Source organism: Cetorhinus maximus, chromosome 5, assembly GCF_964194155.1.
Source record: "Cetorhinus maximus chromosome 5, sCetMax3.hap1.1, whole genome shotgun sequence".
NCBI lineage: Eukaryota > Metazoa > Chordata > Chondrichthyes > Lamniformes > Cetorhinidae > Cetorhinus > Cetorhinus maximus.
Window position 1 is genome coordinate 115,217,289 of NC_135883.1, and position 72,089 is coordinate 115,289,377.

The 72,089-nt window shown below is 42.6% G+C and overlaps 1 protein-coding gene across 1 annotated transcript; it reads right to left on the reverse strand.

Annotated features, from left to right (window-relative positions):
• Nucleotides 1–21,024: 21,024 nt before the first annotated feature.
• Nucleotides 21,025–40,348, reverse strand: tnfaip3 (tumor necrosis factor, alpha-induced protein 3). Its single transcript, XM_078542331.1, has 9 exons — nt 40,211–40,348; nt 39,708–40,026; nt 28,842–29,032; nt 28,445–28,592; nt 27,503–27,673; nt 25,961–26,141; nt 24,200–25,251; nt 22,960–23,180; nt 21,025–22,009 (listed from the first exon to the last, which is right to left on the reverse strand). Exons 2-9 carry the CDS (start codon nt 40,012–40,014, stop codon nt 21,734–21,736), a joined length of 2,547 nt encoding a protein of 848 aa, XP_078398457.1. The 5' UTR covers nt 40,015–40,026; nt 40,211–40,348; the 3' UTR covers nt 21,025–21,733.
• Nucleotides 40,349–72,089: the final 31,741 nt, after the last annotated feature.

Here is a 72,089-nt window from a genome sequence, read left to right on the forward strand (position 1 = left end):
ATTTTACGTCTAGTGTTCCTATCCTTGACTCCTAATCTTTCTCATCTACATGCTGCTCCTTGCAACATCGTTCAAAAACACATGGTCACTATCCACATGTACACTCTGGACTCTCTGGCTCTCTGGACACCTCCGCAACCTCTAAATTGTGAGATAGCTTGTCCAACTGGATGAGCAGAAATTTCCTCCAACTAAATATTGAGAAGGCTGATGAGCCTGGAAGTTGCAGTCAGTGACAAAGCAAAGATGCTCACTACTGACTTCGAAGTAAGTCTCAATGAGAGAGGTAGCAATCTCTGGTGAGAATTTCATCTCCATCATCATGCAATGGAACAGCATCTGATTGCAGCACTCTTTACTGGGGAATCTCCAGTGTGGATCCAGAGTGCTGTTATCGAACTGTCGAAACAACCAATCACATCAAAGAATTTTCACAGACACACAAACAGGAAACAAAATGCACTGAAATGAAATCACATTTAAAAATGTTTACACAGAGCAGATTAAAGGTTGGATGTAAACATGGTGTCAAGGTAAACACTACAATATTCTGAATAAATATTTTTTAAAAAATATTCAATAAAATAGAGCTTAAACATCTACTGATTAATCATTTAACAGCATTCCACAATTATATAATTATTTTTTCCGGGTCGTTTCAACTGATTGGACAAGGTGGAACTTTTTATAAAGTTTCTAACAGCGACATGGAGTTGGGAAAGTTGAGGTTCACATTGATTTCAAAAATTGTTGGCTCTGGAAGGTACCACAGCACAGCCAGTGTCAGAGCCCTGAGTGACAGGCTTCAACTTCAGGATTTACATGCTAATCTGCACATTCCCAATATCTTGAAGTTCCAGTCAGTTTCAGAGGGGTAATGGTGATGAGTGCTGACAGTTCGCTGTCAAATCCCCCCAGCAAAACTTGGTGCCTTGTTTTTGGTCCCCACTACAAACTTTATTTCCTCACCACTGATTCCATGCCTCTCCCTGGCAACTGTCTGAGGCTGAATTAACTGAACACAACCTTGGTGTCAAATTTGACCCAAGATAAGCTTTCTAACACATATCTGCACCATTACTAAGACCACCCATTTTCACCTCTGTAACATCGCTTAACTCAATCCCTGTCTCTGTTCATCTTTTGCTGAAACCCTCATCTATGTCTTTGTTACTTTTAAACCTAATGATTCCAACACACTCCTGGCCAGCCTCTCACATTCTACCCTCAATAAACTTGAGTTCATCCAAACCTTTGCTGTCTCTGTCCTAAATCACAAGAAATCCTGTTCTGCATCACCCATGTGCTCCCTGACCTACATTGGCTTCTGGTTAAGCAATGGCTCAATTTTAACATTCTCATCCATGTCTTCAATTCCCCTTGTGACCTCGAAGCCCCCTATCTCTGTAATCTCTTCCAGCCCTACAACTCTCCAAGATATCAGTGCTTCTCCAATTCTGGCCTCTTGAGCATCCTGAATTTATTCGCTTCACCATTAGCCATCATGCCTTCAGCTGCTAAGGTCCTAAGCCATGTAATTTCCTCCCTAAATCATTTCACTTCTCTTCTTGAAACCTATATCTTTGATGAAGAATTTTGCCCTCTGCCCTAACATTTCCTAAAAGGGCTCGGTGTCAAGCTTTATTCAATAACGCTGCTGGGATGTTTTACTACATTAACGGCACATAAATAAATACAAGTCATTGTTGCTGTTGTTGAGTGTGGTATCTCTGACAGCAACTTCCAAATTTCCACATTTAACTGTGTATTTGTCTACTCCAGATGTTGCTGTCAGATTTCCTCCAGTATAATGGTGACTACTAATAACCTCAATACAATCAATATTAATAACTTGGATGAAGGGAGCAACTGTGTTGTAGGCAAATTTGCTGACAATACAAAGATAGTTAGGAAAATAATTTGTGAGGAGGACACAAAGAGTCTGCAAATTGATATAAATAGATTGTGAGTGGGCAAAAAATTAGCAGATGGAGTATAATGTGGGAAAATGTGAAGTTGCCTATTTTAGTTGGAGGAATGGAAAAGCAGAATATTATTTAAATGGAGGGAGGTTGCAGAATGCTGCAGTACAGGGAAATCTGGGTGTCCTTGAGGGTGGAGGCAGTTGGAATGTTGGCCTTTATTGCAAGGGGGGTGGAGTATATAAGTAGGGGAGTCTTGCTACAACTGTACAGGGCATTGGTGAGACCAGACCTAGAGTACTGTGTACAGCTTTGGTCTCCTTATTTAAAGAGGGATATACTTGCTTTGGAAGAAATTCAGAGAAGGTTCACTCAGTTTATTTTTAGAATGAAGGCATGGCCTTCGAGGAAAGGATGAGCAGGTTGGGCCTATACTCATTGGAGTTTAGAAGAATGAGAGGTGACCTTATTGAAACATGAAAAATTATAAAAAGGCTTGACAGGGTAGATGCTGAGAGGGGGAACCCAGAACTAGGAGCACAGTTTAATAATAAAGGGTCTCCCATTTATAATGGAGATGAGGAGGACTTTCTTCTCTCAGAGAGCCATTAATCTTCAGAATTCTTTACCCTTGAGAACAGTGGAGGCTGGGTCATTGAACATAATCAAAGGTGAGTTGGACAAATGTTTGATCTAGGAGGGAGTCAAGAGTTATGCGAGACAGGCAGGAAAGTGGGGTTAAGGCCACAGTCATCAGCCATGATATTATCGAATGGCAGAGCAGGCTTGAGGGGCCATATGGGCTACTCCTGTTCCTATTTCTTATTTATATTTTTATGTAAATTCCAGGCCTATATCTTCTTGTTCTTGATTCCCCATAAGAGGAAATAGTTTCTCTGTATCTACCTTATCAAAATTTTCTAACATTTTAAGTACTTTGTTCAGGTCACCCCTCAATCTCCTTTACTCAAGGAAATACAATACATATTAATGCAACCGGCCTTCATAATTCAAGCATCTAAAGCTTCTATATTTCCTTGGTGTTACACCGAAGTGTCAGTCTGGAGTATGCGAAGCAAACAGGAGAAAGTGATTAAACTAGATGGTCCATGAGGTGAAAAACACAGGAGAGACATGGTGGAGCAAATGATCTACTTCTATACTATAGCATTCTATGATATTTTACAACTTGATGCATCTTAATGCATCAGTAAACATTTCCTTTGAAATTGCCTGCAATACTACTATCTCCATCAAATCAAGGTTAGATAACCAACAACGATAACCTTTTAAAAGTCAGTGAAACCCAACCAAAACTTTGAGATTCTTAACAACAAGACTATCCAGTCGCAGAAGCACAGTGCTGCAATATAACAATATCATCAAACGGAAGCAGTGCAATTGTAAAATTGCAACAAATAAGAAATGAAAGTACTCTGTCCAAAACTAATGATAAAAATAAATAAAAAGATTATGCCACCAATTCCAAAACATCAATACATCCCTAAACAGTCAACATATTAAAAAAATTCCAACAATAGGTGAAACATTTGCAAAATAGAGAAAACTACTTATAGGCATTTTTTTTAACTGTGCTACTTTACATACATACAAGCATACAAATTAGGAGCAGGAGTAGGCCACTTGGCCCCTCGAGCCTGCTCTGTCATTCAATAAGAGCATGGCTGATCTGATTGTAACCTCAACCCCACATCCCTGCCTTTCCCTGATCATGTTTCACTCTCTTGTTAATCAAGAATCTATCTAGCTCTGCCTTAAAGATATTCAAAGACTCTGCTTCCACTGTCTTTTGAGGAAAAGATTTCCAAAGGCTTACGATTCCCTGAGGGAAAAAGGTCCTCATCTCTGGCTTAAATAAGCAACCCCTTATTTTTAAAAAGGGACCCCTAGTTCTAGGTTCTCCCACAAGAGGAAACATCCTTTGTCAAGGTCCCTCAGGAATTTAAAGGTTTCAATCAAGTTGCCTCTTACTCTTCTAAACTCCAGTGAATATGAGCCTAACCTGTCCAACCTTTCCTCATTACACAGCCTGCCCATCCCTGGTATTAGTCTAATAAATCTTCTCTGAACTGCTTCTAACGCATTAACATCTTTCCTTAAATAAGGAAACCAATACAGCACATAGTACTCCAGATATGGTCTCACCAGTGCCCTGTACAACTGAAGCATAACCTCCATATTTTTGTAATCAATTCCCCTCAAAATAAATGATAACATTCTATCGGCTATACTAATTACTTGCTGTACCTGCATACTAACCTTCTGTGATTCATGCTCTAGTTTAACTTGGTTACGTTATCACTGTTGCTCAGTTTGGATTCCACCACGGCCAATAAGCTCCTGACCTCATTAAAGCCTTTCATGGACAAAAGAGCTGAACTTCCCAGGTGAGGTGAGTGTGACTGCCCTTAATATCAAGGCAGCATTTGATCGAGTGTGGCATCAAGGAGCCCTAGCAAAACTGGAGACAGCGGGAATTGGGGAAAACTCCCCACTGGTTGGAGTCATACCCAGCACAAAGGAAGATGATTTGGTTGTTGGAGGCCAATCATCTTAGTCCCAGGGCATCACTGCTGGAGTTCCTCAGGGTAGTGTGCTAGGCCTAACCATCTCCAGCTGCTTTGTCAATGATCTTCCCTTCATCATAATATTGGGCCCAAATCAGATCAGTGGAAAAATCCTTAAGGAATGTGCTCATATGTTGGCAGCTGCTTTCTCCCTGGTCTTTCAGAAATTGTTTGATACACATAGGCCAGAATCTTCGGGTCAGTGTGCGGGGGCAGGCTCCGCTCACCAACACGCAAAATGACACGTGGTGACGTCGGGCGTGTGTCCCGACATCACCATGCATCATTCAGATCTTAAGTTTGGCGGGCGGGCACAGGGATCGGCTGCCTGCCCATTGAACTGTCAAAGCCCTATTAAGGCCATTTAAACAATAATTAAAATAATTAACAGAGCTACCCGTCCAACCTCAAATTTAGCGGGCAGGCGAAGAGCCCAGGCGGCCTTCGCATTTATCATGAAACCTCATCCATGGGCGGGATGAGGTTTCATGAAGGATTTATAATTCAAATAAATTTCTTTATTAAAATTCATTGACACGTCCCAGCTCCATGCCTCAGGGAGATGTCTGCGCTCTTTCGTGCGCATGCCACAGTCCCAGACTCAGCCTCCTCCCCGCCATCTGCACAGGGAGTGCTCAGCCCTTCCAGGTGCGCATCACGCTGGGCGGGCATTAATTGGCCTGCCAATGTAAAATGGCGGCGCGCAGCCGATCAGGAGTGGCGATCGGCTGCTAACCCGCTCCACTCAACCCCCTGACAGGGAGAAAATTCTCCCCATACTGTTCTTTGCTGTTGAAAATCAGCCATCATTGTTCTGGTTGCTAAGAACTCATGGCCTGCTGAGCTGAATGATTACCGACCAGTTGCTCTTACATCGATAGTCATGAAGTGCATTGTGTAAAAGCATCTTTTAGATCCTCTTGTTCTACATATTGATCAGTTACTGTTTGTCTATCAACCTCATAAGCCAGTGGATGATGCGGTTCTGATCTTGGTCCATTTGATCCAACAGCAAACGGATAGATTTGATAACCATGCTTGTGCTACCTTTGTTGATTTCTCTTCAACTTATAATACCAGGCAACCATTTAAGCCTATTGAAAAATTAATGTCAATCCTACTGACAACTTGACAGCACCTTCCAAATCTGCGACCTTTACCACCTTGGAAGACAAGGGCATCAGATGCATGGGAAAACCACCACCTGCAAGTTCCCCTCCAAGCTACACGCCATCCAGAATTGGAATTATATTGCTGATCCTTCACTGTGGAATAGCAATGCCCACATCTCCTGAAAGGATAAAAAAAAGTAACACTCTTACCTCTAAGTCAGATGTGGGGGTTCAAGTCCCCACTGCTAGAATTTAAGCACACAATCTAGATTAACACTTCAGTAAGGAGTGCTGCAAATGAAGCATATTAGGGGAGACAGTGGGGAAAATGATGGAGATAGTGAATGTGTTAAAACATAAAAAATTAGAAAGAGCTGTAAGAAAGGCGGGATTAAGGTATGGAATGGGCAAATATACATGTTTTCTATATTAAAAGCAAGTTGTTGTTTCATCCCGACAATCAAGGTTTTGAGGTTACCACCTGCTTATCCATATTCGTAGCTGAAAATAAGTAATATTCTTGGCTCCTTTCTGATGCTGTTGCTGCAGGAATAGAATGTGGTTGTGTACATGAAGTCTCACCTGTAGCCTCTCCTGCATTAGCAGCTTTAGGTAGTAGCCAGGTGCTGCACTTGATCTCTCCGATACAGAGGAGACTGTACTATAAGCAAAGGACATAATGGGTACTAAGCTGGAGGAAGAACATGCAAACTCCTAAATGCAATGAAAGGAATGCTTAAGAGTCAGGAAGAGGTAAATGGGAAGGAATGTAATGTGACTCCATTGTATGATGAAGTGCCAGGGAAAGGTAGAATAAATGGAGGATTAATGTTGAGATGCGAGGGGCAAAAGTGGCAGGGTGGGGCTGGTGGGGCAAGGAAGGATACAGGGGTTGAGTAGGTTGTTCAAAGGAATTGAGGTGCTGAGGTATTGGTTACAGAATGGTATCTCTTGAAGCAGTCTCCATAGTCTTCAGTAGGTTAACTGTAAGTTGTTATTAAGTACTAGAACTATTTATACATGTACAGTAAAGGGTTCAAGCTAGGAGCTTTCTCCAAGGTTAGGTCTTTACACATCTCATATGCCTTCTTATATCACTGTGTGGGCAGTATTGTATTCAGTCCCACATTAACCCTATATGTGCCAGATCCTTATACTACACCTCTCCTCAAGTCTTTAATGTTTATGGAGTTACACTAGTTTACTTCATGTCTTACATTGTTATTAGTCTCAGGCATTTACATTGTTTTTACCACATTATTGCTATTACTACATCATTGCTATTACTGTATTTGCATTATTACAACATTCTCACTGCCCATTCACCCCTTCAAGCCCTTGAATTTACAGATTCAGGTGGTCTGGAGGCTTTATAACCCTTTCATATCTCATTTGCTGTTCTGTCAGTGGAGGGGTAGGCTCTACTGGTTTTGGTTCTTGCTGTTGACTTGGAGGTTGGACTGGCATCTGGGTTAGCTTTCATTCTTTTCTTCCATACCTTCGTGTTGAACCGCACTTAGTCGGTTTGGCTGTTGCGTTGGTCAGTGCTTGCTGCTGCTCTGAATTGTTCCTTGCAGGATAGACAGACATTGAGTTCGTCTCCATGTCATTTCTTTCTTTTCTTCTTTCTGCTTCTGTGGCTGAGGAAGAGTGTTCCTATGGCGAGGAGAAGGCTTCGTGGTAAGCTCACCACTGATTCTTGTTGTCAATGGTCGGAGACTGCTATCAGGTTCCAACATCCCTTGTGGTCCTGGCATGCTGACTGGAAGCTGCAGTGTGTGCATGGCAGTTGCTGTGTTGACCAGTTGTGCCAACATCATAGTAGAATCATCAACGTAAAAGCTTCTCGGATTGCTGATCACTCTCTTGTACCACTTCCACTAGAGGCTTTTTAAATATCTTGTGGACAGTAGGCTGGCCTGATCACTGGGCTTTCTCTGGGACCTGCTATGAGAATGGACCAACCACCTTCCCAAAGAGAGAAGAGAGTTCAGAGCTGAAGTCCAAGTCTGAATACTCTTTAGTGTTTTGAGCATGCAAGGCTGTGCAGTTCTGTTTGAATAATAACAGTGGCTATGTTGACATCCTCTGCCGTCTGGAGGAGATCCAGGGCTATACAGGCATTCCTGCTCAGGAGAGAGAAAGGCTGGTTACGGATGACATACATCAGCTCAAGGATCTGTTTTCTGTCATAGCACAATGGTTCCAGGATCATGCCTGGAATCTCTATGGAATGATTGGAAATCTGATTCCTCCTGATCCCTTTGTACATCCGCATTTCCCAATATATCACCATTTAAATAATACTCTGCCTTTCTGTTTTTCACACCGAAGCATATAACTTCACATTTATCCATGTTATACTGCATCTGCCATGTGTTTACCCACACACACAACTTGTCCAAACCGCCCTGAAGCCTCCTTGCATCCTCCTCACAACTCAGAACCCCGCCCAGGACACTGATCTCTCCCGTGAGGGCACTTTGCATTGCAGAATTGGCAAGGTTGTTCTGCTTTCCCTGACTTGGATTGTCACTGTGTCTTTGTGGCTTGATCAGCTGGACTGAGGTTTTGCTTCTGCCCTATGTTTTATTCTCTCCCTTTAGGACTGTCCTGTGCTGCTCATGATGTTCAGGGTGTCTAACTATCTGATTGCTTTGTCCAGGGTTAGATCTTCTTTAGCTGGTGGGAGGTCAGAGATTGTATCATCTGTTACATCCACCATCTCTGACAAGACCAGACCTTAAATCTCCGTGTTCACACGCCTCTGTCACCTTGTAGAGTTCATTTATGAAAGAATCGATGGATTTCCCCCGTCAGTTTGACTCTTTTATTGATCTAGCTCTTTGCAGAATTTTATTGCTTTGCAAGGTAAAATAACTGTCAAAAGATTTTAAAACCTCCTCAAATTTGGAGATGACTCGTTAATACCCTGTCTTACAATGATGTAGTCTGCAATCGGGCCTATAGAGTAAAGCAGTGTGTTCATCTGCACTTCTTCTGACTTAAAAATCTTTCAAAGACCCAAATTTTGCAACTGGTCTGGGCCTTGGGTTATTCCAAATAGAGTTGGAAGTGTTGAATTGTGATTCATGTTAAAATTTTTTAAATTACATGTGCAGCTTTAAGAGCTTTCAGGTTTTCCAGATGGCATTGTCATTGACTCCAAGACAAAGGGATTTCCCATGCTTTGCCAGTTTTGGCAGGCTCTGGAAAATGGCCATGGCACACTTCTTGTAGAAAATTTTTAACAATGGCTGCCTAGTTCAGCTGTCTGCCGACTTCTTTTCTCTTTTTTTCAGTGGTTTGCTTTGCCAAGTAATGATGCAGTCAAATTCAAACTTAGAACCATAGAACCATAGAACACTACAGCACAGAAAACAGGCCATTCGGCCCTTCTAGTCTGTGCCAAAATATTATTCCGCTAATCCCATTGACCTGCACCCAGTCCATAACCCTCCAGACCTCTCCCATCCATGTATCTATCCAATTTATTCTTAAAACTTAAGAGTGAGCCCGCATTTACCACGTCAGATGGCAGCTCGTTCCACACTCTCACCACTCTCTGAGTGAAGAAGTTCCCCCTAAACCTTTCCCCTTTCACCCTAAAGCCATGTCCTCTCGGGTTTATCTCTCCTAATCTAAGTGGAAAGAGCCTATTCACATTTACTCTGTCTATACCCCTCATAATTTTGTAAACTTCTATCAAATCTCCCCTCATCCTTCTACGCTCCAAGGAATAAAGTCCTAACCTGTTTAATATTTCCCTGTAACTCAACTCCTTAAGACTCGGCAACAACCTAGTAAATCTTCTCTGCACTCTTTCAACCTTACTGATATCCTTCCTGTAGTTAAATTTGTGCTTGCTGTTTTCAGAGTTGGACAGTCGCAAAGTTCTCAAGAGATTTAAATAATTAATTCTTTATTGCTTATGAATTTGGAGGTCATGAATTGGTGCTCCAGTTAGGGGATCTAGTTTTAGCAACAGGTTTTCTTTTGACGGCGCCTCTGACACTGAATAAATTAAAGAGTTCTCAGGAGCTGCTGTGGCCTGTGCTCTAAACTGGATTTGCACTTTCCTCTCCCAAGATTATGCCAGAGAAATCCCTCCACCCAGCTTGGGCCATATTCTTGGATCCCAATCTATGGTCCATTACTGCCACATCTCCACCACCAACTGCTAGCCAGACTGTCAATCTAGTTAGGCAGCAGGCAGGACTCTGCAAATATATATTCACCATCATGACCAATAGGAATTCTGTGCTTCTAACCTTGTCAAGTTTATTATACACACGTTAGTTCCTGTGCACCCATGCGGCTCTCCTGTAAAGTTCCAAGATCCTTTATGTTAACACTGTTTATCGGAAATGGTAAATTGTTTTATTCCCCAGCACCAAAATCCACCTCGTTGGCAAGTACAAATGTATCAGTCAAAATTCCTATTATGTACGGCAACAACTTAATATTTTGCCTTTCATGTAATGCAATGACTAAAGACGTTTCACAGGAGCATTATAAAACAAAGTATGAAACCAAGACACATAAAGAGATATTAGGTCAGATGATGAAAAGCTTGGTCAAAGGGGTAGGTTTTAAGGAGTGTCTTAAAGGAGGAAAGTTGTAGGTGGAGAGTTGTAGGGAGGGTATTTCAGAGCTTAGGGCCCAGGCAACTGAAGGCATGATCACCTATGATTAAAATTGGAGATGCACATGAGGCCCAAATTAGAGGGGCGTAGTTACCTTGGAGAGTTATGAGGCAGGAGGAGATTGCAAGTTAGAGAGGGATGAGGCCATGGAAGGGTTTGCCAACAAGAATGAGAATTTTAAAATCAAGACAGTGTAGGTCAGCAAGCGCAGAGGTGATAGGGGAATGAGACTTACTACAAGTTAAGACACAGGCAGAAGAGTTTTGGGTGTCCTCAGCTTTACGCAAAATAGAATGTGGGAGACCAGGAGTGCAGTGGAATAGTCAAATCTAGAGGTAAAAAAGGCATAAAACAATAAAAATAAAATTTCTGAAGACCATGAGGTATATATTTTGTTGCAGCTGTTCTGAATGCCCCACACCCCCTGCCTCCCCATCTATACTTCTGATCTAACAATGAACCAGTATGATATAAATGAAAAACAAATAAGTTTGTATAATTCTGGCTGACTTTAGGATATGGAGGATAAAGAGGCTGACAGCAAATCAGAATTATTCAGTCCAGTTTTACCACATACATGTGATGCGAATAGCCCTGAGAGAATTTCACCACATATCTTGTTTTGGCTTGTGCAGTGATCCAGTTTGTACCAAGGACTGCCACCACCTGCGCTGTGATATCAGAGCCCTGCATGAGTCACCGATTTCAAGAGAAAAGGAAAAAGAAAGAACTTGCATTTATTTTGTGCTCTTCCTGACCTCAGGAGGTTACAGTATTTTACAGCCAATTCAGTACTTTTGTTAAGTGTAGTCACTACTGTGGGGCAGGGAAATACAACTGCTAATTTGCATACAGCAAGGATCCACAAACAGCATTTAAACAAATGATCAAATCATCTCTTACCATAGGTGTTAGCTGAGGGACAAATTTTGACCAGGTCACCAGGGAGAACTCCCCTGCCCCTCTTCATTGCAATGGGAGCATTCACAACCACCTGAGAAGGCAGTCAGGGTCTTGGTTTGAAGTCTCATTTGAACAATGGCACCACTGACAGTACAGCACTCCCTCAATAAGGTATTAGAGGGTCAGCCTGAATTTTGTGCTCAAGTCTCTGGACTATAACTTGGACCCACAATTTTCTGAGTAAACGATAGTGGAGGGAGTGGAGAAAGGGAGTGAGTCAGGCTGGGTATATGCATAGTGTCTTTAATTGCACAAATGTACTTATTTCTGCCACAATTACGTAGGCGGGCTGAGTATCTGTGCGCAGAAATCAGCTTTCAGTAAGTATGGCTCTGGAAGATTTCACTCCACAAGACTTTTGTTACAAAGCCCATATGGGTAAAGTATCCCCCACCTCCACCCATTGTTCTTGAAATCAAAAACAGAAATCACCTTCAGACACGGCCAAAATCATTTTTGTTTCCTCTTTGGAAGATGAGTGGTAAATGCCACGCTTCCTTTCACATGCACACAATACCCCACCCCCACCATGTGATGTTAATCTGCCCATCAGCCTGTGACACTGATTTTCCTTTCAAATGATTCAGCTCGAAGCAAGTGGAGATAGGGGGCTGAATGTCATTACACAATTTTGGCATTTTACTAATTGCCAACCACACTGTGGTCTCTGCATGCTGTCATAATGCGCATACTGCTTTATTTTAGTTAAATCTCAGTGACTTCTTCATTAAAGGGGGGGGTGGGGCTTATCATAGCATAGTGGTAACCCCAAGCAATGAGTTCAAGTCTCACTTCATCAGCTGGGGAATTTAAATTTATCTTTTTAAATAGTTCAGGAAGTTAATAAAAATTAATATAGCACTAGCAACCATGAAGCTACTGTAGTGTTGAAAAAAAGCCCAGCTGGTTCACTAATGTCCTCTAGGAAAAGGAATCTACCATCCTTACCTGATCTAGCCTACATGCGATTCCAGAACCATGGCAATATGGTTGACTCTTCGAGGCTCTCTGAAATGGCATAGCAGGATACATACTAGGATAAAAGCAAAATACTGCGGATGCTGGAAATCTGAAATAAAAACAAAAAATGCTGGAAAAATTCAGCAGGTCTGGCAACGTCTGTGGAGAGAGAAACAGAGTTAACGTTTCAAGTTTGTATGACTCTTCTTCAGCTCTGAAGGAGAATCATATGGACTCAAAATGTTAACTCTTTTTCTCTGTTCACAGATGCTGCCAGACTCGCTGAGTTTTTCCTGTATTTTCTGTTTTTATAGCAAGCTACACAATTGTATCAAACTAAGCATAATAAGAATAAAACTGAATACAAACACTCAGCCTTGACCTATGCATTGAATTTGGATATGACAAAAGCACATCCAGCCCAGTTGACCATGCAACGAGCCCTTCGGTAGCCTTGGGGACTTGTGATAAAATTGGGAGAGCTGTTTTGCAGACTAGACAAACAGCAGCTTGACATGGTTATATTCACAGAATTATATCTTTCAGCCAATATCCCAGAGTCCTTCCTCATACCATTCCTGGGCATGTCCTGTACAACCGACAGGACAGAACCACCCGAGGCAGCTGCACAATGGTATACAATCAGAGGGGTTAATCCTGGATGTCTTCAATATTGACTCTGGACCCCATGAAGTTTCACAGCATCAGGTCAAACATAGGCAAGGAAACCTGCTGATTATCAGCTACAACTAATGAATCAGTACTCCTCCATGTTGAACACCACTTGGAAGAAGCATTGAGAGTAGCAAGGGCAGAGAGCGTACTCTGATGGGGACTACAATGTGCATCATTAAGGGTGGTTCAATAGCACTACTACTGACTGAGCTGGTCGAGTCAGGAAGGACATCTCTGCCAGTCTGGGCCTGCTACAAGTGGTGGGAAAACCAACAAGAGAAGAAAAAGACTACTTAACCTGTCCTCACCAATCTAGTTGTCACAAATGCAATTGCCCATGACAATACTAGTAAGAATGACTACTGCAAGTTTTAATGGAAAAGAAGTCCTATCTTCGCACTCAGGACACCCTCTATCATGTGGCACAAACAGCATGTGAAATATGATAGATTCAGAACAGATCTAGCAGCTCAGAACAATCAGTAGCAGCAGAATTGAATTCCACAACTATCTGAAACCTTACGGCTCAGCATAGCCCTTTTTCTACCATTTTTATCAAGCCAGGAAACCAAGCTCTGATCAATCAGGAGTGGCACCAGTAGTAGCTACCTGCCTAAGAGCAGGTCCTCTGCTCATTTCTTGACACCTTATGGCCTTGAGCTCTCCTCTTCAGTTGCTCGTAGGAGCTTCCCATTTTTAACTTCAAGTTCTCGATCAAAATCCTCCTTTGTGATCTAGATTCCTCTAATCCTCCTTCAATTACCTTTCAGCAAGTTCTCATTCTTTAGAAAATAGCCAATCCAACCTTGTTGCTTTCTCTTGATGATCTTCACTAATGATCTTCCCTCCTCCAGCATTCCGAGAGATTGCTCTTGTGTTTTCTCCAAGGTCAAGGTCCATGTTTCAACCCATACAACAAGACAGTCCACATCACAGCCTTGATGATTCTTTCCATAAAACCTCCATTCATCCTTATGCTGAGCAATTCTTTATGTTTGAAGAATGCATTCTTTGCCGTTGCTATTCTCACTCTGATTTTTTTATGGCAGTAACCATCTTCTGCCAAGATGCCTCCCGGGTGCTTAAACTGTGATACCTTTCCGAGCTGTTGACCATTTAGTTTGACCTCTGCTTTCCCACCATTATTTCTTCCAACCTTCATAACTTTAACCTGTTTTCATTAATCTTCATTCTGCAGGCTTTCATCACTTCACTCATTCTATTCACTAGTATCTGTGGACCTTCTGCTGTGTTAGCCACTAGAGCCTGGTCATCTGGAATCTCACTACCTTCAACAATTGACCTCCTATTTTGACACTTTTTTGTACTTCATCTAGTGCTTCTTTTATCAGGGCTTCCACATAAATGTTAAAGAGCAATGGTAATAGTAGACAGCCTTGTCTCACCCCGTGCCCAAATACGCCTGGTTCAGTTTGATCAAACATTGTCCTGATTGTAGCAGACTGCCCCATGTACAGAGCTACAAACATTCTTTTATCTCTCCAATCAACACTTGGCGTGCCTAAAAATGAGATACCAACCTGGTGAAACTACTGCAGAGGACTCAGCATGCTATAGACAGAGATAAGCAAGCTGAGAACCAGCAGTTCAGATCAAAGCTCTGTAATTCTGTAACCCAGTTGTGAAAGGTGTTGGACAATTGAACAACAGAATCACAGAATCACAGAATCACACAGTGCAGAAGAGGCCCTTCGGCCCATTGAGTCTGCACCGACATGTGAGAAACACCTGACCTACCTACCTAATCCCATTTACCAGCACTTGGCCTATAGCTTTGAATGTTCTGACATGCCAAGTGCTCATCCAGGTACTTTTTAAAGGATGTGAGGCAACCTGCGTCCACCACCCTCCCAGGCAGTGCATTCCAGACTGTCACCACCCTCTGGGTAAAAAAGTTTTTCCTCACATCCCCCTAAACCTCCTGCCCCTCACCTTGAACTTATGCCCCCTTGTGACTGACCCTTCAACTAAGGGGAACAGCCGCTCCCTATCCACACTGTCCATGCCCCTCATAATCTTGTACACCTCGAACAGGTCGCCCCTCAGTCTTCTCTGTTCCAACGAAAACAACCCAAGTCTATCTAACCTCTCTTCATAACTTAATGTTTCATCTCAGGCAACATCCTAGTAAATCTCCTCTGCACCCCCTCCAGTGCATTCACATCCTTCCTATAATGTGGCGACCAGAACAGCACACAGTACTCCAGCTGTGGCCTCGCCAAGGTTCTATACAACTCCAACATCACCTTCCTACTTTTGTAATCTATGCCTCGATTGATAAAGGCAAGTGTCCCATATGCCTTTTTCACCACCCCACTAACATGACCCTCCGCCTTCAGAGATCTATGGTCATACACGCCTAGGTATCTTTGTTCCTCAGAACTTCCTACTGCCATGCCGTTCATTGAATACTTCCTTGTCAAATTACTCCATCCAAAGTGTATCACCTCACACTTTTCAGGGTTAAATTCCATCTGCCACTTATCTGCCCATTTGACCATCCCATCTATATCTTCCTGTAGCCCAAGACACTCAACCTCACTGTTAACTACCTGGCCAATCTTTGTGTCATCCACAAACTTACTAATCCTAACCCCCACATAGTCATCTATGTCGTTTATATAAATGACAAATAATAGGGGACCTAGCAGATCCCTGTGGTACGCCACTGGACACTGGCTTCCAGTCGCTAAAGCAGCCTTCTGTCATCACCCTCTGCCTCCTACAACTAAGTCAATTTTGAATCCACCTTATCAAATTACCCTGTATCCCATGTGCCTTTGCCTTCTTTATAAGTCTCCCACTTGGGACCTGGTCAAAGGCTTTGCTGAAATCCATATAAACTACATCAACTACACTACCCTCATCTACACACCTGGTCACCTCCTTAAAAAATTCAATCAAATTTGTTAGGCATGACCTCCCTCTGACAAAGCTATGCTGACTATCCCTGATCAAACCTTGCCTCTCCAAATGGAGACAGATACTCTCCTTCAGAAATTTCTCCAATAGTTTCCCTCCACTGACGTGAGACTCACTGGTCTGTAGTCCCCTGGATTATCTCTACAACCCTTCTTTAATAGCGGAACCACATTAGCTGTTCTCCAGTCCTCTGGCACCTCCTCCGTGGCCAGAGAGGAATTAAAAATTTGGGTTAGAGCCCCTGCGATCTCCTCCCTTGCCTCCCTCAGCAGTCTGGGGCACAAATCATCCGGACCTTGAGATTTGTCCACTTTTAAGCCTGCCAATACCTTGTCACTCCCTATATCAATTTGCTTAAGAACCTCGCAGTCTCTCTCCCTGAGCGCGACACCTTCATCCTCATTCTCTTGGGTGAAGACGGACGTGAGATATTCATTCAACATTCTAGCGATGTGCTCTGGCTCCACCCATAGATTGCTCCCTTGGTCCCTTATGGGCCCTACTCTTTTTTTATACAGTGAGTTACGATCTTGATGTATTTCTTGGGTGATGGAAGCAGACTCAGTAGTAACTCTCAAAGGTGAATTGAATATATCCTTTAATAGGAAAATGTTTGCAGAACTTTGGGGGAAAGAGCAGGAAGTGGGACAAATGGGAAAGTTTTTTTAAACGGTAAGCACAGGCACAATGAACTGAATGGTCTCCTGTGCTGCAAGCTTCTATAGCCTGAATTTTGCGCTTGTCACGTGCGCACGATCGGCGGGCCGGGAAACGGACAAAATATGCACTTCCAGCCGTGATCACAACTGACATGCAATTTCACGCTGGCTGGCCAATCAACTGGCAGCCTGCGTGAAACGCGGACTGAGAGAGGCTCAGTGCTGCCAGGAGGAGGGAAGAGGGCGGGAGCAGAGACAAGTGAGGGTGCGGGTGGGCGGTTTACAACGAGCTCCCTGAAGGCTAACAACTGCTGTGGAGCTGCCTCGGGGAGCTGCAGCATTGTTAAAAGGATGCTTGCACGCAAAAAATGCCACAAATTATTTCTAATGCACAGACAATTGGCAGCAATACTCATAACTCCTCAATGTTAAAACATCTTCTGGGCATTTTATCCTGCCCTGGATCGAAAATGGTGCAAAAACATGAAGGCTGCCTATTCGATTGGCCCATGCGCCAAGCGTAAAAGTGCACAGGCTACTAAAAATACCAGTTGATCGGGGCTTTAATTAGCATAATTGGAACTTTGATTGTTGGCGGGCAGGCTTCCGACACCTGCATGTGCCCGCCGTCCGTGATATGGCACGACGTCGCTGTGATATTAGGACACATGCCCGACGCTTTCTCGCGCAATTTTGCACTAGGTCAGGTCAGCTGCACGTCCGATCGTGGCACGTAAAATTCCAGCCTATGTCTTTTTAACTGGTGCTCCTTGCTTGTGAGGCTTGGGCATCACAAATGTTAGATTTTAGAGAACAGCAGAGCAAGAAAATTGAAACTGCAACAACTAAGCATAAATAGACGGGTTGTCTCTTTATTTGTAGTTTTGATGGGAGGATGGTAATAAGTTGAGCCATTTTCTCACTCAGTATCAAATACAGTTATAAAAACATTAAAAATTATAATGCCTGGCTGCAGTAAACTGGGTGCAGAATTACTTGAACACAATAGCTAAATATGTGCCAACTACTCTTCAATTATTACACATCTCAGCTTAAATAATTTTAAAATTTGCTGGAAACCTCACAGCTAATTGTGCCAAAATAAATAAACATTGTTTTGAATACTTTTGATGGGGAAATTGGACTTTCCATTGTTTTTTTGACATTTTAGAAATATTACATAGATAGATATATAGAGTCCAGAGCACAGAAATACTCCAGTCAGGCCAACTGGCCTATGCTCCATACAAGCCTCCTCTTACACCTCTACATCTAACCCTATCAGTATAACCGCCCATTCCTTTCACCCTCATGTGCTTTATGTAGTGTGAAGATGGATGTAACTTTTTAAAATATTTTTGGGAATATGGTGGTATTCTGTAAAGAAGGCCATGTGTGTGTAATTAAACTGGGGGAAGGTTAGTAGAGATAGCTTGTCTGTGGGAGCAGAGAGATGAAAGGTAAAGGTGCAAAATGCATGCAATTGCAATGTGAAGCTATGGTGAAGTTGAATGAGCGAATAAGTAGGTTGAGTTTGAAATTTGCGTTATAAGTAGGAACTTGACTTTTTAGCTGTTAAGTTTCAAAGGCCATTTAGAAATGACAAGGGAATTTTACAACTTACAAAGTTTTCATAGGTTAGCAATGGAAGGTTATTAAATTTTATTTTACCTGAAAGTAGAGGCAATAGGAAAACATGAAGGATTTTTATATTTTGGGAAAAATGAATTCAAAGAGGTGCTTAGAGCAATGAAGTCTAAAATCAAAGTGGAACAGGGTGTTTAAGATGTTTAGTTGAGCTGTGTTGGTTGTGTGGGGGAGATGGCCTGAGACTAGCTCTGTGCTGAGGAAGTTGTGAATTTGAAGCAGCCATCCAGTTTCAAGCCAGAGAAGTCTTTGTTTACAGACAGCAGTCTGTTCCTGAACTTTTCGGTTTTTTTCAACAGCAGAGTGGAAGAGAGTGAGAATCGTGCGGTATGCTTTATTAAAGCAGCAGAAGGTTTTGCCTTGGGTAATATTACTGGATTTTTATGGTTAAAAAGTCTATAAGCAGCTATTGCCAAGTAGTTTACTTGTGTGTTTTGACCAAGTGGGTTTTTTGGGGGAAATGTTTTGTGAGACTGTTTTAACAGTGTAATTTTAATCTTGTGTTTAAGTTTTTTTTTCTTCTTAATAAACATTTTAATTTTAAAATCCTATAAGTGTTACTGGGGTTCTATGTTTCTGGGATCAGTAGTTTTCCCCTCAATTTCAAAATTCAAAAAACAATTATAATCAGCAAGTTAAGTTTCCCTCTGGGATTTGGCTTGCTCAGCGAACAATATTGGCTGCAGTCCTAACACTAGCTTTCCATTAAATGCATTGATGATATTCTCCTCAACAACTCCTTTAAAGTAGCAGCTGTGATTTTAAGTGCTGCATCATTCACATTTTAAGAAGGCTTAGCCAACTTACAGGGAATTGATTTGAATACATCAATTGACTATAGAGTAAAATAAAAACATGTCCTTTCTTATTAGTGTGTGTGAATAGAATAATTGAAGAGATTGAGATTCCCACCAATGACGACACAGTTAGTGAACAACGTGCTGTTTCAGTAACTACCACATGATGGAGATACATTTGACAACCTCTAAGAATATTTCACTACATGGGTTATTGAAAATTTTGTTTTTCTTGGAAAATATGCCTATTTTTAAATTAATTTGGCCCTTTCATTAAAAAGTACATTTTTCTTCAATTCTGCCGCCCAACAATATACCCATTTTAATTCATCTATGCCTGAAGCATTTCACTAGATATGCTTTTTAAAAATTCTTTCACAAGCTGTGGGCATCACTAGTTAGACCAGCATTTGTTGTCCATCCCTAATTGCCCTGGAGAAGCTGGTGGTGAGCTGCCCTTTTGAAACACTGCAGGCCAATGTGGCAGAGCTAACAAATTATCTTCATAGTCTCAAATTTTCTTCAATAAACTTGCGTTGACGATAATATGCACTCTGCTACGAGGTTGGGGCAAGTTCAGAAAGATAGCATGTATATCCTGTTTCCTGCTCCACACTCTGGGTAAAGATGTTTCTCTCAAATTCCCTTACGGATTTATTAGTGACTGTCTTATATTTATGACCTCTACTTTCAAATTCCCCACACATGGAAACATTTTCTCTATCTCCACCCCATCAAAAGCATGACCATTTATTTTGGAATGTTCATTATTATATTTTTAGTTTCTGGTTGTTTTCCGATCAGATCTTGGGAGTAAAAATCCCCATATATTCCCTGGTCTATGGTTCCCTGGACTATCTCCCTTTTAAAAAATAAGAATAAACATCAGTTGTCTGCCAGTCCAAAGTTTGAAATGCAAAGTTTGATGAACATTAAAATGACCTTGTTGGGTGTTATTCTCTGCACGCATGCCAAACAATACCCATCTTGGTGAATGTCATGACAAAGTGTGGTGGAAATGGAAAAGAACACTCCCACTTTTTAATGACACGATGTATATTTACATAAAGACACAGAAGTAGGTTGTGACACCCAACCAGTCAATCTGTAGGTGTTATCCTCCCCATGTACATCATTATCAGGCATTTCCAGGATGTGCAGAACAAATTAAATGTAAAATAAAACTTACCCTAATCCACCCTACAATGCACCTTAGCCTCACTTTGGAACAGTAGCCCAACTGAACCAAAGCTTATTTGTTCCACTTAACAGAGCAGCATTCTCTTGTCCTTTCTTGGCAAGATTGTCAATTTAGTTCTGAATACAGGGAACCTTTGTGCTGTGAACCAGCATCCACTAGGAACTGGGTTGAGACTGTCCAAATACATTTCACGTAGGATCTTTATAGCTGGAAGGAGCAAAAAGTTGTGTTCCTGTCAGTCTGGTTTTGGATTCAAGCCTTGATCCCAGAGGTGGCAGGTTTTAAACCACTTTAAGCAAAAAAAGCACCTTAGCAGTGATGAAATTGGTGCATCAACAGATACACTAATGAGGCAGGAGTACAATTCCCCACTCTCTCAGTTCCTGTTCTATGCAGTAGTAAAGTAGGGAACAACAACAAATAGGAATTGGAAAGTTATCTTCCTGGCAGTCCTGAACTCTCAGGTCAATTTAAGAGTTGCAAGGTCCTTGGTTTGATAAGACCATGAATCAGGGGAGTACACTTCAAAATAGGAAAACTTAAGAGCATAGGTCATTCAACTAAGAATCAAGTGATGAAAATAAATTTCAGGGTTGAAAATAATAAAGTGCAGCTGCAAATGACTTTTTCAAAAAAGATATTTTCTGTCACCCGTTAGACTTAAGTATGACCTGTAAGTAACACTGAATTTTGGCACAAAAATTGAGAGGCAATAGGACATTAATATTAAGGCTCACTTTCAACTTCCCTCACCATAAAAATTCTATTCCTTTGCAGTTTTCAAAATATGTTTATGTCAATTTCTTAAACAGGACATTATAAAGTAAACCTACAGAAGTACAGGTATATAAATTAGCTAACTCAAAGCTTTGAATAAATTAAATCTCTAATATTTCCATTTCTTCCAGAAACAAGATTAAAAATTACCCTTTATTACTCAGAACAAGCAAACTACATACAAATATTTCCTGTTTTACACACAGACCCGTATATTTTTGTTCTCGTGCCCTAATTTAAGCCAAGATATTCATACAATACAAACAAGTAGTTCTTCTCTTAAGTTCACACTGTCTTTTTCAAAATTAAGTCACGAGATTCAATCATTCCAGCAAACATACTTGCATTGGCTCTTGACAGAAATGGATTGTGAAAAGTGAATGATGCAGTTTGAGTGTTGTGACCTTTTGGAATTGCCTGTAGTAACATCTCCTCAGAGCCTTGTCTGAGAAAACATACATTATTGAAAACTATACAATAAGTTTGCTTATGCTTTGTGCGTTTCGTAAATAATTTATTTGAGGGTCCCCCCCCGCCCACCCACGGCCAGTACAATTATTAGAGTTATAATTAAGTCATGGATAATATTTACTATAAAGTAGAGAAATTATGGCCAGTTTTATGGTTTTCGAAACAGTTCAGCATAAGAGAAACAAATTATGAATATAATAAATATGTCAATTTACAAATCAAGCATTTTTAGAAAATCTTTACAAAGCTTTATGTTCTGTACTGGAACATCCATATTACGGTTGAAGGCCAAGCCTTTTAGAGTAGGAGTGAAAACAGTTTATTCTTTTGCAGAAAAAAAAAATCATTTGGCTCAGTTATTCGCACTGAAATTCATTTTCTCCCATACGAGGAGATAAAAACAAAACATTCATTGCAGTACCCGTTGCATTTGTTATTACCAAAATGGTCACAGCCTATGGTGTGGCAATGCTGCTTTGGTGGGTGATTTAAGGCTGGATCCCCAGTGCTGCCACGATTGGCCTGTTGACACTCTAAGCAAAGTTCGTTGTCACTGGATCTTACATAGTTGTTACAATAGTTCCTTGCACATTTAATCCTCTGGCCTTTCAACTCAATGCAGTCAGAAGGTTGATGTTGCGATGCATTCTGTAACAATATAGTTAAGGAAACAATCATTTCAGTCTGAATTCTGCAACAAGTACACAAAAAACAGATATGACATATTTTGTACATTTTCTCCCCTTCCTTCACCAGGTTTCAACCCCCGCATAAAAATGGAGCCAAAAGGACAAGCAAGTAGAATCAGCCTGTCCAATTTTTGTGATATCGGAGTGTACATCTTTAATTGCTTGTACAGAAAGATTCATTTTCTCTTTCTAAACGGTGATGACCTTTTTGCATTTAAGTCATAGAGGATGTAGTTTAAATGCTGCACATTATGGCAATTCCTCATTAATGTACCTTTCCACTTCCTTCTATTTCCAGGAAATTCAAAAAAAGATTCTGCTTCTGACCAGCAGTTTAGAACCAAAAGGGGAGATTGTGAAATTCCATAGATGTAGATTTTAATAACATTTATGATCGTGTGGTAATTCACTTCATTCTTCTGACCCACATGTTAATATTTTAAAAATATATTATATTTATGCTACAAAGTAAAAACGATATTAGTTACAATTTACTCAAAATGCTGAATTTCTCAAGTCTTGTGTACACATTTCTCAAACTTTATTGTACAGTGTAAAAATGTCTAGTATTATTCTCTCTTCATAGTCACCAAATTCTTTGGCCAAAACAAATTCTGTATTGGGGGAGTGGATCAGAGATTAATTAAGGTAGCATACAAATGTCCACGATTTGTAAATTGAGCTGTGCCATTGATGGACCAAGCAAACCAGAGCAACATCAGGATAGGCCAAGTAGTAGATTGTCTACTTGCCTGCACTTTTGGCTCAGGTATTTTGTGGAGAGACCTGATGAGGGACAGGTAGAAAATATGTACGAAAAAGTACAATTTGTGATATGGGAGTGTACATTTCGATTAAAAGTGTAATTTAAAATTCCAAAACCAACTGTATACATCACAAGCTACTTACAGTGCTGGAATGGCCTCTAGATGTTGCTTCGTTGTACCTTTGATATTGTGTATCTATAAAACATTTCTGGCAATATCCTTCGAAATGACTGTTTCCAAATGTGTTGCAGTCTTGACCTCGACAACTAGCCATATTCTGGAATCTGGGATCGGTTGGAGATGGTCGGTGAGAAGGCTGGACATTCCTTTGTGGTCTGTTCTGATTTACGGCAGAGGTTTCACCTTTCAGCGTTGAGAAAAAAAATGATTAAACATAGTTGCAACTACTTTGTTAAAAAAAACTCTCAAATAATGCAGCATTGTGCAACGTATAGTTATGGAAAAAAATTAAAGTACATACATTCTGAACAAATACAACCCTAATCTGTCACCTGGTACTCATTATTGTTTTGTATATAGCTTCTGGGAGGTGTTACAACAGAAAATTTTATAGGATATCAGAGTAGAACTAATGTTCACAGGCCTACGCCTTTCACTGGACAATAGAGGGCCACTTATAGACAAATATAATACATTGAATGAAGCCCAAGACAATATGAACAGATCTTCCCTTTTAAATTGAAGCACATTTTTGACCAAAAATCAGTCCAAAGGTGCTTTATCGGAAGGCATTCAGCATCAAAAAACAGAAGATTTCTATGGTGGCCTCACAGGACTCCCAACCCAAAAAAAAATTGGAAACATAATTATCAAAATTATAGATTTCATTATCGTAGAAAAATTCTTGAAATGTTTTCCTTAAAGGAAGAATCTTAGGGTCTTTGGCATTTATATCTACTTAAACCCGTGTGCTACTGACACCATACAAACTCATTGAATGTAAAAATTACAGTGTGGTATCAAAGTGAGGGATTTTAGTGTGTTTTTTGGAGTTTTCTCTGAAGATAGTTGAATGAACTAAAAGTTTAAGTGGAAATCAAAACTGATGCTATGAAATATGCAAATAGCGTTGGAATGGTAGAAAGGCACAGCAGAAATTAGGCACTCTTTCCGGTCCCAAATCTTTCAGGCAGCCAAAGTGATTTTACTTGGGGGGAAAAAAACCTGATTAAAAAAGGCCCGACTATAACAGCGATAACTAATAAGTTTTGAACAAGTGAACAACTTTTTCACAGCGCTATTCCAGAACTGAATTAGTCAAGATTAGTAAATACTTTCCAGTCAGCTGATGAATTTTGACATCAAATGCTCCCTTATACAAAGCCCATGAATCATTTATTTAAGCAAAGTACACAACTTACGGAGGTTTTTTCCATACTCAATAAAGCAGATGGTGCAGTAACCCTGGTGCTCTTTTGTTCCAAAGTAGTGGCACCCAGAGTTCTTGCATGGTTGGAAACTTTCTTTGGGCTCCTCAGGGATATGGGCGGCTCGATTCTTCGGTGTGCTTTCAGAAACCTGTGGCCCAGTGGAAGTCCATACATTAGAGGTCTGGCATTGATCAGAGGTTGATGGGTGACCCATATTCCTTGTAATTTGGCTCGGGTCTGAATGTGACCTCTCGTGACCTGAGCGCAAGGAGTTAGAGTCCTCGTGGGAGGATGAAGAGATTCCTTGAAATGTTCTTAACAAGCACATATTACACAATCCATTAACTGTCGTCAGAGTTTCCTGATGACATCTACTACATTGGGTGCATTCTTGTTGTAATGGATTACCAGCACCTTGTTTAGTCCTTGCATTCTCCCGGGATGAACCCGCTGTCTCGGAACTGGACTCTCTGTGACACAATGCTCTCAATTCAGAAGTCCTATTATCAATAATGTTGCCCGGCACTACTGTCCTTGTTTTAAAGCACTGCTCGCATAATCCATTGTGCTGTACGTTAAATGTAAAGGGGCAATTGGGAACCTTGCATTTCATGGCATTTGTCTCACTAAAGAGAGAAAGACTAGGTGCTGTTGGCGGTGCTGAGCGAGGTCGAGATGATCGTTCTGGTTCTGCAGGTGTTGTTGCAGTGATAACCAACTCAGTCCGAGGAGGACAGCATCCTTTCTTTTTCAGCTGCTCATGAGCTTTCACGGTGCGTTCAGTCTTTGTGCCCTTTGCCTGCTCAAAACACTCATGACAAAATGGTTTTGTCTCTATAGAACAGTAGAAAAGGCACCCATATGTGGCACATTTTTCTTCTATAAGTGACCCTTGGTATGCAGCACCTTTCATTTGGATCCCGTTGTGAGTGGGCCTACTGGTCTCAGCCAGACTCTGCTGCCACCTTTTGAATTCATGATTCACCAGCTGATAGTAATCCTCCACTAAATTCAAGTCTTCTGGAAGGTTGCCTTCATCCAACCTGAAACCATCAAAATACTACAGGTTTAAAATCTGTGCCATGTATACATCATAAAAAAAAAATAAAAATAAACCCACACTTATTCCTGTAGAAATGGAATTCTGCGTGTTTCTAATGTGGACCAAGCTACATTGTGGACATACTGGGAACCAGAAGTATATTCCATAAACTCCAGAAAAGCTGGTCTTCCAGCAAGAATTAGAAAAGCAAAAAATTATTTAGTAAGCTAGTGATGGAAAAAGCTTCAACATTCAACTGAAGCTTGCTGTACACACTCTTGAACGAGGTGCACAGCATTACTCAATTTGCATTGCACATCACTAAGAGCCTGAAGCACAACATTTAAAGTCAGAAATTAGTTTTAAAAGTTTGCAAGAGAAATCTTGCATCAGAAATTACTATGCATTTCTTCCCATTTCTGGAGTCAGTTTTAATTCTCAAGATGGAAATAACTACACATTAGTAATTTAAAAAAAATTAACCATATACTAGATACCACAGCAGCCGTTTAAGACTCCCTTGGTGTTTCAATTTTGATTTTGTTTGACTGGAAGTGTTGGAACTGATTACACAGTCGAGTGCCATTCTAACAAACGTGCAATTTTGCTTCACAAAATGCAGTCACAAGCAAAAATGAAGTATGCTCCTAACCAACAAGTAGCACTGATAAGAAACAAGGTGTGATTAATTAATAAGACAACTATTTTACCTAGCAGCTTTAATTAAGTGAGTGGTACCAAACTCCAGCCCCTGGACTGGTATTTCAACCAGATTGAAGTACTCCTCCAGCAGCCTGGCTTTATTTTCCTCTTCTTTTGGTATTAAAAAGTGCACCATGAAATCTTCAAATCGCCTTCTTCCATTGTGGACCAATGGAACAGCACGGATTTCTGTTTGAGCATAACAGTTTACATTAAACAATATGTTCTGAGCACTTTCCTGTGGAACAAAGATGCATGTTGTGCAGATTTGTGGAAACTACAGGTCAGAATTATACACACACTGTGCGAGCAACAAATGAGTAATGGATTAGCCACAATAATGGATTCAACTAACACAGGATGGATCAATTAAGTATCACATGCTTACCCTTCATTGCTGGCCCAGGTGGGGTTTTTAAAAAGAACCAAACAGGAAATGGCGAAACTCTTGATAAGAATCTCAAGCAACTATTTTATCTCTAGGTCACCTTTATCAGTCTTAGATTGTGAAATTCTGTACATTACAGCTTTTAAAATGAAAGCATCAGCTGATAGAAACCTTAGCCCTGAAATATCTCAGCCTCCTGGGCCCATCTAATTTTGTGTTAGATTTAATTACATCAAGACCCTTACTCCCTTTTTCAGCCTGAGAAGTTCTAGCCACCATTATGTATTTTCCCTCATTTCTATATCTGTAATGCTAGACTCAAGTGGGTGCTTGGGAAACCCTGGAATCAGCATTGCTGCACACTATTAGAGACAATTTACCATTTTAAATGGCCAGTTTGGGCAATACAATTGATTTTGTGGTATTTCTAGATCAGGCAAAAGTAGGAAGAAGGCATTTTAAGCATTTTATTTTCAATCTTCTGCATAGCTGCTGAACCAGTAATAAAGAGGTATGGACTAATACTCCCGAGGCCATGCGTGGAATAAAATATAGTCCCTGCCGCAATGGTGGGACCTGTAGTGGGTGGGGAACTGGTTTGCTCTGTCAGTGGGCTTTGAATCTCACTGCAGTAGTTTGAAAATTAATGATATATTTAAAAAAACAGTAAAATGAAAGTGACCATGAAGCTATCAGGTTGCCATAAAGGCCCAATTGGTTCACTCATGTCCTTCCACTGTCATAACCTAGTCTAACCTAAATGTGACTCCAGACCCACACTACTCAGCATGACTCTTAATTCCCCCCACCCCTGCGTTTGGCCATCTCCAGGTAGAACTGCAGAGGTAGAGGAGCAGGCTGCCAACCTGAACCCCCCAAGTAAGATATCTGTATCTGGGTGCAGGGCTATAAAGATGGTGAGAAAAACTTTTAAAAAACCCTAAAATGTAGCTATACCAACAAAACAAGAAAGATAGCTTGATATGCTGAAAAGACTGCTGCATATTTTCAACATTTTCTGTCTTTGTTTAGCTTTCCAGGATTTCCAGGTTTTTCTTTTCATTTCTACACGTGCATACAAATAACATAACAACAACGGAGCAGTTTTGATAAATGAGATGTTAACTTAGATTGATTTAAAGAGAAATATAACATTACATACCTGGACTCCTGTCATTGATGGTGACAAGTGGAGAAAAATGCTGCGTGTCATAGCCCAGTACTATGGGATATTTGTAGCATTCTTTTGCTGGCCAATGCAGCGGCAGGTAAATTCCTCCAAAATGCAAGGGAGCCAAACTTGTGTTCGTGCCGAAGCTTCTCAGCATTGTGTCTGTTGAAAGGAATAATTGCTTGTTAAAGACAACTTTGTAAGAGGGAGTTTCACTCTGTAGAGATGATTTAGGAACTTTTGTGTTTTGAAAGTTTAAGATTTTAAGTGAAATCTCAAAGGGGTGATCCACATACTGCCAAATCGGTGTTGGCTTGGATACAATACTGATTGCATTTTTGTGATTACCATGAAGATCAAAATTCTGACCTTTCAATTCTGTTCCCGTCTATGTATGAATGGATTATGCTGAAATGAAGTTGGCGACACTGCAGTGTGAATCAACCCTGAACACAGGCCAGGGGTCAACAAGCATGTTTTTGTTACTCCCCACTTATCATCTTTCCTTTTTAAAAAAAAGGAAACTAATGTCACTTCTGACATTTGTGCCTGATGTGTAGGGAATGCACGTAACGCAACTACCTAAAGTCCAACAAGTGACAGTTTGCTTTAAGCCACAATATAAACTTTAAAAAAAGCCTAAATCATTGTCAAGGCAATGTAAACAATAAGCAATTGTCCCAACAGCGATAATGTGGAGATGCACATGACATCTTTTACAGGCATCCATTTATTTTGATGAAAATGAAGAAATGGCAGCCATACAATCAGCCACACAAGTCCCTACCCAGTTGTGTTTTCCATCTACAATAAGAATATTTGCATCCGATGAAGGATTAGCTTACTTTTAAACTTCCCATGCATGTCCAACATGCAGTAATTTATTCTTATCAATATTTTGTGCATGAGCTTTTATTTTTGTCAAACACTCACCAGCAATAACAATTATTGGTCTTTTAAGGATATTGGCAAGAACAAAAATATGGATTTCCTCTAATGAATCGAAAGGTAGCCCAGGCTGGCCAAAATGTGAAGTTACAGATGACATTTCTACCACTTTCTCCCATTCTTCATCCCAGTTCTGCAGAAGAAATGAATTATTGTTAGAAATAACAAAAAAAATATATTATGGAGCAAAATCACTGGAATGGTTGATGTCCAAAACTTCAACTGCATTCTTAGGTACAGTATCTCATCATTAAACATTAACTTATTCAGTGTTCAGTGTAACTAAGTTAACTTTTTTTTCCCCCCCCAAAAGCATTACTACCAAACAAATTAGTATTATTGTAGATGATTTTGAAGCAAATATTGAAAATGCCTTATTCACCTTGGTGTCATAGCGGAGGCCCGTGGCTTCAAACTCTTGTGATCGGACACATTCGACCTGCCACCGTAGTTTGAAGTTCCTTGTATCTGTTTCTTTCAGAGCTCCCCATAGTGTTTTGCGAAGGATAAGATCAATGTCCTGAACTCCCCACATAAACTGGGATGTGGCATGCAGCAGGCAGTTTCCATCACCTGAGACAGAAACAAATTGGGGAGAGCTCAAATTAATCCAAGTTTTATATACAAAGCAGAAAGCAGTAAATTACGAACAAATGTTTGTAGCCATTAAGTGAAAAAAAAACAAATCACATCTTGTCTTCAAATTAATACATTGCTTGGTTTTAATTTGAAAAAAATGGTAATATGGCCTCTAGCTACATTAGGCAATATATGTTTAATGTCAGAGAGCCCATTCAAGAGTCATCTGCTGTTCATTCAATTGTGGGCCAGCCAAAAGAACTGTTATTTTGTCAAAATGCAAATCCAAGTTATTGTTTATTGCTGTAGCAATCAGAAATGTCAGCAGTGTACAAATCCCCAGAATTCATCTGAAGGCACAAAATTTAACCACAGAATAAAAATATCACTCAAAATGGAATTATTTCCAGGAACTTTCTCACTATCTTTTCTGGCACACTATTGACCCAGTTGAGCCTGCTGCACTTGGAAGTTGCGGATCATTCTTTCTGGTGGATGAAGGGGAGATGGAAAATCCATTTTTGGGAAAATAAAGCAGCAGGGATTCCAGTGCATCTATCAGTGTCCTTTGTGCTGCCTGAAAATTTGAGTCAAGTTTCAGGTTACTTATTCATTCCACCCTTGAGCAAAAGCCCAGTGATTCTGAGCAGGATGGCAAGAGTGTCAACCCAATTTAAAACAGGTGGTGTAATGATTGAGGGTGGATTGCAAATAGTACAAAGACAAATTAAGGCACAAAGCCATTCTGATGACAGACAGAGTTGAAAGGCCTAACCTAAATGATCACTCATATATGATGCAGCTTAATGCAAAATATTAACTGTAGAGTCTGTTGTATAAGTTACACCTTCCTACTAAATACGAGAGATGATTTAAAAGGCAACAGTTTATATACAAGGGTTTACACCAGAGGCTGGTAACAATCAGACATAACATTCATCACTTGAGGTAGAGTCAATATTTTTGGATGCATGGCATTGCATCTTTGTTAAATTAGCAGTTTCACACAGAGATAATGCCAGCGCGACCTGTTTGGGGCAATAAAAATATGGGGGTATATGCAGTTTTGAGTAGTGTGTCCTGCTGACATTGACCAACTGCCCATAGTGCTGGCAGGGGCCAGGTCCATTTTGAGGATGGGCTTCACTAACCTTTTACTGAGGGGCTGTAGGTAGAAAATGAGCACCCCAAAAGGCCTGCCATCTCTGGCCATCGCGACAATCAGGCTGCCCAGCCCACCTCCAGGACCAGAAGTACAAGGAATTGGGACGGAAATTGGGTAATATTCATGTCATCTTTTGCCTAATTGCACTCATGTGAAATGCGTGGGGATATTTTACTCCATTAAAGATGCTATATAAATGCAAGTTACTGTTGCTACAGTCACCTTGAACAAGAGAAAGCCAGGCCACTGCCCTCTGTTCTTTATTGACACACCTAAAACGCAACACATCAATACCAAGGCAAAAAGAGGAGCTAGACTGGGTTGTGTCTGACGAAATGCTCATTATTGACCTCTCAAAAGCCCTGTAGATATCGGAGAGGTTAAGTCTAGAGGATGGTGGAATGCTCACCACCTACCTGATGGGTATAGTTACAACAGTCAAGAAGCTTTATATTCTCCAGCATAAAGCTTGAATGATGTCCATGCCACTGGACTCAATATCTATCAACATACTGTGGCTGCAGGCTGTAATGTAGTAACTCACCATAGTCACTTCAACAGCATCTGCTACCCATATAACCATTACCAAGCACGCATGCAGGTGCAGCAAGCAGTTAAGGAGACAAATGGTTTGTTGGCCTTCATTGCAAGAGGACTGGAGTACAGGAGCAAGGATGTCTTACTGCAAATGTACAGGGCCTTGGTGAGACCACATCTGGACTACTGTGTGCAGTTTTGGTCTCCTTGCCTAAGAAAGGTATATTTGCCATAGAGAGAGTGTAGCGAAGGTTCACCAGGCTGTTTCCTGGGATGGCAGGATTGTCGTCTGAGGAGAGATTGGGCCGACTAGTTCTGTATTCACTGGAGTTTAGAAGAATGAGAGGGGGATCTCACTGAAACGTATAAATTTCTGACAGGGCTGGACAGAATGGATGCAGGGGTGATATTTCCTCTAGATGGTTGGTCTAGAACAAGGGGTCACAGTCTAAGGATGGAGGTCGGCCATTTAGGACTGAGATGAGAATAAACTTCTTCACTCAGAGGCTGGTGAACCTGTGGAATTCTCTACCACAGAAGGCTGTGGAGGCCAAGACACTGAATACGTTTAAAAAGGAAATAGATAGGTTTCTAGACTCATCAGGGGGCATGGGGAGAGCGCGGGAGTATGGCACTGAGATAGAGGATCAGCCATAATCATACTGGCAGAGCAGGCTCGAAGGACCGAATGGCCTACGCCTGCTTCTTTCTTTTCCATGGCCAAAATTTTTTGCTCGGTGTGTGGGCACGTGTCGGCACGCTCGAGCTTAAAATGACGCACGATGCCGTCAGGTGAGCATCCCAATATCATCGCGCACTCACGCGATATTTCAGTTGGCGGGCACGTGGAGTCGGCAGCGCGCCCGCCAACAATTAACAGGCCTGTTAAGGCCATTAAATAAATAATTAAATGCAATTTTTTGCTGCCCCAATCAGCCAGGCAGCCTTTCGATCTATGAAACCTCATCCACGGGTGGGATGGGGTTTTCAACAGGAATTAAAAATAAAATAAAAATGTTGAAATCTCATTTATAACATGTCCCTGCTCAGAGTCACATGAGGGGATGTTTTTAACATTTTTAAATTCTTTATTTATGTTTTTAAAAATCTTCAGTTCCCTGAGGCAGCTCTATGTTTTCAGGGAGCTTTCAGTGCGTGCACCTGTGCGCAAAAGTCTGCGCTCACCCCCCACCCCCACCTCAGTCACACACAATCCTAAATTGCATATACACTGCCACTCTTTCACTATCATTGGGTCAGAAATGTCTCCAAACACCACTGAGAGGGAACCATCCCTACAAGGACAGTGCAGTTCAAGAAGCCCATTGTCACCTTCTTAAGGCATCTAAGGTGCAATAAATGCAGCTTTTGCCTGCTGCTTTTGCCCAGGTCACCATATCACAAGAAAAATGAATTTATAAAACTGAGACTAATTCATTTTCATTTAACTGGTGCTATACCTGTTTGACTGGTTTGGTGCAAAATACAGAACAATTCCATTCTCCACTAACGGCACCACCCAGTCTAATGAGAACCAAATTAGGAAACACCCAGTTTAGCCAAATAAACCCTTAATCTAACAAGAAAATCATTTGTCAAGCATGGTATGCACCTATCAAAGAATTTGAAATTTTCTCGGCACCTATGAAATGATAATCCTGACATTTTTTCAGATTAACACACTAAGGATGTCATAATTGTAATCCACAGGATCCTGTAGATTCACATCATACTACCATTCACAGACTGTTGGACGGTACCTCCAATAATCTTGGTTTACAAAGACAAGTAATAGCTGGTTGGTTGATAAGACAACCTGTCTCATCTCAAAGTGTCTAACTTTTCTTTCTCCAAATCGCAATCTATAATCTCCCAAGGTACAGTCCCCCATAAATCAGATTTTAGGGATAGCATGTATCATTAGAGCCTCTGTCCCTTGAATGGAACAATGTCCAATAGTGAAATACACAAAAGTTCAGGTCACCCAGCATTTAATTGTTGCTCAGTCACAGAACTTCACAAACTGTTCTGCTGTAAGGTTCTGTTCCAGATTAGAGAAACTCAGCATTACAGAACCAAAATGTTCTCCATCTGTAACAAGGTTTGGTATTTGCAGTGTGATACGGCTGCATGGTGACATAGCATTTTTAATATATTAAAATAATGAATTTTTGCCCTTTATTCCTTCTACACTACAAAGGTTCTGTGTGATATGCTCTTCCCGCTTCTTGCACTCCTGAACTCATCACTTACTGGTATCTGATGTAATTTAATTTTCATGCCCTGAGAAAGAGTATGAAATTTCTACAAAGATAAAAACAAAAAGCTAAAAGCTACTGCGGATGCTGGAAATCCAAAACAAAAACAGAATTACCTGGAAAAACTCAGCAGGTCTGGCAGCATCGGCGGAGAAGAAATCAGTTAACGTTTCGAGCCTTCATGGCCCTTCGGCAGAACTGAAGCATAGTTAGGAGAAGGGAGAAATATAAACTGGTTTAAGGTGGGGGGTGGGGGGAAAGAGACGTTGAGGGTGTGGTGATTGTGGAGATGAGCAGATAATCAAAAGATGTCACAGACAAAAGGGTCAAAGAGGTGTTGAAGGTGGTGATATTTGTCTAAGAAAAGTGCTAATTAAGAATGGAAGACAGGATATTCAAAGTACAGCTCTAGTGGGGGTGGGGTGGAAAGACTAACAAGGTTTTAGTTTTAGATTTAAAAATAATGGAAATAGGTGGGGAAAGAAGAATCTATATAAATTATTGAAAAAAAAAGGGGGGGGGAGAAACGGGGTGGGGATGGGGGGGAGGGGGAGTTTAAGATCTAAAGTTGTTGAATTCAATATTCAGCCCGGAAGGCTGTAAAGTGCCTAGTCGGAAGATGAGGTGCTGTTCCTCCAGTTTGCGTTGGGCTTCACTGGAACAATGCAGCAAGCCAAGGACAGACATGTGGGCAAGAGAACAGGGTGGAGTGTTAAAATGGCAAGCGACAGGGAGGTTTGGGTCTTTCTTGCGGACAGACCGCAGGTGTTCCGCAAAACGGTCGCCCAGTTTGCGTTTGGTCTCTCCAAAATAGAGGAGACCGCATTGGGAGCAACGAATGCAGTAGACTAAGTTAGGGGAAATGCAAGTGAAATGCTGCTTCACTTGAAAGGAGTGTTTGGGCCCTTGGACGGTGAGGAGAGAGGAAGTGAAGGGGCAGGTGTTGCATCTTCTGCGTGGGCATGGGGAGGTGCCATAAGTGGGGGTTGAGGAGTAGGGGGTGATGGAGGAGTGGACCAGGGTGTCCCGGAGGGAACGATCCCTACGGAATGCCGTCAGTGGGGGTGAAGGGAAGATGTGTTTGGTGGTGGCATCATGCTGGAGTTGGCGGAAATGGCGGAGGATGATCCTTTGAATGCGGAGGCTGGTGGGGTGATAAGTGAGGACAAGGGGGACCCTATCATGTTTCTGGGCAGGAGGAGAAGGCGTGAGGGAGGATGCGCGGGATATGGGCCGGACACGGTTGAGGGCCCTGTCAACGACCGTGGATGGAAAACCTCGGTTAAGGAAGAAGGAGGACATGTCAGAGGAGCTGTTTTTGAAGGTAGCGTCATCAGAACAGATGCGACGGAGGCGAAGGAACTGAGAGAATGGGATGGAGTCTTTACAAGAAGCGGGGTGTGAGGAGCTGTAGTCGAGGTAGCTGTGGGAGTCGGTAGGCTTGTAATGGATATTGGTGGACAGTCTATCATCAGAAATTGAGTCAGAGAGGTCAAGGAAGGGAAGAGAAGTGTCAGAGATGGACCATGTGAAGATGATGGAGGGGTGGAGATTGGAAGCAAAATTAATAAATTTTTCCAGGTCCCGACGAGAGCATGAAGCAGCACCGAAGTAATCATCGATGTACCGGAGAAAGAGTTGTGGGAGGGGGCCGGAGTAGGACTGGAACAAGGAATGTTCCACATACCCCATAAAGAGACAGGCATAGCTGGGGCCCATGCGGGTACCCATAGCCACACCTTTTATTTGGAGGAAGTGAGAGGAGTTAAAAGAGAAATTGTTCAGTGTGAGAACAAGTTCAGCCAGACGGAGGAGAGTAGTGGTGGATGGGGATTGTTGGGGCCTCTGTTCAAGGAAGAAGCTAAGGGCCCTCAGACCATCCTGGTGGGGGATGGAGGTGTAGAGGGATTGGACATCCATGGTGAAGAGGAAGCGGTTGGGGCCAGGGAACTGGAAATTGTTGATGTGACGTAAGGTGTCAGAGGAATCACGGATGTAGGTGGGAAGGGACTGGACAAGGGGAGAGAGAAGGGAGTCAAGATAACGAGAAATGAGTTCCGTGGGGCAGGAACAGGCTGACACGATCGGTCTGCCAGGACAGTTCTGTTTGTGGATTTTGGGTAGGAGGTAGAAGCGGGCCGTCCGAGGTTGGGCGACTATCAAGTTGGAAGCTGTGGGAGGAAGATCTCCAGAGGAGATGAGGTCAGTGACAGTCCTGGAAACAATGGCTTGATGTTCTGTGGTGGGGTCATGGTCCAGGGAGAGGTAGGAGGAAATGTCTGCGAGTTGACGCTCAGCTCATCTCCACAATCACCACACCCTCAACGTCTCTCTCCGCCCCCCCCCCACCTTAAACCAGTTTATATTTCTCCCTTCTCCTAACTATGCTTCAGTTCTGCCGAAGGGCCATGAAGGCTCGAAACGTTAACTGATGAAATTTCTACATTGTTCAGTCCCCTTTTAAACCTTAACCTGGAGCTAGCTAATTACTACTTCCTGAGTTACATTTATTGGAATTTTTTTTTATCCTTTTAACTTTGGTTGTATGCTGCACAAAGTACCTTGGTCCTTAATTTTAAAAAAGCAAAAATGACAGAGACTTGTCTTCTGGAGCCCAATTATCATTGTCAAACTATTCAGTAGTCCGCACCTGTCAGGAAATCACACTTCTAAGAGAAAAGTTTCATGATAGGGAGCGAACCCTTAGCTCAGTGGTAACATTTCCATCACTGGGTCAGTCGGTGCAGACTTCAAACCCCATTGCAGAATGTCCCAGTCAGTAGAGTGTGCAGCACTGTCTCTGAACATCCAGTGCGGATGGATGAACCCCAAACGCCATTAGGCTGTGGGAACCCACAAACCCTACCTGTAACTAACTAGTCTCTTGGCTAGTACAACGATTTTTATAGCCATGGAAGGAGTGTTCACATTGCACAGCCTGTTATGAATCATTCCACTACTCTCCAAAGTGTAAAGATATGAAAACAGCATAATCCAGAGCAAGAAGCACTGCAATATAGACTTGGTTCTTCTCATGCCTAGTGGCATGAGGCAAACAAAGCACATGCTTACGTCCGTTCCCCTGGCTAGTTGTTTTTTTCCCTCGGAAAAGGGTGCCAGAGGTTATAGATTGAGGGGGCACCACTCTGCATCAAGCGTGGCCGACCAGGAGACTCTCCCACTCTTACCACCTGCCATCAGGTATGTTGGAAGGATTTACAGGTTGATAATCAACCTATTTGGCTACATTATGAACGCACCTTCCATAGCCATCAAGTCCTGGGGTGGGACTTGAAACCAGAGTTTCTGGCTCAGAGATAGGGATGGGTTGTCTTATGAGGAAAGATTGGACAGACTGGGCTCGTTTCCACTGGAGTTTAGAAGAGCAAGGGGTGATTTGATTGAAGTATATAAGACCCTGAATGGCCTCGGCAAAGTGGACGTGGAAAGAATGTTTCCTCTTATGGGTAAGTCCAGAACTAGGGGGCAGAGTTTTAAAATTAGGGAGTCGCCCTTTTAGGACAGAGATGAGGAGAATTTTTCTCTCTCAGAGGGTTGTGTAACTTTGGAATTTTCTGCCTCAGAAGGTGGTGGAGGCAGGGTCATTGAATATTTTTAAGGCAGAGGTAGATAGATTCTTGTTAGGCAAAGGAATCAAAGGTTATCGGAGTTAGATGGGAATGTGGAAATCAAAACACAAGGTGATCAGCCATGATCTTATTGAATGGTTCGAGGAGCCGAATGGTCTATTCCTGTTCCTATTTCTTATGTTCTTATGTAACATGCCACAAGACCCCCATAATGCAATATAAAACTGGCCAAAATGCAACTCGCCTTCATTGGGAGGCAAATGTTTATTTCAGATATGGGTTAGTTCACAATGGACCAAATTGTTACCTCGTGTTCAGGCAACATTCATTCATAACATATTTTCCACTGGCGAAATGCAATATCAAATTGGAAAGCAGAACCTAATGTCAGGAAGAGTTGGTTTAAGAAAACTACTATACATAACTGCATTGAGGCAGTTTACAATTTCTCTAATTCAGAATGCTCAATTTACCGCACTTGGAGTTTTCAGTAACCATGAATTATAAAAGACTGAGTGTGCCATTTTGGGCTTGTTGGTAGCACTTTAGCCAGAAGCAGAAGATTGTGGGTTGAAGCCCCACTACATGTTTGAGCAGGCTGACACTCCAGTGCAGTACTGAAGATGTGTTGCATTTTCAAAGGTATTTTCGGATGGAACATTTAAAAGGTCCTATGGTATCATTTGAAAAAAAGAGCAAGGAGTTTTCCCCAGTGCTCTGGCCAACATTTCTGTGATATCTTGTGTGCAAACAAGCAGCTCTGTTAGCCTACAGAAGAACAGTGGCTGCACTTCAAAAGTAATCCAAAAGTAAATTTAAGTTCTTTCTTGTCATGACTAAAGATTTAGAGACACTATTACTTTACAAAGGTTAGCATTACTTTTTTTAAACTGCAATAATCAACAATTATCCCTCCTATCAGAGGGAGAACATTGTAAACATCATTGAGAAAGGAAAATTCTGGAAATGCTTAGCGGGTCTGGCAGAATCTGTGGAGAGCATCAGAGTTAACAGATCGGATTTTCCCCACAGGCTTTGGAACCCGATGCCAAGCCCAATATATGTGAGTTTAAAGGTCTTGAGCCTTGCATTCATGAAACTATTGATCCTCTAACAGATTCTCGTCATTGGTGTTTTTGTTCTTGTGGTAAAACAAAGTACATTAACATTTGTATTCTTAATAAAATGCTTTACAAAATGTTTACATTGCCACACAGAATGATTATTAGAAGGTTGCCCTCATAAGAAACTTTATGGAAGTCAAATGGCACTTGGTGCCCGATCAAGTAACACGTGGACCAATTCACACAAAAAATTCTAGCTCAAATCTACATATAGCTTACATGCAAAACCTATTCTCATTCCAACAATAATCAGAAAACTAGTTTTCTGTTTGATTCATCTGTAATGTTTCAGTGGGGCGGAGCCGAAAAGGGGGGAGAAAGAGAAAGGAAAAATAAAACTGAGGCGGGTGTTATAACCAGATCTAACCTACTTAGATATGGAACCTCACTAAAAAAGGCACTAAAATGAATCACTAGGGAATGCACAGAGTTTGATGTTCAGACTTCCTTTTTAAGAATGGGCCATGTAAAATTCCCTATATAATCTATGGAATTTCCAAATGAGTAGCAGTTTGACTAATACTGCATGCAGTCAGTCGCCAGTACTCTTCTGCAACGTGTAGCTGTCTGAGCCCTATTTTATGAAGTGGAATTTCCAAGTGGGTGTGGTTGGGGAGTTTGGGTACTTGGAATGTTTATGCACTACACAAGTAAAATTTGATTCAACCAATAGCTGTTGGGGCTTTTAGGGGAAGTTTTGATTTTAACAGACTCCTACACTCTTCCCCATTTACTATATTTTCACATCCCCAGACACGTCAGCACTGAATCACCGAAAACACCTAAATTTCTGAACGTAGTCTGTGCATACTCTGTTAGCAAATAACTCATGGAAAAAATAAACATCAATTCAAAAGTAATTTTGGTCTTCACACTGGAGACATATGGCTATAATTGTTCATGAAGAGTATTTTGGCTACAATGCTGAAACTGTCTTTAGGCAGCATTTACTACTTGGCTTCTTAAACTGAAAATGAAACTCTGCATCAGAGAGCTCTAGAAAGTTTGAATTAATTTCAAATTTCTTTCAAAAACCGCATTGTTCATTAGCATCATGTAGAACTGAATGTCCTATTATCAGTCCACAATGAAGGAACAATGCACTTGTTAAGATTCAGGTGCTGTGGTGATTTTTAAATATTAAATTATGAAATGCATTGTACAATTTCTGCAATTTTTCATATCTGAAGAACTGTTCAAATTTTAAATCATTTTGGTGAATGTACAACCATATAATAACCAACTGTTGAAACACCTTTTTAAACAATTCCAAACATTTTATATGCATTTTACGTACAGCAATTTAACTTTGAGCGGAGTTTCTATTGTGTGTTTTAAAAAAAAACATATCCAATCTTAAAATAACATTTTCGAAGAAAAAGCAACAAAATTGAAAATTATACACTATTGTTGACTTCATTAAAAATCAAATCAGACGACAATAGAAAATTGGCTCCTGCAGCAATCTGCCTGTTCATTTGCTTGGAAATCAAATTATTACTTACACCAGAAAATATGCCCACTTTGGAAATATGAAATATTAGATTCGGAATGAAAAATTAAAACTATAGACTATTTGTCTATTTTACAGCTAACTCCACTGTGGTGAAAATTGCCACTGGAATTGTTATGGATTTAAACATCATGTGTAGACATTGTATGATATCCGTAAAATAGATGTTACAGTTTTAATAACCAAATTATGATAGACAATGTTCACTCTTTCATTTAATATTGAGGTGCTAATAACTAGACCTTATTCCCATTGACAGATAATGGCTGACTAACTCTATTTACCTCATTCTGCGTCAGATATTTTGTTTGTGTAGTAAAGTATTTAAGTATTAGAAAGCATATATTCTCCTTCCAACAATCAGTCTAATGTACAATCAAGAATATCGTCCCTATAAAGGTATTTTTTTAAAAGTTATATAGATTAAAGACATAACACTGTTCTTTTAAAGTTGTCATATTAGAAAATGCGCCAACTCTTACCGTTTGTCTTCAAAGGCACAAGTTTCTTGACCTCTTTGCACCAGTTGAGGTTCCTGTTTTGTTCTAGGGCAGTCTGTTGGGCCCTATCGAATAGAGCCTCTTGGATTTTAGTCCTGAACTGAGGGCTGTAATGACTCAGGCGGAACAGCTCCACCGTGTACCTGTGGAGGTTCTTGAAATGGTGAATCAAACCATTGCTGCAGACCGGCTTGACCAAGTCATTGGAGATCCTCTCCCTGAGTCTCACCGTCTTCGTCAAGTTACTGGCGAAGAGAAACTGAGGCAACAAACTGCCTTCAGCTGCCATCTTCAGCGCACCCTGCGGCGGATGATCAAAGTCAGGGAGTCAGCACTTGTTGATTACACTGAGACACAGCCAGAAGCAAATTTCACAACGTTCAGACATTGGAAAAAAATATTCAAACATGCTGCAAAATAACACAAACCAAAGCAGACAAAATAAAACATTTGCCGTTTGCAAATCAGAAATAATTAACATTTACCGGTTCAGTTGGGTTTCAGCCCCTTTCGCTCGGACTTATTGAGAAGTGTCTGGACCCCCTCCTTTGCTCAATTTAACTGCAAAGTTGCTCCAGACTTCACTCGCATTACACTGAGCTCAATCTGCAGACGCTCTTCCCCAACTTGGCAAAAGTCAGAAGACAGAAACAAGATGGGGAGGGAAAACACGCCGGGACTTTCCAGTGGGGATTTCCAGTTTCGAATCTCAGCCGGCTACCAACAGAAAGAGAGTAGCGGAGCCCTGCTCAGCGACTGCAGTGTGACTCATCCACTACAGGGCTGTGCAGCATTGATCTGCAAATAGCTTGTAACCCTTTCCTCTCCCAGTCCCTCCTTAAAGTCGTCTGTTCAATTTATCTTTTCTGCGTAAAATCTCATGCCACTTTTTAAAAATCTATTTTAGATAGAAAAAAAACACCGTCAAGGATATCTAAATACTCCGCGGCATTAATTTCAGACTGCAGTGTAGCTGTCTAGAAGCCGGGGATGTGGCAAGGTTAGATACTTAAAACACATAGGCGCTGCTCCCAGTGCAAGGAACTTTCACATAATGCAATCAAATACGTTCGGCCCACTTTTGGTCATTGGTCTAGAGGAAACTTAGTTGCCTCATCACAGTATTGAGCTGGCTCATGAATTGCTTTGGGGTTTATGCTGCCACTAAAAAGGCTGGGAAATGTGTGAATTGCTCCTGCAGTGGGACACAATGGGCCGAATGGCCTCTTTACGTGTTGCAACTGGAAGTTTCTTCCAGTCATTGATCCCTTCGTGTGAAGAAATTCTGCCTGTCATAGGAACATAGGAATAGGTGTAGGTCAATTAGCTAATGGGCCTGTTCCATCATTCAATAAAATCATGGCTGATCCATGACCTAACTTTGACTTTACTCCTTGTCCTTTATTACTTTTGATTAATCGAAATCTATCAAACTTAGATTTAAAATTAACAATTGATCCAGCGTCAAGTGCCCTTTTGCAGAAGGGAGGTCCAAACCTCTACCACCCTTTGCATGTAACTTCACTCTTGAGAGACCTGCCTCTACTTTTAGGCTATTCCCCTAGTCCTAGATTCCCCAACCAGCAGGAATAGTTTCTCTATATCTAACCTATCACTTCCCCTTAATTCTTGAAAAGTTTGATCAAATCTCCCCTTCACCTTCAAAATTCCTGGGAGTGCAACACTAGTTTAATCTCTCCTCATAATTTAACCCTTGGAGTTCATGTATCATTCTAGCAAATCTTCGCTGCACTCCTCCAAGATCAATATGTCCCTCCTAAGGTGCAGTGCCCAGAACTGAATGCAATACTCCAGGTGTGTGTTCAGAACAGATCGATGTTATCTAGTACGTGGCTGGGTGGAGCGAGTTAGTGTGCATCCCACTTTTTGTTTGCACCTCACTTACAGTCTACACTGTTGGCTAACAGCAAGGTGAAAAGGAGAGTCAAATGTTTAAGTCCCCCCCTGTCAGTACACAGCATCTCTATCAATAGGTCCTTTGCTTTGCTTCCTCATGGTGACCCATAGAAACTGGGTCCCTTGAGGCCTGAGATGAAAGCTTCAAAGGAGCTTGAAAGAGGTTTGGCCTCCCAGACATGCAGTGTGCAGACCCAATGGCATGTAGACATGCCAAGGCACTCATGAACCAAACTCCCAGTGATGGGTAAATAGCCTCACTGCCTTGTGGACACCTCAGGAGAGTTGAAGCCTAAGGGAGTAAACCCTGACAAAAAAATCTGCAGTGGAGCCACAGCCGGGCTGATGGCTAACTTAGTTATCTTTCAGGCAATCCTGCAACCAAGCCAGTGCCAAATGTAATGCTCTGCATTCCTTTGGATCCAAACAGGGAGGTCGAGGGGCGGTCCCTAAACTTTGGACAGCCCAAGGTTTCGATAAATTTTGGCCAGGCTTGCACCCTACAGCAGACACACCAGTTTTGCTGAACAGAGTTGACCACCAAGGCACAAACCATTATTTCATGAGACAGGTGACAGCCAGAAAGACTCCAGGTGTGGTCTATTCAGGACTTTGTATAGCTGTAGCATAACATTTACCTCCTTGTATCCTGTAGCATAACATTTACCCTCTTGTATCCTGAACCCCTAGATATAAAGGCTTTCTGAACCCCTAGAAATAAAGGCCATTAGTCTTAAATTCAACTTTCACCATTTTAAACTTATGCTTCCTTTTTCTATTGTCAAGGTGTAAACTGAAATAATGCTCCAGATTTACTAGATTTCATTTAATATCTTAAAATTTCAGTAAGATTAATCCTGTGTCACCTTCTTTCAAGAATAAAGGCATTACCTCATAGTCCTCTGACATTGGGGTTTACCTTTGGTTCCTCCTTTATTCACAAGATGTGGATGTCATTGGTTAGGTCAGCATTTATTAGCCATTTCTAATTGCCCTTGAGAGGCTGGTGATGGGCCACCTTCTTGAATACAACTAAATAGATTGCTAGGCTATTTCAGGGGGCAGCTAAGAGTCAATCACATAGCTGTGGACCTGGAGTCGCATATACAAACCAGACTTGCTTAGGACAGCAGATTTCCTTCCCTAAAGGACATTAGTGACCAGGTGGGGTTTAACAAAAATCTGGTAGTTTCATGGTCACTATTAACGATACCAGCTTTTAATTCAAAACGTATTTAATTGTGTGGTGGGATTTGAACTCATGTCGCCAGATCATTATTCCAAGCCTACTGTATTACTAGTCTCATAGCATAACCAGTATGTTACTGCACATGTATACACAAATCCAAATCTATTAATTTTATCAATATAATTTCATTTGCTTTGCTGAGTACTACTCCTTTGCGGCTTGCTATGTTAATCCCCTTCCTAAACCCTTAAGTCTTTCCCTCTTCTCTTTTAATTTCGCACTAAATTTGTGGTCACCATACTTCCTTCTAAGTTCAAATTCCATTTTTTTGACCATGCCTTGTGAATCACTGTGGAGCATTCCATATTTCATATCAATTCCATATTCCATATCAATAAGGCAGCGTTCATTGGGTTTCGTTGTGTTCTCTCGTGTAACTTGATCCAATCAGTGGCTGTCAGGCTGGAGGCAGGCAGTGTAGCTGTACAGTTCTCTGCTACTTTTCCGAGTGCAGACAATGCATAGTATTAACACTATCCAATGTTCAGAGAATGCACTGCACTAACGGTCCTTAGTTCAGAAAATGCACAGTTCTAATACTCCTTAGATCAAATAATGCATAGCGCTGACACATCCACATTCAGACAATGCATAGCAAACCCATGACCACTACCATCTAGAAGGACAACGGCAGCAGACAGATGGGAAAACCAACACCTGCAAGTTCCCCTCCAAGCCACTCACCATCCTGACTTGGAAATATATTGCTGTTCCTTCACTGTCATTGGGTCAAAATCCTGGAACTCCCTCCCTAACAGCTCTATGGATGTACCTACACCACATGGACTGCAGCGATTCAAGAAGGTTCAAGACCACAGTTTTCTCAAAGGCAATTAGGGAATGGGCAAAAATGCTGGCCTAGCCACCAATGCCTACATCCCATGAACAAATAAAAGAATTTTTTAAATTCCCAAGGTCATACAACGCATAGCATTGACACTCCTGAGTTACCATTCCTTAAAACACGACTAATTTACACATCATCTTAAGATTACACTTTAGATCTATTTTTTATTAACTTATTTACTGTAGTGTACTGATACTCCACAGGGGCTGGGATTTTCCTTCCCATCCACCGTGAGGCCAGAAATTCCCACTCAAAGTCAACGGACCTTCTGATAGTCTGTCAAATTTTCTGTCCCGCCTGCGACGATTCCTGCCAAGGGCGGGGCCAGGAAACCCCAGCCAGGGAATGTTATGGAAAGGATCTGGGCTTTGAGCTGTAAACAGGGGCAGAATTTTCATCTTGTGGGCAGACGAAGCCTAACCCGAATGGGAATGAAATAATGCACGATGACGTTGGCTGACTGTCCCGACATCATTGCGCACTCTCGCAATCTTTCAGTCAGTGGGTGAGCTGCCATCTTTCACGTGGCCCGTCGACAATTAAAAGGCCTATTAATGCCCTAAGCAATTAATTAAGTTGCAATTTTTGCTGCCCGCTCAACCGTTTGGTTGGCGGGCAGATGAACAGGCCAGGCAGCCTTTGCATTTTTCACGAAACCTCATCTAATGGTTAATGAAAAAAACAGTAAAAAATTTTTAACATCATTTTTTACATGTCCCTCTCCATGTGACTGAGTCACATGTGGGGTCATGTTTATATCATTTGTATGTGGTTCATTTTTGTATTTGACATTCTTCAGCTCCCTGAGGCTGCTCTGTGCCTTCAGGGAGCTTTCAGTGCGCATTCCCCCGTGCTTGTGCACACTTCAGTGTTCGCGCTCCTCCTGCACCTGCCCCAGCAGTGCTGAGGCTCTTAGCGCACGTTTCACACTAGCTGGCTGTTAATTGGCCAGCCAGCATGAAATCGCAGTCAGAGCTTAACTGCGGACGGCGGTTGGTTTCCTGGCCATTCCTGGGCCCGCCCGCCGTGCGCCACCCAACGAGGGGAAAATCCTGCCCCATGTGTGAATTCTGAGATGTTTTAAAGTTCTGTAACTAAACTGTTTGGATTTGGAACTAAAGTCTTCCCTGCATTGTTCTGAGATAAATAAGATATACAGCAAACTGGTGAATAGATAACATTCACTAATGGGTAGTATAAATTACATGCCAGGATGACCTTTTTGCTTCCCATTAGGTAGATCTTTTTCAACGTTCAACATGGTGATGTGTATCTTATAGGCCAGTTAAAGTGCACATTTTTCAATGATGCAAGTTTCACATCAATGCTAAAGCAAAATACCATGGATGCTGGAAATATGGAATAAAAACAATTAATGCTGGAAATGTTCAGTAGGCCAGGCAACATCGGGAGAGAGGCAGAGTTAATGGTTCAGGTCGATGGCCTTTCATCAGCAAGTTCTGAAACATGTTTTTTCTTTATTCTTTCATGGGATATGGGTGTTGCTGGCAAGGTCAGTATTTGTTTCTGTTCCCTAATTGCCCTTGAACTGAGTGGTTTGCTAGGCCATTTTAGAGGGCAGTTAAGAATTAACCACAATTCTGTGTCTGAAGTCACATGTAGCCTGGAGCAGGTAAAGAGGCATATTTCCTACCCTAGAGAACATTAGTGAACCAAATGGGCTCTCAAAAAATGTTTTCCTACCTGTGGTCTTTTAAAATGCTAAATGCAAGGTGTAAGAATCCACCAAATCTTTTAACTGAATTGGCAAGACACTTTCAGTTATGATTGCGAAGACCCGAGGTGGAGATCCAGCTGGATGGAACTGCATTTGCCTGGTTCCATTCTTATCTATGCAGTCACAAGCAGAAAATCACCTGCAATGGCTTTTCTTCCAGTTCCTGCTTTGTTATCTCTGGTCCCACCCAGCACCCCCAACCCCTCCAAGAATCTAGCCTTGCCCCCCTTCTATTTCTCATCTACACCCTACCCCTTGGTGACAGCATCCAAAAACATAACAATAGTTTCCACATGTGGGACGGTCGGTTAGCTTAGTTGGTTAGATGGTGCAGAATGTGTGATGCAGAATCATGCCAACAATGCAGATTCAATGTGGTAGTTCGGGGTGTCCTGCCTCCTCGCCTTGCTGCATACTTGCAGGGTGGTATTCCTCAAGCAAAACATAACAAATTGTCTCTCTCTAATGGAGAGAGATGACTAATGTTGTATGCTTTGTATGTGCCTGCATGCCACTGTAATGTAAAGGTGCTCAGCAGGACAAGGGCTAATGTGGGACTAGGGAATAGCACCACCAATGGTATGATGTAGAGTTACATGGTAATAGGCTGAGAGAACAGTCTATAGCAAACACTCTGGAACCAACCTGCATGGATGTAACAGCACCATGCAAGACATGCATGTAACCTGGGATTTGTAAATAGTTAAAGGTTGACAATAAAGGGTTCATGTTTAAATATGCAAATCTCGACATCTCATCATTGAGACACCACTGTGCACCATAATACAACATGGTTGGCAACGTTGGGAGCTCGTAAAAGATATCACATCAGGGATAGTACCATAATCCGACATGGTGACCGCGGTGAAATGAAAGGTGACATCCAAACGCATGAACCCAGAACAGCATTCCAAGGTATGAAAAACTGCAAGCAACTGAAGCCTAGCTAGAGAGATATGCATCTAAGAAGAAAACTTGAAGGAAATGTTAAAGAAGCTTCACTGCAGACTTGGAAGTGAAGAATCTACCAGAGTGAATGGGAGTCCATTACAGAAAATTGCAAGAACCTGAGTGACACTGTTCATGAGATGGTCAGCAAAAATACAAAAAAAAGAGCTGTACTTACATTTTAGATTAGGTGGCAGTCCCTAGGGCTCAGCACCCAGAGGGCTGCTGAAAAAGAGTGACAGTAAAAAAACAAAGGTTTAAAAAGAACTGTAAAAATCGACTGGCAGAGTTAAAAGCTTAAGAAGAAAAACTGCAGAGTAAAGAAGAAGCTGCTGAAAAAAGGAAGTTACTTGAAACAATTTTTTTTAAGTTAAAAAAAGGGCACTGGTCAGAATGCGAGCCTACTGAGTCCCTCAGAGTGTGGGACATTTAAAAAAAAGAGATAAACGTTCCTGCAGTGTTTTTTTTTAAAGAAGAACAATAGTTTTAAAAGTTTAGAGAATTTAAAACAAAAAAAAGGCCCACGATCACAAGGGAGCCTGCCAAAAACACAAAAGTACGGGAAACTCACAACAAAGAAAACCAGCCTGAGTAAAAAAAAATGGTTCCGGCACTCTCAGTCTTAGAGAGGCAATGCAATTTAAAGCTGTAACTACAAGAAAAGAAAACAGCCATGGACAGAAAATTGCCATGGACAGAGCGAGGGCATATCCGCCAAGGGCAACAAGAGACCCCAGAGAGAGGGCAATTCTGCCCAGGGGAACAAGGGACCCCAGAGAGAGGGCAACTCTGCCCAGGGGAACAAGGGTCCCCAGAGAGAGGGAAACTCTGCCAAGGGCAACAAGAGACCCCAGAGAGAGGGCAACTCCCAATGAAGTGCCAAAGGCAACAAAAGACCCCAGAACAAGGGCAACAAAAGACCCCAGAGAAAGGGCAACAAAAGACCTCAGAGAGAAGACAATAAAGGAGCAAGGGCAACAGAAAATACCAGAGAGAGGGAACCCAGCGAGCCCAGAGCGAGGGACACAGATAGCAGTGTAGAGTGGGCAGATGGCTATTCATGAAAGAAAGCTATCTGAGTGAACTCAAAAGAAGCAAAGTGTGCAAAAAGTAAATTAAGCTGTTCTAAAGGAAAATGTTCATATCAGAGCTGAACTGGAGGATTTAAAACACAAGATTCAAGCTGAGTAAATACCTTTGAAAATGCACAAAAAACATAAGCATTAAATGAATCAAGCAGTTTAAGATCTGAACAAGCAAATTTCAGAGGCAACAAAAAGGTATCAGGAGGAAATAACGACGCTCAATTCCAAAGTTGGCAAATCAAAACAGGAGTTGGGGAAAGCTCAAGCAGATGTACAGCTAGGAAGAACAGCAGTCAGAGAAGGCACACAAAGAAGTTGCAACCCTGAAAGACCCTTTTAAGAATCAATATGTAGCCACAGAAAAACAAAAGAAGCTAAAAAGGACTTTGAATATTGCTTCAGAATAAACTGCGCTGGAACTAATAATAGCAACAAATGATGCACTGAAGCCCAGGCTGAGTTGGCGAGCAGTCAACCAGAAAATAAACAGTTGAAAGAACATCTGAGTGTCCTTCAAGATCATTTGCAAAAGGAATGTGAAGTCATTAAGCAACAGGAAGAAATGGAGACTGTCTTAAATAACAGAATGGAAGCACAGCAAAAGAAACTCAAGGAGACAATGTTGAATTACAGGAAAACTCAAGATGAAGGAAGTGAGTTTCACAAAGAAAAGGAAAACCTGTTGACAGACCTTCACATGCTACAAGAATTCTTTAGGACAAAATTTATTCCCCTGGAAAGTTATGAAGAGAAGGGAAATGAATTTAACATCATTCTGAACAAACTGAAGAACCAGCTGGCAGAGAAGACTCAGCAATGTTCTATATTCCAGGAGGAAGCCAATAGCTATAAGAAACAGACTGAAGAACTGACGAAACAGTTGGTTGGAAAAGAGGAGGCATGGAAAGGAAAAACTCTCCATACTGCAAGGGGATAATAAAGCCATGAGTAGCACAATTACAGAACTGAAACAAGTTAAGACTTTGGAGACAGACCTGGCCAATGGTGAAATGAAAACGAAGGTCAAGGGCAAAGACCTGTTGCAAACAGAAAAAGAAAAGACAGAAATAAATTCATTGAGCTAAATGAAAAGATTCATGAGCTTGCAAAATGGTTTGAAAATAAAACAGCAAACAAATGTTTGTCTGAGCTTGCAAAACAAGTGAAAATGAAGGTTTCATTTGCAAAACATATATATCCAGTAAGAACATGGTGGTCACAACAGAAAAAGGAAATTTGAGTCCATTCTAGTAACAAACGGAGTGCACATTCCCGACGGAAGGAATGGGACAAACTCACAGTATCTGAGAAAAGCAGGTGAGTTGTTAATAAAGAGAAACACAAGTTGAAGGGGCACAAAAAGCAAATCAAATAGAGATAGCCAAGTACCAAAAGCACAGAGTACAACTACCATTCCTCCAAATGTGACAGACTGAGATGTGGAAGAACTGTCAAGCCTCAAGACCATTTGAATTTATAAAGTCAGAGACATGAGATGGGGGAGCAGGATAGCAAGTAAAGATTGTATTTCAAATAGTTATACTCCGTTGGAAAGGAAAGTTTTCTTTGGAGAAGAAAGTGGGATGTTTTATGATGTTACATGTGCCTGCAAGCCACTATAATGTATGGGTGCTCGGCAGAGCAAGGCCAATGTGGGACTAGAGAATAGCGCCGCCAATAGTATGATACATAGAATCACATGGTAATAGACTGAGGGAACAATCTGGAGAGAATACACTGGAACCAGTTTGGATGGCAGTAACAGCACCATGCAAGATAGTAAACTGGGATCTGTAAATCGTTAAAGGTTAATAAAGGGTTCATGTTTAAAAATACAAATCTCAAGGTCTCATTGTTGAGACACGGCCATGCAGCATAATACAACATGGTTTGCAGTGGTGGGATATCAGTGCTATCAGCATAATAAAACAGCTATGGTCTTTTGTGGACTATGGCTAATTACCTAGTTTCAACATGTGAGCTGACAACATTCAGCTGTACCTCCCCACCATCTCTCTCGAACCCTCCACTGTCTCTAAACTGCCAGGCTGCTTGTCCAACAACCAATACTGATTGAACAGAAATTTCCTCCAACTAAATATTGGGAAGACCAAAATCATTACTTTTGGCCCCTGCCACAAACTCTGTTCCCTCGCTGTTGACTCCATTCTTCCCACTGGCAAATGCCTGATGCTAAGCCATGGTGTTATCTTTAACTCCAAGATGAGCTTCCAAGCGCTTATCTCTGCCATCACTAAGACTGACAATTTCCATGTCCATAACATTGCCCAACTCCACCTGTGCCTCAGTTGCTGAAATCCTCATCCAACGCCTTTGTTGCCTCTAGAGTTGAGTATAGTAGCACACTCCTGGCCAGCCTCCCATGTTCAACCCTTTGTAAACTTGAGGTCACCCAAAATTCTGCTGCTCATGCCCTAACTCATACCAAGTCCAGTTCATCCACCACCCTTGCACACACTAACCTACACTGGCTCCCAGTTAAGCAATGCGAAAATATTAAAGTTTTCATCCTTGATTTTAAATCCATCCATGGCCATACCCCTCCCCATCTCTGTAATCTACCCCAGTCATTGCCATTCACCTTGAGCATACCTGATTTTAACTACTCCACTTTTTGCAACTGTGCCTTCAGTTGCCAAGGTCCTATGCACTGGACACCGCACCTATTCCCATCCCAAACCTTTTCGCCTCTCTACCTCTTCTTTCTTTCTTTCTTTCTAAAACCTATCTCTTTGGCCAAGCTGTGGGTCATCTACAGTAACAAATTTTCTTTGATGATGCTCCTATGAAGCACCTTGGCTTAAAGTAGCCAGCCATTGTTAATGTTTTGTTGAGTAGGATCGTCCAGTCAGCCTTGTTTCTTGCACTTGTGTTGGACTCTACTGTGATTGAGGATGGGAATGTTCATGTGGAGTGGCATGTTCCTATGAATTGTGTTCATTACCTTTCTCGAACTGATGAGATAGAGCCAGAGAGGTTTGCTTTGATCTGTTAATTGTAGGACCACTTAGGTTTGTCTACAGTCTGCTATATTTGAATTTATTGTGCAAGTAGCTGTGTTGTAGTTTCATTAGATTGCTCCCTCATTCTGAATCATAACATATTTTCCTCTTGGCACACCTTTCTCATTCTGTATATTTTGCCTCATGGTTTGTTGGCAATCAAGGAGTGAAAGGCTTTCTGGGCTATGAGGTTACAAATTGTGGTGTTTTATAATTTTGTTGCTGCTGATGGCAAACAGTGCTTTATGGTCTCCAGCTTTGGGCTTAGACCTGTGTTTAGTCTGTTCCCTTAGCACTGTGGTCATGCCACACAGCATGATGAAGGTTCTCATGGTTGTCTGAAGATTTAGGCCACTAATTGGATCATTCTGCTTCTGTTTTCAGCGTGCAAAACAGATGCAAGAGATTTAATTTAGGGGTCAATGTCCTGGATAAATGCATTGTCGGAAACACATTAGGCACCATGATGGATCAGGTGCTGCAGTGCCTAGTAAAAGACCTCCAAATATACTAAAATGCCTGCTTTAGGACACACATTGTAAAATTGGTTCACACCTAATGCAACAGGCATAATAGGATCACCAGGCCTACATTCAGCCGAACCAGCTTCTTATAAGGACCCATAAAAATGGTAAGTTTTTAAACAAATACTTGCCTGAATGTGGTTCTGAGAGGAGCTGCAGTCTTCCACCCAGCTCTACACCTGTTGTTGACTATTGCCACTTCCTGGTTGCCTCCTCACTCCTTGGCTTACTTGAGGTCCTCAGTTTGTGTCACAGATGGCCAATTTTTCTGTCTAACCACAAGCAGTGAGCTTCTTCTAGGGCCGCGACTAACTAGTAGCAAACAAATGAGGTCAGCAGAATACTTTGGCAAGGTCCAGCCATCAGCCTCTTTAGGTGCAGCAGCGTGTCCTGCACCCACATCGCACCATGACTCAATTTCTACATCATTGTCATCACAAGACCTATGGTCACTTGTATCAATGCTATTGTGGACAGATGTGTCTTCGACAGTTACGGCGGTGAGGACAAGGTCAAGTAGGTGTTGTCTTCATGTTGATTCCTTATCACCTGATGCAGTCTTTCTGGCAATTGTGTTCTTCAGGTATCAGGCAGCATGGAAAACGTATTGTCCAACCTAAGAAATACAGGCAAAAACATTGTGCTTCAAGAAAGAAACCAGGCAACTTTGTCTTTTCTTACAGCAGACTCAGCTTTACAACAGGTAGCATTAGAAACTGAGCAGGTGGTGAATTGCTGTTGATTCGCATTCTTTAGCAAAGAGGTGTGTTACTATATTGGCTCTCATGTGCTTAAATTAAGACATACAATAATGGGAAATGGCAAATGTCCTGCTAAATTAGAGAACATCACCACACCCATGTATGCTTCAAATACTGTCTCCCCAACATTTATGGCCACTTTGCTCTTACTTCCCACCTCCCATTGTATTGAGAGGAAATTTTAATTGGACTTGGCTCCTGAATGACAGTTGATCCTGTGAAATTCTGTGGCTACGATAATTACTTGAGGCTAGTTAAGCTCACGCGATTAGATTATTTCTGAGGTTCAAGTTTGCATAAAAATATTCCTGGATAGATTAAGAGCTTAATTTTCCTGATGCAGCTCTAAAAAGGTCTAGGATCATCAAATATTCATGGAAGGCTCCAAGCAGCATTCTTACCAGCAAGTAAATGTCCTCCAATGGGCCCCAAGAAAAAAACAAGCTGGTACTGTAGCAGGGCCACTGCAGCAGCCCTGAACAGGGTGAAGCCACGTGAAACAGGGCCACTGAGCCTTGAGGAATGGGGCAACAGAGTGATGGAAGGTCTTGGCCAAGAGCATGTTTTTCATCTGTTAAGCAACAGGAAGAGGGAGGAAGTCTCTAATAGGCCCTATCCCTCCATTTTCCAATTTGGGCTATTCCTGCCACTTCTACAGGCCAACATCATGCTTTATCTAAATGAAAGCAAAATTCTGTAGATACTGGAAATTTGAAATAAAAACTGAGAGTGTTTCTTCTTCAAAGAAGTCATATTCAACCCAAAACGTTAACTCTCTTTCTCTTGCCGCAGATGCTGCCAGACTTGTTGAATATTTCTAGCACTTTCTGTTTCTATTTTATGCTTTACCTGGTGGGACCAGGAACAATGGGAGCAGATGTGGACATGAGGATTAGGGTTAACGTGGGCATGATTGACCTGGAGTGCCTTTCTCCATGGGGTGTTGTCACAGGACAAGGAGACCATGGAGAGGGGGATGGAGCATCCTATGACAATCCCAGTGGGAATGGAGGAAGGAATCTGGAATATTTAGGTTAGGCCCTACCACCCTATTTTTTTCCCTTTTCCACAACCACCCCTCCAAAGTTCAGGCAGGGTAGCATAGGAAAATCATCTTCATCCGAAAATCTCAGCCACTGATGCAAATATGCTGGAATATAAAGCCTATCAAATTCTGCCTAACAGCAGAAACTGCCCATCTGTTGGGCAGAATTGCTGATCTGAACCTCCTTATTGGCCACAATTATTGATTGAGTTTGTGCCCAAAGGGCCATTTACCAATTAGTAATGATTTCCTCCATCTTACCCCTGTTAAGAGGAAATATTTCATGTACAACAGAAGGGTTAACAAAGCAAAGCGAAAGGGAAAAGTAAGAGTAAAACAGCAACTTAAACAGACTTGTTCCCTATACAGTAAACAAGAATTAGTTCAAAGCTGAGAACATTGTTCATCTTCCCGACTGTTCTGTTTGGAATTTTTCTGGCAGAAACCTGGCATTCACTATTGCATCATTACTACCACTCGCCACCTCCACCCCCCAGCACCAAAACCTCAGCTCCAACCCTGGAAACCCCAGTTTCTAGCCTTCCCCCCACTAGATAGTTACTGAGATCTGTTCCTAGTGCCGTAGGTGATCACTCAGAATATTAAGACTAAGATCTCGGCTGGTTATTCACTGAGGCGTTCTATGATATCGTCTCACTTTGGAAGCTCTTTACTATTGCTTGAATCTCCTTGGCTGAGACATGGGAGTCCAGTGCTTGTTCCTCCTTTTGGGTGTGTTGGAAGAGTGGGAGATTGACAGGTCGAGTATCTGTAATGACTTGACAGGCCAGGCAGGTTTCAACAAGAAACAGATGAACTTTATTACAGAGAGCTTTACAGATGCTACATGCTCGAACAGGACTCTTGCCAGGAAGCCCCACCCCTGGATTAGCTGCACTCAGAGCTCATTGGTCAGTGTCTCCAAGAACATCACGTGATACCAGATAGACAGGAGGCAAGGCTATACCTTCAGTTATTACATTTCCTTCCCCTTTAGTTTTTTACAGTTTCTATTTACAGAGTATTTGAATATCCAACAACATATACATATAGATAAAATCAAAATACTGCGGATGCTGGAAATCTGAAACAAAAACAAAAATTGCTGGAAAAACTCAACAGGTCTGATAGCATCTATGGAAAGGAAGACAGAGTTAACGTTTTGAGTCTGTACGTGAAAAGTCATACGGACTCAAAACGTTAACTCTGTCTTCCTCTCCACAGATGCTGTTAGACCTGCTGAACATATACATATATACAATTTCAGGTGATTAAAGATTGTCTTTGAGCTGCTCTCCTTATTTGGTTAGAGCGGCGTAGCTCTACCATTCGAGGTTCCTCCACAGGATCGACATGATCAGGAACTGCAACACGAGATACATCATTAGAAAGTGGCAGTTCAGGGTTTGGCAACTCTACAGAGACATTCAGCATGTCTCTTCTAGGTCGACCTGCCACCTCAGAGATTGATGGTTCGACATTAATCACAGACCGAATAGTTAGTTGTTGGAATGTCTGTCTATCATGAATATGGTCAATGTGTTTTCGAACAATTCAGTCTTCCACTTCCACTGGAAGGATAAGGGACTAGTCTCTGAGACAATGGTTCTAGGAACCCTACAAGGTCCACTTCCAAAATTCGGCACGAATACTGCATCTCCTACAGTGAATGTGCGAGCTTTGATATGAATATCGTGAATCAATTTTTGATTACTCTTATTTCTCTCTACCTTACCTTCTGAGTTTGTAAACACCAGATTTAACCTTGTACGTAGGTGGCATATCATCCATAATTCAGACAGTGTTGAACCCATAGTTGAATGAGACTTTGTACGATAACTGAGAAGAAAGTGAGAAAGTCGAGTTTCTAGTGCACCTTCTAATAACCTCTTTGTTCCAGATTTGAAAGTTTGCACAGCTCTCTCAGCTAAACCATTTGATGAGGGATGGTATGGAGCTGTTTTAATGTGTCTGATCCATTTAAATTCATGAATCTCTGAAACTCTGTACCGGTTAAGACTGTCTGTTCTCAGAAATGATGATTTCCAGTAGACCTGGTATGCTAAAACAATGATGCAGCTTCTGGATAGTTGGGCTGAATGTTGATGATCTGACTTCATATACGTCCATCCATTTAGAATGTGCATCCACGATCAACAAAAACATGGTATCTAAGAATGGTCCCACATAATCAATATGTAGTATAACCCAGCATCTACCAGGCCACTCCCATGGATGCAGTGGAGCTGAAACAGGCAACTTCTGTTGTTGCTGACAATGGAGACAGTGCTTGACAATGCTTTCAATGTCACTGTCAATGCCTGGCCACCAGACATAGCTTCACGCAAGCATTTTCATCTTCGATATGCCTGGATACGCACTGTGAAGTTCTGTCAAAAGTGGTTCTCTTCCTTGTGAAGGGATGACAACTCTTGATCCCCACAATAAGATTCCATATTGACAACTTAACTCTGTTTTTTCTCGGATGGAATGGTCTCATCTCTTCAGATACAGGTGAATTTGACCACCCTTGCAAAACAATGTCTCTGACTTTTGACAAAATTGGATTTCTATTGATCCAGTTTCTAATTTGCTTCACACTCACTCAGGTGAAGAATCCAAGAAATTCAGTAGAAGCACAGCTTCTTGTGACACTGGAGCATGTACAATGCTATCTGGTAATGGGAGACGACTGATTGCATCTGCATTTGCAATATGCAAGCCAGGACGGTGCATAAAGATATACTCATACGCAGATAATATCAAAGCCCAATGTTGTATTCTTGCTGATGCTATTGGTGGAATGAACTTATCCTCACTGAATAAACCCATTAATGGTTTATGGTATGTTTGCGACATCCAATGTTCTTCGTTCTAGCTCCTTGAACTCTAATGTTGGATTAGCCTTTTCTAATCTGATTTCTGTCTTTTCTTTTTCTGTTTGCCACAGAGTTTTGCCTTGTCCTTCATTTTGATTTCACAGTCGGCCAAATTTCTTTCTGGTGAAATCTTAACTTGGTTCAGTTCGGTAGTTGACCCATGGCTTCATTATCCACTAGCATCTTGGAAAGTTCTACAACTTTTCCTTCTAATGCCTCTTTTGTTTCATTTAGCTGACTCTTCAGCCCTTTTGTCTCTTTCTTGTATCTCTTGACTTCCTCCTGGAACATTGAATATTGTTGAGCCTCCTCTGCCAGCTGTTTCTTCAGTTTGTTCAGAGTGACACTAAATTCATTTAGTTTCTCTTCATGATTTTCCAGAGGAACCAAGTTTGACCTGAGGGATCCTTGCAGCATGTGAAGGTCCTTCAATTCTCTGAACTCATCCAGAAATACACTGTCATACTTCCTTAGCAGTCCAGGAACTCCTCTTTTCAGGGGAAATATTTCAGACCAGTCAAGCTTGATTTTCTGTAACCAGTCTCGCCTCAGAAGACTAGCTCCTTCTCCTGTCACTATTATCACTGGAAGCTGGGCTGTCTGTTGCATATAAGACACTGGTACTGTGGCGATGCCCTTTACCTGAACAGATTCTCCAGTGTATGTCTTCAATTTAACGGTTGTCCACTCCAGATTCAAGGCCTCGTACTTTCATTTAGGTATTTAAATGTGTGCTCTCCCACCACTGTGGTTGAGGGTCCTGTATCTACCTCCATTATTAGTGGCTTCCCATTAACTTGGATTGTGACAGTGATAGGCTCGGTTTTTTACCGCGGTGATGTTATACAGGTAATAGATGTCGGTATTGGAAGCTTAAGGTTCTGTTATATTTTTCAATTCAAACATGTTGGTTTGCTGCTTTATGGGCTGTTTTGACTTGGCCCTGCATTGCCTTACTACGTGACCTTTCTTATATCTGTAATGGCATTCTACCTCCTTGAATTTGCAGGTTTCCAGTCCGTGGTCACCCCCATATCTATGACAAATTAACCTTGGAGTTGCTACTAAAATGATTCTACTAGGCATTTTCATGTTTCTAACAGTGGATATTGCCTCTGGCTTCGATGCTGTGTCTCTGGTTTTTGCACCACGCTGGGTGGTAGGTTCCCAACCCACATGAAGAACAGCGCCATGTTTGTATGTGTTGCAAAGCCTGTGAGTCTCTTGCGGCACTTTCCATGGCGAGAGATATTTCCAGAGCGCACTTCAAATTGATGTCGACCTTTGTGAGTAAACGGCATTGAATGGTGTCATCATGAACTCCACAAACTAATCGGTCCCACAGCATACCATTGAGTGTGTCCCCGAAGTCGCAGTGCTCAGTCAACTGCTTCAGCTTCGCTACATAAGTTGTGATGGACTCTCCCGGGGCCCTAACTCTGGAATTGAACTCTGCATTATTATGGATGGCTTCAGCTGGAAATGCATTTTCACGAGGTCTACTCATTCATTAAAGTATTTAGAATTGGACCTGTTTGGGGCTGTCAGGCTGCGGATGAGATTGTATGCCTTGCTACCACATACAGTCAAAAAGATGACTTTCTGCTTTTCCTCTGCGGTAATTTTATTTGCTACAAAATAAAGCCCGAGGCACTCTACATACTGGCTCCAGTCTTCCATAGTCGCATCACAAGGATCGATTCTGCCGAAGAGTGGTGTGACTGGTGAATAGTCTTTTCTTTTTTCTTATGGTTTGATGTACTCATATTAGCAAAGCGAGGTGCAGTGTCGGAGCCATTTTACACTCATCACCAAATGTAATGACTTGGAGCCGACAGGTTTCAACAAGAAACATATAAACTTTATTACAGAGAGCTTTTCAGATGCTACATGCTTGAACAGGACTCTTGTCAAGAAGCCTGGCCCTACCAGATTACCTGCGCTTAGACCCCATTGGTCAGAGCCGCCAAGAACATCACGTGACCCCTGATAGACAGCAGGAGAGGCTATACCTTGAGTTACTACAATGTCCTTTATCTGTAAATCTGAAAACTGAACACATCCAAAATCCACACTGTTTTTGAACCTCATCAATCTTCAGCGTGGGAAGTCTATGACCAGAGTCGACATGAACCGAGCTGACACGCACCTTGCCAACTGCACCCAGCCGAGCCAACATGGCCCCAGCTGACATGAACCTTGCCGACCTTTAGCATGGGAAGTCCAGCTGTTTGTCTGCACTTATCTTGCAATTTTTGTCTGCACTGTTTACCTTGTGATTTTTGTTTACACTGTTTAATTAACGAACCTTCTCCTACGAGTAGAATTGCAAATGGCTAGCTGGCCTAGGCTTCAGCCATTGTAATGTAAATAGGCCTAGGGCCTATATGCAGTATCCAAAAACCGAAATGATCTGAAATCTGAAATGCAATTGGCCCCGAGGGTTTTGGATAAAGGAGGCTCGACCTGTAGTAGTTTGTTTTGTGCAGGCCTGTGATTTTGAACTGGAAAAGCAACTGCTGTGTTGAGCACTTACTATTGTGGAGTTTTGAGGGTAAATTTCACACTTGGCACTCCTGGAGCAAATTTCAGGGACTTGCATATGTGCAGCCCATAATTTTCACTCCAAAATTTACTCTTAGGAGTTTCTACGTTACCACCCACCTGTTCAGGATATTTATCTCCAGTGCATTAGGTCCCATTGTCCCATTGAAGGTTTAGTTCACTTCTGATTTATATCATGGCTCATTGGTTGCTCTCCAATCACTTTACACTGGGGCCTGTCACTCTGCTTCTGTTTGTTCTAAAATTCCTTTCTGGATTTGATTTACTGTGGGCCCTTTTTGCAGAGGAAGGGGCAACAACATGGGCTCCAATCACCACCTTAATGGCTTCCCAGGTCTAGCATCAAGTTTCCCATGCTCAGATGTACCATGGGTTTGTTCCACCTGCAGAAAATGAGGTCAGAAGCATGGAACTTAATAGCTTTCTAGTCACTTTCTCTGGGGCCCCGGTGCAAGGAAGCTGTATCATTCATTTGTTTGCCACTGCTGCACCCTTTCCCTCTAACCCTTCCTCTCTTCCTTGGTCATCCTCCACACAACTTGCACTGCCACGTCCCAGTCTCAAGCTTGTGCTGGCATTTGCAACCGCTCCTCAAAGAGCACCATGCAGCAACAACTTATCATTAATCATGGAAGAAGTCTACCTCACTGGGTGCGAGCCACTTACGTGCAGCCGTAAAAGTGAACATTCTAATGTCTCGCTGGCGGGGAGATTTGGAAGAGGAACTAATCCTGGTGAGGTGGCCTTTTAATGAGCATGCATGACATGCTAATGCATGCAAAAGAGCTTCGTCGGGAAGCTCGACCCACCTTTAACCCGCCTTTAAAATCCCTAGAACTTAATTCCTTAAGTTCATCCTGCCGTTGGGAAACTGATTTTTGGCCTCATGCTCAGTTAAGCTCCCCCCACCTGACAAGCTTCCCGCTGCTGGCAGGACCAGAAGATTCCACCAGTTAACTCTGTTTCTCTCTCTCCAGGTGCTGCCAGACTTGCTGAGAATTTCCAACATTATCTGTTATTTCAGATTTCCAGCATCCAGAGTATTTTGCTTTAGGATAGAGGTTAGTTTGGCAAATGTTAACAGATGAATTCTTAATTTGCTTTTCTGATACAACATCTTGTATTTATATAGCATCTTTAATGTAGTAAAATATAATGGGATGCTTCACAGGAGAGTTACTGAACAAGACTTGATTCCAAGCTGCATAAGGAGATGTTAGATGACCAAAAACCTGGTCAAAGTGGTTGGTTTTAAGGACCATCTTAAAAAGGAAAGAGAAGTAGCAAAGTGGAAATTTTCTGCTACCTCTTTGAACAGCCTTTTGGTCACCTGTCCTAATGTCACTTAATGTGGCTTGGTGTTGGATTTTGTTTGATAATGCTTCTGTGAAGCACCTTGGGATGTTTTAGTAGTTTTAAGGTGCCATATAAAAGCAAGTTATTCTTGTTGTTGTAGGATTGTGGCACTGCCATGGATAAACGGTTCAAGGCCTGATGGAAAGAGTTGAAATATGCTCAGCAAAGTGACGGAAGGGAAATGTGATAGAAACCTGGAGATAAGGGAATTAGCAGAACCAGTCGAGGCCAGTTGGGGCTCGAATTACACCATATCTTGTGATCAAAGTAGGCAAAAGTAGATGTGGTATTATAAATAAACCAGAAATATAAGTGAGCTTGATATCAAGTAACATGCGCACCACACAAGTGCCAGGCAATGACCATCTCCAAGAGAGAATCTAAGCATCGCCCCTTAATGTTCAATGGAATTACCATCACTGAATCCCCCACTATCAACATCCTGGGGCTTACCATTGACCAGAAACTGAACTGGACTAGCCATATAAATACTGTGCCTACAAGAGCATGTTAGAGGCTAGATAACTCACCTCTTGACTCCCCAAAGCCTGTCCACCATCTACAAGGCGCAAGGAGTGTGATGGAATACTCCCCACTTGCCTGGATGAGTGCAGCTCTCACAACACTTAAGAAGCTTGACACCGTCCAGGATAAAGCAGCCTGCTTGATTGGCACCCCTCCCACAAATGTTCACTCCCTCCACCACCGACACACAGTAGCAGCAGTGTGTACCATCTACAAGGTGCACTGCAGGAATTCACCAAGGCTCCTTAGACAGCACCTTCCAAACCCACGACCATTACCATACAGAAGGACAAGGACAACAGATACATGGGAGCACCATCACCTGGAAGTTCCCCTCCAAGCCACTCACCATCCTGACTGGGAAATATATTGCCATTCCTTCACTGTCACTGGGTCAAAATCCTGGAACTCCCTTCCTAACAGCACTGTGGGCGTACCTACACCACATGGACTGCAGCAGTTCAAGAAGGCAGCTCACCACCAAGGGCAACTAGGGATGGGCAATAAATGCTGGCCCAGCCAGCAAAGCCCGCATTCCGTGAATGAATAAAAAAAAAATCAAGATTCAAGGTTGCAAACTGCCTGGTGAGATGTAAAATTGTATTTCGGATAAAGACAAAGGGCAATAGTGGTGAGATGTTAAATACTGGTAATGTGATGGGAAAATAGGGAAAGTGAGAGAAATGTGGGAGAAACATGAAATGTGAGTGTCAGAGGACTTGAAAATGTCCTGCTTGTTAGATAAAAAAAAATGCAGCAGTCACCCCCAACAACAGCTCAGGATGGTTTACCCAAGTTTGCTTTGATTCATAAGTTACGCTGTAATTCACCTCTGAAACCTTTGTATTCTACAAAACACATTGGCTGAACTATCTGGTCTGATGCTGAGACACTCAAGTGAGGTAAACACACAGTGAGCAAATGTCACAGGTTCAATTATCACATGATCAAATGTTATGTGATCAAATCTCAGGAATACATTAACCAGAATTGGTAATTCTAGGTCTCACAGTTGGCAACAAGAATGAAGGGTCAGTATTTACATTTGGAAGTTGCCTATAGAAAGAAAGATCATGCCAAATAAAGCAAGCAACCCAGCAGAAAAAGGGACTGAGTGCAGGATTTATTATTTTTCCAATGTTTTGGGAAGAGAAGTGAGAATTGAATAAATGGAATTGTTTTGACTTTGTATGCACTTGGCTGTTAAATAAAGCAACTTAGCATTTTTATCCAGCCTCGACTCGCCAATTGTTTTAGTCTACTTTTGAAAAGATTAGAGAAGCACAAGAGGGCACGTGTGAAACACATTGGTGAAGATCTTCCCTCTGTGCAGCTCAAGTCACTATCCAGTGGAGCATATCAACTGGCCTCCTGTAGGACGGTTCAGGACTCCAATACATCAGTGGCCCAGCTTTGTTTTACAGAGTCTTCTTACTGCCTCAAAAAGAATTAAGTACCTACGTGTGGGCTCCTCTTCAACTGGACTGCCAGCTGATACAGTGGTGGAACACAGGGACTCCACTCAGTTGAATCCTAAAATTGCACTGGGATCCCGTTGACATCATAGGAACTGGATTTAAATGCTTAAATTAGCTATGTGCTTCCTTCAGGCAGCTACTCACTCTGAGAACACTGACAAAATAGTGACGGCCACTGCGATAGCAAGAATAGGGCACTAAGTTTTGCCCTGCTATTCTTGGAGTACTGTCACCCCATTTCTGACTGGCAACAGCACTGAAACTCTCCCCCATGATATTGAGCTGAGATTGTAGAAGTGTCTTATTGTTGGACCTTTAGACTAGATATCAGGCAATACCAGCACACTCCTGAATGCAAGATGCTAGAACCACTTATGGGAGTGAGTACCAGAGAAAATATCTAAGGCAGACTTGTGAAAAAATACAATTAGATGAACTGGTGAGGGATTGCAAATTTATTTTTTTGCTAGCAGATTAATGAAAATGGGCTGAATGATCTCTCATGATTCCCCAGTATTTATCTGGTAATATTGTGAACTCTGTTACAGTTTTCTGTGGCTTCTCCCTGACAAACAAAATGAAAGAAGCAAGATATTGCTGGTTAGTGTATTGCAGACTTCAATTCAATTATGGGGTCATGATGGCTATAGGAAAGCTATTTACGTCACACTCGATGCTTAATTGTTACATCTTCAGAACTGTTTGAAGTTTATTATTAGTTTTAAACAAAATGTTATGGACAGGGGGGGAGAGATAAACTGAAACCCCTGTACCCTTTCTGTTTACTGTGTTCCAAGGCTGTGCCCCTTTATTTTTGAAAATATGATTTTTCAACTTTCAACTGACTGTAAATTTTGCAATTTGAACTGAGACAGAACAAACTGCTTAAAAATGCAAATTCACATTCTGAGTTGAAGATCAGAAACCAACAAATCACCCTCAGGGGAATGTGAAGAGAGAGAGAGAGAGACATTTTCTATAATCCAGGCACCCATCAAATCTCGAACTGACTAGGGAAGAGACATTAAAAATGCAAAGTACTGGATACTGAAACAATGGCTGCCACAGGCAGACCCACCCCAAAACCATACAATGAGTGAAGTATTTCATGGCATGGCTGCCAGCCATTAAAGAGAGATTGCAAGTGACAGAAGTGGTGTCCAGAAAGCCTTCAGCAGAGAAAACAAGCTGAGAGCTGCTGGCTGTCTCCCTCTCTCTCTTTTGGTATAAGAGTGTCACCCCGGTCGAGAAACCAACTCTACCAGAAACCTACCAGTGAACCAAGGTCTCATAATAATTGCAATACCTTCTACATCTGACCGCATCCAAGAAAACAGCTAATCCACATTGGCCACAGAGTTTAAAATCTACACCTCAAGGACAATCAAAGGACACTTAACCATATATTATTTTACCTTTTTTATTAGACTCTAACTCTCCTTATTTCTGCTAAGTGTGTGTGTATGTGTATGAGTGTGTGCGTGTGTGTGTGTATATGTGTCTGTGTGTGTATATGTGTGTGTGTATGTGTGTGTGTGTGTATGTGTGTGTGTGTGTGTGTGTGTATGTGTGTGTGTGCCCTAATGACTGCAAAAGGGCTGAATGCTTGATGTTGCATTTTTATTATTTTTCTTGGGTTTGATGGTTAATAAATTTGCTTTTTCTTTGACATTCTGATTTAGAAAAGTCATATCCTCATAAAAAGAAACTTAAACTTTTGTTTTGACCAATGGAGGAGGTTGAATAGAGGGGAGCCAGTTCACCCCGTTTTACCTAGTTGGAACAACTGATTGTAATAAGTATGGAGAGGAAGATATGTGTGGTTCTTAGCCCCTAGAGTGTGTCGTCAATTTAAAACAGCAACAAGCTTTCACAGGCTTAAATAAAGAGGATTATTTATTCACACACACCCCAAAAACCTAAACACTACGTCATTCACATAACAGACACTCAAGAAAGATATAATTAGAAAAGATCATGCATTTCTACAAGTGATAAACCAAAAGAATAGTTAACAGTTCACATGTTGGATTTGTGGCAGAAGAATAGTTGCTGTGAGTCCAATAAAGAAAGCAGTATTATTCCATTCTTGAATTGAAAGCTGAGGATGGATATCAGGATTATTGCAGGATTCCCTTGAAGAGATGGCCTTTACAGCAGATCATGAAGCTGGTTACTTGTGATTTCTGTATCGAGGGCCCCTTTTCGATACTGATAGACTTCTGAGAGAAAGGAATTAGGCGGCGAGGTTGTTTTTAAAGATGTTGACCTCCAGGTTCTTAAAGGCAAAGATGACTAAGCCTTTGGCTGCAGCTGCTGTCTCTTTTGGTGTTTTTGCAGACTTCCCAGGTCTTTCTAGGTCGTCTCATAAAAACTTGTTATTTTCAGCTGGTTTCAGTCACATGACCAACACTGCTATTGTCCAACTGGAACGATTTAGCTGAAAGCCATTGCTATGCAATGGAGATAATGGGTGAGTTCTTACACAGGATGAATTGTTTTTTGCCCAGCTCTCATTGTTAGGGTTCCAACTTGGAGACTTGGAGCCTGGGCTTGTGTTTGGGCAAATCCCCAAACAATGGCAAGTGTGAATTCCACAGATAGTATTTGTCTTGATATGTCCATTCCAGGGGGGAGCCCCCCCCCAACACTCCCCACACCACGCAAGAGTGATGCAATTGGGAAATTTCTGGAAGCTTCAAATAGCCTGTGTTAAGGTTGTACTGGTCACATGACCCTTGGCTGCTATCTTAACAATTCATCAGTGTCCATTTTAAATAAAACCCAGAAATAAACCTCTATACAAACACGGGATCCATGTTTAAAATTATGAATATGACATGCTTTTACTGTGCATAACAAAAGCTACACAAGTTCTCGCTGGGTCCTAGCATTGCTCTGATGCATGAATCTAGTAAATAGTGTTCAACATTCTTTCAGAAGGGGAACATCCCCCAAGCCATTTTTGAGGAAGTGATGACCCAAGTGAATTGTGGAAAATCCAACAATGCACTGTACCTAGAGCTCTAAATGGAATTTTACAAAGTTCCAAATGGATGGTTATTAGCAAGTATCTAGGGCAAAAGTGGAAACATAAGCTGTGTGAACAATGCAGAGATATAGGGCAACATTTTCTGCTCTGGGGACCAAATGCAGGAAAGTTGGCATGGTTCCCGCTGGCCGGCATGGTGGGTTTCCGTGCAAGATTGTCAGCTTTTCACCTCATAATGTACGCATGAACAAGCAGCGTGTCGTAACTTGTGGCGTGGTGAGCTGGGATTCATCCCAGATCATATTCCCGGGCACCTTATTTAAATGGCACCCATGCACACATTCATTCTCTGCAGCCTAGGACTCGTTGTGGTGAGTGATGGCCCCGAGAATAGACAAGTGTTGTGCCCCGAAGTTCAGTGACAAGGCACTGGCAGCACTCCTCCAAGCAGTCAAGGACTGGCGGGAGATCCCTTACTCTGGTGATGGGAGCCGGAGGTCCAGCAACCTCACTACCAAGGTTTGAGAGTGGGTCGCCAGTCAGCACCTGTGCTCCTCAGAAAAGGAAGACTACCCAGTGCAGGAAAAAGATAAATGATGTCATCTGCTTCGACAGGGTAAGCTAACTTTCTTCTCAATCTCAACTCACACTTTCACAAGACCATCAGGAATTCGCAGGGTTACAGTTCACAGGGATCTCACACAACACCAGCACAAGGGACATCCCCACTGATTCTCTCACACACACTTATACGTCATCATCACTTGTCACATCCTGCACAAGTTGCATCTTCAACCCATATGTAGGTCCACTCAGCACACACAGAAGGCAGGCAAGTTTATCATCTGCTTTGGCATCTGTTCTGGTCACAACCTATCCATCTCTCTTTATGCAGGAAAAGATTGCCCATAACACCAGGGGGGAATCCCAGACAGGAAAGGGGATACCGGAGCTCAGACCATTCACCCCCTTTAAGGAGCAGGAACAGAGCTGGCTGGTGAGGATCAGGATTGTTCCTGCGCTGAAGGCAAGATCAGAGTCTCCAAACAAGCCAGTGAGGCTGCATCCACTAGTCTTTGCCCACCCGCCAAAACTGTGAGTGCTTTTTAATGTAGGTGACTGTCTGCCAGTCACTAATTATCTCTTCTCTCTATTAAAGCCACCAGCAAGAAAAGGAGGGGAGACAACGCCAACCAGTCCATCAGCCTCGGCCCCCAGGCTACCTTGGACGAGGATCCTGAGGACCCATTAGATGTCGAGCTGTCACTGTGTTCACCTGCACCCTCCACCAGCGCAGAGACACACACCTCAGTGTGACCTAGTTTTAGAGCAGGCTCGGGGTCACCATCTGATGAACACAGCACAGGATGGGGTCCACAGCAGGCGGAGGCAGGGACAGCCAAGGCTACTGACAGTTAGAAGGCTGCTGGGGGCTAGGCTCCAACTGAGTCTGAGTTTGAGTCTGATGATGAGAGTCTGGAATCAGCTCTCAGAGAAATGATGGATCTCCAAAAGCAGGCAGGGATATAGCAAGCAGGGTGTCAGAGGCCGTCACATTAGAACGGAAGATGGAGGACTCCATCCACGTTCTGTCAAATGTCGTGGCAGTGACATGTCAGGGCATCAAGGTCACCATTGGAAGGGTGGCAACTGCCATGGAGATATTGGTCCAATAGTTTGTGCCAGATATGCACTTGGACCTGCAAACCATCGCTATAGCCATGAGTTAGATCCATCAGTGGCTATGTGAGAGGAGGAATGGGGTACCTCGATCTCCCTCCAGGAGCCCCTTCTCCTCAAGGAGTCAGGGAGGGGCCCTCGGGCACCCACAGGGAGGAGGAGCATCAACCGGACACCCTGGACCGATCCACTTGGGACTCTTCTGGGCTGCCCAGCCACTCCAATTCCCCTCTGCCTGCGACCCCAGCAACTCCAGCTGCTCAGGCCGAGGGGGGTGCACCTGCCCCACAGCAGGAGGCCCAAAGCAGGCCCAGGGCCTCGGGCCTCCAGAGGACACCCGCCAAGGCACCAGGGCATAGCAGTCAGCAGGCTGCCTCCACCTCTGCTGTGGATGTCGGGGAAGCACATAGACATCGCGGTAGGATAAGAAAAATTAAGAAATGTTGAGAGCACAAAGGTAGCACGAGTGTTCATTCATTGTATAGACCTTGATATATATTTTGCTTTTCTGAAATTCTCATCTCACGAATGATTCTTCTATCTGATGCAATTCTACAAGGTCATATAAGCGTAACAGGTGCCCCACCCCCACTATCTCCCATCGTGTCCCTCAGGCCTATGGTGTCTCGCACAATCTCAGTCACCTTTCTGTCCACTGCAGCGACATGAGCAAAGCCTCCTGCTCTGTCAACATGGTGGTTGGGCAATGTATCTCTTAGACTTGCGTCAGAGGATCATATCATGTGTGCTCATGAATATAGATTTTACAGTTTGGTTTATTCCCCTGATGCTGCTGCACTGAAGACTGGTCTATGTGGATCTTGTAGGTTTTAATGGTGACTCACATTGAAGTCAATCTGACTCAGTGCATCTTTAGTTAGTCTCCATGTAATGTTTGTCAACCTTGATTGTGGGCTACATTTCAATAATCAGGGATCTTGGACACTCATGGCAGCCTCTAGCATGATGCCGTGACTATGTACACAGCTGGATAGTAGTTCCCATTCTCCACTCGCATGATGTAGAGCTATGGGCCTAACTAGCACTTGTTGACTCCTGAAATGTCTGCCAGACGGTAATGATGATGTGAGATCAGAAGTAGGTGTCAACATGCCACATTCTGGTCTTTTAAATGGGCGGATGCCGGCTTTGGACCTGAAGGTCTGGCTAGCTTGGCTTGGCATAATCCCTGAGCCAGCTCTCCGATGGGCGATCGGCATGGTTATCTGACTGTGACAATACCATCATTGTCCCAGGTTTCCTTGTGTCTATCTGAAACTGCTGGAATGAAAATGTGGAAGCCTCAAATGGGATCACAGTGAAGCTCCACTGCATCTGACATGAGCTCTTTATTATCAACGAAGTTACTAAGCAATGCCTAAATGCAGTGTCGACATTTTCTGGGCCACAGATGCCAAGGCAATGCTGGACGTGAACTTGGGAAGCTCCATACGAAGCCTGGATCATGAGTGCTTGACAATGATTAGGCGAGGGTGCTGCTGAAGCTCTCTCTGTGCGCACAAAGCTGACCTGACTCACAGGCTCACATCCATGACTGAGAGTGACAGATCACTGCATCCTTAAGAATGATCTCATGCTGGGGACTCAGTACGAGGATGAAGCTAGAACATTATTCTTGCATGAGGGATGGCCTGTGGAGAGATGCCAGAGTCCAGATTCAGAGCAGAACTCAGATGTACATGTACATGATTGTCCCTCTTGAGGAGCCTTGCAATGCTCCAGACATACTACCATGAGTGCTCTGGGGTTTGCAGTGCTGCTCTTGCCTCTTGAAGGCGCCACAGGCAGTGAAATGTTGGCGCGATGCTTGAAAATAGAGCACCATGTCTAATTTCGTCACAGTGCGCACTGGTGGAGTTCTTATCCCGTAACAGAACGGCCACAAGCTCCAGAGGCTGCCTAGCCTTCCAAGGTGAAGGCTATCATAATGCAAGATTGTGACTACTCATTCTGAGATTGATGACCTTCATTGAGCTGCTGAAGATAGCATAGAAGGTGTTAATGTCGAGCCTGCATGAAGGGCATAGGTGAAAGATGCTTGTATGAGCTATTCGTGTTCATCATCCTGGAACCTTGTGGCTATAAGGATCTCATGGGCACATCTGCCATGTCAGGCCGGTGCTATGGCCTTTTCCCCTGGGGCCTCAACATCCTCGCCCTCATTGAGCTTATCCCTCACGACATCATCCTCATTGGAGGAGATGTGCAGCTCCTCCATCTTTCCATCTGGCAACTCATCTCCCCTTTGGAGCATCAGGTTGTGTAGAGCGCAGCAAACCACGGCAATGCAGGACTTCCTCTGGAAAGAGCATTGGAAAGCGCTGCCTGACTGGTCCAGATATCAGAAATGCATCTTCAGCATGCCAATGCTCTGCTCAATCAAGGAGCATGTCGCGGAACCAGCCACATTGTACCTCTCCTCTGAAGCACTTTGTGGCCACTGAACCGGCGTCATTAGCCACATCTTTTGTGGGTAGCCTTTGTCTCCAAGGAGCCAACACTGGATGCGCTGAGAGCCCTCAAAGATCTGTGGCACCTACGAGTGACCCAAGATGTACAAGTCACCTGAGCTCTGAGAGTGTCTCGCTCAGGCCTGCATAACCAGCTTTTCGTGATCACAGATCAGCTGCATGTTGAGAGAGTGGAAGCCTTTTCTATTGATGACTCATAGTGGCTGCTGCCAGGGAGCACTAAAAGCCACATGTGTGTAGTTGATGGCACCCTGCACCTCTGGGAAGCTGGAGCTCGCTGCAAATCCCACTGCTTTGGCAGCCTGGTAGAGGAAGTAATTGTGTGCCTTACTGAATAGGGCGTCGGTGACCCCTCAAATACATTTATGAGCGGAGGATTGTGATATTCTGCAGAGATCCCCAGTGGAGCCCTGGAACGAGCCACTCGAAAAAGGTTGAGTGTGGCGGTCACCTTTAGAGCCAATGGTAATGGATGGCCTCCCAGACTGTGCGATGTTAGATCCCCCCAAAGAATGTGACAGATGTGAACCAATATATCCCTTGACAAGCAAAGGCGTTCATGGCACTCTCTCTCGCACTCATCTGCAAGTAGGAGAGGCATCTTTGGTACACATTGGGTCATGCCAAACGCCTTCATGGAACTGGTCTCTCTGCCTCAGGTTCTGGGTCTTCATAGAGCCCCGCTGGCCCAAGTTCCTCAGGGCGAGACCCTTTCCTTTGCCCTACCTGACAGCAACAGGCCTTTCTTCTCCTCCTTATTTCCATGAGAGCCATGAAAAAGGCAGCTTTGCCTGCTGCCTCCATTGTGCACTCCTCCCCTTCTCTGTGGGAAGATTGAACTGAGACATGGTTGAACATAACCCTGCATGCCCAAGCTAGAGTGTCAGTGTGAAGCCATTGGGCTGCCCTCATTCCAGGCATTCCATTCCCAGATCCTTCCTTGCACAGCCTTAAGGAACACTGGAAATTGTCCTCACGCCACCGCCTTTCCTCCTCCCCCCACCCCCACCCCCCCACCCCCACCCGGCCCCCGATGTCCCAGGCATGATAACACTTTCACAGAGGGAGTTGGATCTGGTGAGTGCAGCCAGGCACTATCAGCCTCAGCCAGGGCACTGTCAGGGCGTCTCCTTTGGATTAGACTAGAGCCCAAACTTGCACTAATGTAATGACTGTAATTGTGTAAAGCCTGAACCTCTCAGCTGCGATGTGTAGGGGTCTTTGGAGTATTTTGCAGTTGCTCTTTAGCCATTGCCCCTTTACAGTTGGATCCTCCTGAGCTTTGCACATTCCTTTGAGAGGGACAAATGGTCATTCAAACCTAATCAAAATTTGGCCCTAAGTCGCAATGGATTCTCACTAGAATGTGCCCCATGAGTTACAGTATCCAAACCCTTCAATTGGCATTTGAGTATTCCTAACGTGCCTCAGCCTAGTCTTGCTCTCCATGTCCTGAAGTGGAAATTATTAGGGTGCCTTTCAATCAGCCCAAAAGTGCAGCAGTCGACTCCTCCCACAAGCCCTCAGGCCCCTCCCTGGCGATTTTTCCTAGGTTAATTTTCACCGGCTGATGAAATAGTGCTGCTCCATTTCTATTGGGAGACCAGCTTCCTACTCACCCCTGTCACCATCCAGGTCCTTCCTATCACCCTGGAAGAGCATCAGGTGCAAGTTTCCCTCCCTCTAATCACTCTCCTGCCTCCCTCTTTAATCCTGGAGCCCATCGTAATTCTGGTAGATATTCCTGTCCTTCCCACTGAACCTTTCTCTGTGGATTTCCCAATGCCCTGTGTCAACCTGACCCCTCCCCATCTTTTTTTTTATTCATCCATGGGATGTGGGCTTCACTGGCTGTGCCAGCATTTATTGCCCATCCCTAATTGCCCTTGAGAAGGTGGTGATGAGCTGCCTTCTTGAACCGCTGATGTCCATGAGGTGTAGGTACACTCACAGTGCTGTTAGGAATGGAGTTCCAGGATTTTGACCCAGCGACAATGAAGGAACGGCGATATATTTCCAAGTCAGGATGGTGAATTATTGGAGGGGAACCTCCAGGCCGTGATGTTCCCATATATCTGCTGCCCTTGTCCTTCTAGATGGTAGTGCTTGTGGGTTTGGAAGGTGTTGTTGAAGGAGCCTTGGTGAATTCCTGCAGTGCATCTTGATGGTACACACTGCTGCTACTGTGCGTCGGTGGTGGAGGGAGCGAATGTTTGTGGACATGGTGCCAATCAAGCGAGCTGCTTTGTTGTGGACGGTGTCAAGCTTCTTGAGTGTTGTGAGAGCTGCACTTATCCAGGCAAGTGGGGAGTATTCCATCACACTCCTGACTTGTGCCTTGTAAATGGTGGACAGGCTTTGGGGAGTCAAGAGGTGAGTTACTCTTCGCACGATTCTTAGCCTCTGACCTGTTCTTGTAGCCACAGTATTTATATGGCTAGTCCAGTTCAGTTTCTGGTCAATGGTAAACCCCAGGATGTTGATAATGGGAGATTCAGTGATGGTAATGCCATTGAACATCAAGGAGTGATGGTTGGATACTCTCTTGTTGGAGATGGTGATTGCCTGACACTTGTGTGATGTGAATGTTACTTGCCACTTGTCAGGCCAAACCTGGATATTGTCCAGGTCTTGCTGCATTTGGACATGGGCTGCTTCAGTATCTGAGGAGTTGCAAATGGTGCTGAACATTGTGCAATCATCAGCGAACATCCCCACTTCTGACCTTATGATGGAAGGAAGGTCATTGATGAAGCAGCGGAAGATGGTTGGGCCGAGGACACTACCCTGAGGAACTCCTGCAGTGATGTCCTGGATCTGAGATGACTGCCTTCCAACAACCACAACCATCTTCCTTTGTGCTAGGTATGACTCCAACCAGTGGAGAGTTTCCCCCCTGATTCCCATTGACTCCAGTTTTGATAGGGCTCCTTGATGCCACACTCAGTCAAGTGTTGCCTTGATGTCAAGGGCAGTAACTCTTACCTCACCTTGGGAGTTCAGCTCTTTCGTCCATGTTTGAACCAAGGCTGTAATGAAGTCAGGAGCTGAGTGGCCCTGGCAGAACCCTAACTGGGCGTCAGTGAGCAGGTTATTCCCAAGCAAGTGCTGCTTGATAGCACTGTTGATGACCCCTTCCATTACTTTACTGATGATGGAGAGTGGACTGATGGGACGGTAATTGGCTGAGTTGGACTTGTCCAGCTTTTTTGCACAGGACATATCTGGACAATTTTCCAGGCAAATACCAGTGTTGTAGC

Coding starts and splice junctions, on each gene's coding strand:
- tnfaip3 (XM_078542331.1), bottom strand. CDS start 40,014: ATGGCAGCTGAAGGCAGTTTGTTGCCTCAGTTTCTCTTCGCCAGTAAC. Junction 28,593..28,841: donor GCCTCCGCTATGACACCAAG/GTGAATAAGGCA, acceptor TTTCTTCTGCAG/AACTGGGATGAAGAATGGGA. Junction 22,010..22,959: donor CTAGAGGCCATTCCAGCACT/GTAAGTAGCTTG, acceptor ATATTGTTACAG/AATGCATCGCAACATCAACC.